At 44.4% G+C, this 69,415-nt stretch overlaps 4 protein-coding genes across 7 annotated transcripts; all 4 read right to left on the reverse strand.

The window, feature by feature from the left end:
- Positions 1-1,848: 1,848 nt before the first annotated feature.
- Positions 1,849-8,550, reverse strand: LOC109881641 (zinc finger protein 2). Its single transcript, XM_031811370.1, has 4 exons — positions 8,024-8,550; positions 7,391-7,488; positions 6,880-6,991; positions 1,849-2,979 (listed from the first exon to the last, which is right to left on the reverse strand). The coding sequence occupies exons 1-4, from the start codon at positions 8,232-8,234 to the stop codon at positions 1,979-1,981; spliced, it is 1,422 nt and encodes a 473-aa protein (XP_031667230.1). The 5' UTR covers positions 8,235-8,550; the 3' UTR covers positions 1,849-1,978.
- A 3,731-nt stretch (positions 8,551-12,281) lies between these two features.
- Positions 12,282-17,309, reverse strand: LOC109881642 (zinc finger protein 239-like). Of its 2 annotated transcripts, none has more exons than XM_031811385.1 (3): positions 17,217-17,309; positions 16,904-17,081; positions 12,282-13,753 (listed from the first exon to the last, which is right to left on the reverse strand). In XM_031811385.1, the coding sequence occupies exons 1-3, from the start codon at positions 17,217-17,219 to the stop codon at positions 12,783-12,785; spliced, it is 1,152 nt and encodes a 383-aa protein (XP_031667245.1). In that variant the 5' UTR covers positions 17,220-17,309; the 3' UTR covers positions 12,282-12,782. The 2 variants fall into 2 exon arrangements, with proteins under 2 accessions (XP_031667245.1, XP_020329341.2); XM_020473752.2 differs by having other exon boundaries at positions 12,282-13,756.
- A 16,307-nt stretch (positions 17,310-33,616) lies between these two features.
- Positions 33,617-38,306, reverse strand: LOC109881037 (zinc finger protein 501-like). 3 transcript variants are annotated; one of them, XM_031811369.1, is made up of 3 exons: positions 37,751-38,306; positions 36,908-36,954; positions 33,617-36,180 (listed from the first exon to the last, which is right to left on the reverse strand). In XM_031811369.1, exons 1-3 carry the CDS (start codon positions 38,061-38,063, stop codon positions 36,058-36,060), a joined length of 483 nt encoding a protein of 160 aa, XP_031667229.1. In that variant the 5' UTR covers positions 38,064-38,306; the 3' UTR covers positions 33,617-36,057. The 3 variants fall into 3 exon arrangements, with proteins under 3 accessions (XP_031667229.1, XP_031667228.1, XP_031667227.1); XM_031811368.1 differs by lacking the exon at positions 36,908-36,954 and having other exon boundaries at positions 37,751-38,276; XM_031811367.1 differs by lacking the exon at positions 36,908-36,954 and having other exon boundaries at positions 33,617-36,183; positions 37,751-38,276.
- A 3,661-nt stretch (positions 38,307-41,967) lies between these two features.
- On the reverse strand, positions 41,968-58,547 carry LOC116358844 (protein sidekick-1). The gene is made up of 10 exons (XM_031811085.1): positions 58,512-58,547; positions 56,650-56,836; positions 56,077-56,214; positions 55,123-55,284; positions 49,726-49,851; positions 47,858-48,022; positions 46,736-46,873; positions 44,216-44,336; positions 43,353-43,485; positions 41,968-42,511 (listed from the first exon to the last, which is right to left on the reverse strand). Exons 1-10 carry the CDS (start codon positions 58,545-58,547, stop codon positions 42,164-42,166), a joined length of 1,554 nt encoding a protein of 517 aa, XP_031666945.1. The 3' UTR covers positions 41,968-42,163.
- Between the last annotated feature and the right edge of the window lie 10,868 nt (positions 58,548-69,415).

The raw sequence follows: 69,415 nt of genomic DNA on the forward strand, positions 1-69,415 counted from the left end.
TAGATGAGGGTATTAACAGTCAGCTACTAGGCATCTACAATAAGAGCATACTACTTACCCTTTTGACCAACATTATTGTCCTTTCTCAATGTTGTGAATGCATTTAGCATTTGCTAAATTACACTGATTGGCCCAAAGGGGGCGCTGCATCATTCGTGGGGGTCAACATGTTTACTGTTACCTTTTTTCTATTCAATTCAACTCTCCTTAAATGCTGCATCTGAACAGTGATTGGCTAGATCTGATAGATCTGAACAGTGATTGGCTAGATCTGATAGATCTGAACAGTGATTGGCTAGATCTGATAGATCTGAACAGTGATTGGCTAGATCTGATAGATCTGAACAGTGATTGGCTAGATCTGATAGATCTAAACAGTGATTGGCTAGATCTGATAGATCTGAACAGTGATTGGCTAGATCTGATAGATCTGAACAGTGATTGGCTAGATCTGATAGATCTGAACAGTGATTGGCTAGATCTGATAGATCTGAACAGTGATTGGCTAGATCTGAACAGTGAGTAAAGGCAATTTCATATTAATTCAAGTAGACGTAGGTCACAACATTGAGAAAGGACAATAATGTTGGTCAAAAGGGTAAGTAGTATGCTCTTATTGTAAATGAACAGACCAGGTCTATACTGCTCCTACATGGTGTCACAATACATCATGTATATAATGAACAGACTAGGTCTATACTGCTCCTACATGGTGTAACAATACATCATGTAGATGTATATAATGAACAGACTAGGTCTATACAGCTCCTACATGGTGTAACAATACATCATGTATATAATGAACAGACTAGGTCTATACTGCTCCTACATGGTGTAACAATACATCATGTAGATGTATATAATGAACGTCCACTAGTAGCTAACACAGTTTAAAAAAATATTATTTGAATCCAGAAAAATATGTTGCATTCATCAAATCCTTTTTTAAATCATCAACAGTGTTTTCTCTGACATGGTGGAATAACGGAACTCTCAAGACAACTGGGAACTCTGGGAAAAAAAACAAGGTCAAATCACGATGTCAGTGATCTTCAGGGTGGAAAGTCGGGGGTCTATACACACACGTACACCTGGATTTAGTGTTGTAGGGAACACACTTAATATGTTGTAGATATGTGGTAGTAGAGTAGAGGCCTGAGGGAACACACTTAATGTGTTGTAGATATGTGGTAGTAGAGTAGAGGCCTGAGGGAACACACTTAATATGTTGTAGATATGTGGTAGTAGAGTAGGGGCCTGAGGACACACACTTCATGTGTTGTAGATATGCCTTAGTTTAGCTGCACCCCAGGAAGATTAGGGGCCTGAGGGAACACACTTAATGTGTTGTAGATATGCCTTAGTTTAGCTGGACCCCAGGAAGAGTAGGGGCCTGAGGACACACACTTAATGTGTTGTAGATATGCCTTAGTTTAGCTGGACCCCAGGAAGAGTAGGGGCCTGAGGGAACACAATGTGTTGTAGATATGCCTTAGTTTAGCTGGACCCCAGGAAGAGTAGGGGCCTGAGGACACACACTTAATGTGTTGTAGATATGCCTTAGTTTAGGGAGGAATCCATCATAAATACAAACACAAAGACTTGTTACTTACTTATATAATCGTTGACACTTTGCAATAGTGTTACTGGAATTAAAGTCCTACATGTTTTATTACCCAATTAAATTAAACATGGTCCACTCCTAAGAATTTGTAAGACAGTCCTGATTGAAATGTATACATAAGTCATTATTGATAAAAAAAAATCCCTTAACAAATAGAAAATCATATGATGAACAACAGAGGGTTTATACTTATCAAATCAATCAAAGCTCATCAAAACCAAATAGACCATTTTAAATATTTAATCTGATATTAGACATGATCATGTCTCAAAATGAAAAAACAACCAAAGTGAACCTTTTTTCTGGTTTCATACAATTTGATTTCACGCGGCATGAAACAAAAAACACAAATGATCAGAAACACAAGTCAGAACACAGCCTCTCTATTCTCTCATGTGATTTCAGGTCCTCTGACTGGGAAAATGTCTTTCCACACTGAGAGCAGTGGTATGTCTTCTCCTCCTGTGTATGTATTCTTTCATGCTTATTCAGCTGCCTTAACCAATTAAATCTCTTTCCACACTGGGAGCAGTGGTAGGTCTTATCCCCTCCTGTGTGTGTCCTGTCGTGCATAATCAGGGCTTCTAACTGGGTAAACCACTTTCCACACGAGGAACATTGGTAGAGCTTTTCCTTGTATGTGTGTATATGCTCATGCGATTTCAGATTGCTTAACCTCAGAAAACTCTTTCCACAATGAGAACATGTGTTAGACTTCTCTCCAGAGTGCATTTGCATATGACCTTTGAGGCCCGTTAACTGCCTAAAACTCATTCCACACTGGGAACAGTGGTAAGGCTTTTCTCCTGTGTGTATTCTCTCGTGTGATTTCAGATGTTGCGATCGTCTAAAACTCTTTCCACAGTAGGAACAGTGATAAGGCTTCTCACCTGTGTGTATTCTCTCATGCATTTTCAAGGTTTTTAACGCTGAAAAAGCAATTCCACATTTGGAGCAGTGGTAAGGCTTCTCTCCAGAGTGTATTCGCTTATGACTTTTCAGACTCCCTAACTGAGTAAAACTCTTTCCACACTGGGAGCAGTGGTGGCGCTTTTCTCCTCTATGTATTCTCTTATGATCTTTCAGGTCCCTTGACTGGTTAAAACTCTTTCCACACTGGGAGCAGTGGTATGGCTTTTCTCCTGGATGTATTCTCTTGTGCTTTTTCAGGGACTCTATCTGGGTAAAACTCTTTCCACACTGGGAGCAGTGGTAAGGTTTATCACCTGTGTGTGTCCTCTCGTGTCTTTTCATGTTCCCTAACTGGGTAAAACTCTTCACACACTGGGAGCAGTGGTATGGTCTTGCTGGTTTGGACGTTTCTTCCTCTGGTTCCTCAGAGTCTGGTCTTTCTCCTGCCAAAAACAAACAAAGTGTTTATTTAATCATAGAGACATGAATGAAACTTCCACATGATTCCACATATTTAATCCAAATCAGATCCATTTTACAGTGTGGCTTTAGAGGAATACAGAGAGATTCTGGTAACTAGCATTAGCGCAATGACTGGAAGTCTACAAGTACAGTAGCATATGCTAAGGTACCTGTATTCCCAATCTGGCCCTCATACCATCACGGTCACCTAATCATCCCCCATCCTCTCCCCTGAAACTATTCCCAATTGCATTGGTTTAAATGAGAATGTGTTCAGTCAACTTATCTGGTAAAATAAGGGTTAAATGAAATAAGGGTTAAATGAAATAAGGGCTAAATAAAATAAGGGTTAAATGAAATAATGGTTAAATAAAAGAAAGAGGGAAAAAGAAAGACATCCAGTCATTTCACGAACACTAGTTATCATTGGCTCACAAAACAACCTCTTAAGTTCCTTCCTGCTGCACACAGACACCATAACAATGGTATCCAGGACTGACAGAAAGAATCTCACGCTGTTCCTACATTAAAAAACAACACATTCAATGTAGAACTTCACTAGAATGTCCATACAGGGGGATTCCTCACTACGTGTCATCCTTCTACAGTAGAATGTCCATACAGGGGGATTCCTCACTACGTGTCATCCTTCTACAGTAGAATGTCCATACAGGGGGATTCCTCACTACGTGTCATCCTTCTACAGTAGAATGTCCATACAGGGGGATTCATCACTACATGTCATCCTTCTACAGTAGAATCCAGTAAGCAGTAGCAGCTATTTAACACCACCGGTTAGTCCTAGCAGTAAGGGTACATTACATTACATACAGCTATTTAACACCACCAGTTAGTCCTGCAGTAAGGGTACATTACATACAGCTATTTAACACCACCAGTTAGTCCTAGCAGTAAGGGTACATTACATACAGCTATTTAACACCACCAGTTAGTCCTGCAGTAAGGGTACATTACATACAGCTATTTAACACCACCAGTTAGTCCTAGCAGTAAGGGTACATTACATACAGCTATTTAACACCACCAGTTAGTCCTAGCAGTAAGGGTACATTACATACAGCTATTTAACACCACCAGTTAGTCCTGCAGTAAGGGTACATTACATACAGCTATTTAACACCACCAGTTAGTCCTGCAGTAAGGGTACATTACATACAGCTATTTAACACCACCAGTTAGTCCTAGCAGTAAGGGTACATTACATTACATACAGCTATTTAACACCACCAGTTAGTCCAGCAGTAAGGGTACATTACATACAGCTATTTAACACCACCAGTTAGTCCTAGCAGTAAGGGTACATTACATACAGCTATTTAACACCACCAGTTAGTCCTAGCAGTAAGGGTACATTACATACAGCTATTTAACACCACCAGTTAGTCCTAGCAGTAAGGGTACATTACATACAGCTATTTAACACCACCAGTTAGTCCTAGCAGTAAGGGTACATTACATACAGCTATTTAACACCACCAGTTAGTCCTAGCAGTAAGGGTACATTACATACAGCTATTTAACACCACCAGTTAGTCCTAGCAGTAAGGGTACATTACATACAGCTATTTAACACCACCAGTTAGTCCTAGCAGTAAGGGTACATTACATACAGCTATTTAACACCACCAGTTAGTCCTGCAGTAAGGGTACATTACATACAGCTATTTAACACCACCAGTTAGTCCTAGCAGTAAGGGTACATTACATACAGCTATTTAACACCACCAGTTAGTCCTAGCAGTAAGGGTACATTACATACAGCTATTTAACACCACCAGTTAGTCCTAGCAGTAAGGGTACATTACATTACATACAGCTATTTAACACCACCAGTTAGTCCAGCAGTAAGGGTACATTACATACAGCTATTTAACACCACCAGTTAGTCCTAGCAGTAAGGGTACATTACATACAGCTATTTAACACCACCAGTTAGTCCTAGCAGTAAGGGTACATTACATACAGCTATTTAACACCACCAGTTAGTCCTAGCAGTAAGGGTACATTACATACAGCTATTTAACACCACCAGTTAGTCCTAGCAGTAAGGGTACATTACATACAGCTATTTAACACCACCAGTTAGTCCTAGCAGTAAGGGTACATTACATACAGCTATTTAACACCACCAGTTAGTCCTAGCAGTAAGGGTACATTACATACAGCTATTTAACACCACCAGTTAGTCCTAGCAGTAAGGGTACATTACATACAGCTATTTAACACCACCAGTTAGTCCTAGCAGTAAGGGTACATTACATACAGCTATTTAACACCACCAGTTAGTCCTGCAGTAAGGGTACATTACATACAGCTATTTAACACCACCAGTTAGTCCTAGCAGTAAGGGTACATTACATACAGCTATTTAACACCACCAGTTAGTCCTAGCAGTAAGGGTACATTACATACAGCTATTTAACACCACCAGTTAGTCCTAGCAGTAAGGGTACATTACATACAGCTATTTAACACCACCAGTTAGTCCTAGCAGTAAGGGTACATTACATACAGCTATTTAACACCACCAGTTAGTCCTAGCAGTAAGGGTACATTACATACAGCTATTTAACACCACCAGTTAGTCCTGCAGTAAGGGTACATTACATACAGCTATTTAACACCACCAGTTAGTCCTAGCAGTAAGGGTACATTACATACAGCTATTTAACACCACCAGTTAGTCCTAGCAGTAAGGGTACATTACATACAGCTATTTAACACCACCAGTTAGTCCTAGCAGTAAGGGTACATTACATACAGCTATTTAACACCACCAGTTAGTCCTAGCAGTAAGGGTACATTACATACAGCTATTTAACACCACCAGTTAGTCCTAGCAGTAAGGGTACATTACATACAGCTATTTAACACCACCAGTTAGTCCTGCAGTAAGGGTACATTACATACAGCTATTTAACACCACCAGTTAGTCCTAGCAGTAAGGGTACATTACATACAGCTATTTAACACCACCAGTTAGTCCTAGCAGTAAGGGTACATTACATACAGCTATTTAACACCACCAGTTAGTCCTAGCAGTAAGGGTACATTACATACAGCTATTTAACACCACCAGTTAGTCCTGGCAGTAAGGGTACATTACATACAGCTATTTAACACCACCAGTTAGTCCTAGCAGTAAGGGTACATTACATACAGCTATTTAACACCACCAGTTAGTCCTAGCAGTAAGGGTACATTACATACAGCTATTTAACACCACCAGTTAGTCCTGCAGTAAGGGTCACCAGAGGTGAGTTCTATTCCAAAGTAAAGGAGAATCAGCTGCTTGAAATCTCATAATTTCTAACTGCTTCTAGAAGGTGCCAATAATATAGGAATTTCTTTGTGGAATAAATAACATTTAGTAAATTATTCAGATTGTTTTGTTCAACTGTAAACCGAAGACATATGTGGACACCAAAATATATTTTAATATGAAATGTTTTGGAAGATTTTATTTGACCTTTATGTAAGCAAGTCAGTTAAGAACAAATGTATTTACAATGACTGACCTATCTAGAGTTTAGTTTGCCTGTTCAACAGTCTTGTAAAGATAGGGGGGTTGACTGGGACAGGCAATGTAATATCCATAATGTTTTAGGGATAAGCTTTTGTAAAACAAGCACCTTACATTGGATCATCTTGAAATGTTGAAACTTTCATCAAGGTTTTATATGGTCTATTGGTTTCTCTCTTTTCATTGGCAGAATCCTTTTTCAGTGTTATGATATTCATAACATCCATATCCACCAGTCTATCTTCCTGTCAACTAACAGAACTCTGCTGGTTGTCCTGGTAACAGATACCAGTGGGCAGATCTATTGTATTTGTTCAAACTAAACTACAGCACTTACTTTGATGAGTCAAATCTGATCCTTTCTTCTTCTTCTTCTCCTCTCGCAGTAAGGTGCTAACAGGAGAGGCATGACACGGGGACTCTGGGAGGGAGGAAGGGCTAGCGTTGTCCTGGTAACCATAAAGAGGGGACACAAACACATATCATTATGGATGCTGATGTCACTGTTGTCATGAAGTGCTCTACAGAAACCCAGCCCAGACCCCGATAGACCAAGCTGTATGCTAGACCAGACCAAGCTGTATGCTAGACCAGAGCAAGCTGTATGCTAGACCAGACCAAGCTGTATGCTAGACCAGACCAAGCTGTATGCTAGACCAGACCAAGCTGTATGCTAGACCAGACCAAGCTGTATGCTAGACCAGACCAAGCTGTATGCTAGACCAGACCAAGCTGTATGCTAGACCAGACCAAGCTGTATGCTAGACCAGACCAAGCTGTATGCTAGACCAGACCAAGCTGTATGCTAGACCAGACCAAGCTGTATGCTAGACCAGACCAAGCTGTACCATCTGGTGTTCTGATCTGGAGAGACTCTTCTCTGCCTCATCAGCATCAGCATGTTGTTGAGGCTCCGCAGAGGATCCACCATAGTCATGTCTCTCTCCTGTGTAAATGAGAACATCAAACAGATGGTAAACATATGATCTACTATTGCAATCAGAGTCTTACAAGAGGCATGAATATATCTAAACAGGGCCCAAATGTCCACTTTCATCATGATGCACTTTAATTTACGATGCAAATGTAAAAGGGTCGTTCCACTAAATGGGTGTATTTTTCGTCCACTTCGATATTTTAAGTATGAATTAAGCACCAATATTGAATTTTAAAAGCCTGTTATATTAGATGAGGTGCACTTTAATGTAGACCACATGGAGAATTCAATACATCTAATTTAAAAGTCCCATTAGAAGGGGCAGAACGAGTTTCACCTTGTCCGCGCAGGGATTTGAGTTGCAACGCTCTAACCACTAGGCTACCTGCCACCCCGATATGTGCCACTGCCAGATTGCCCCTTCAACAATTCCTACAGTACTGAACAACATATTCAAGTGTAGAACTTCAGTATAATGCCCTTTAAAACCACACATTAGTTCAACAACTGCAGTTTGTGTCCCTATTTTTAAGACAATACTCACTGGTGTTAACAGGATCTTCAGTCTCCTCCTCATCCTCCTCTTTTACTCCAAGAGGTTCTTTCTCTTCTTTCACTGTAATATCCACCTCTTCTTCTTCTAATGTGACAGTCTCCTCTTCTTCCTTTTTTATTCTTAAAGATTCTTCCTCTTCTTCTTTTACGATGATGTTCAGCCCTAGAGCTTCTTTCTCCAAATAGCTTAGTGAGCACATGGTCGCGATGTTAGCTAGCTAGATAGTTAGCATTAGCGTTTAGCCTAGCGCAGTAACGTTAACAATTGAACAAATTAGCCAATTTCATTTAACAAGCAAATAACTTCTTTTTTTCAACTAGTCAATACGTAAAACAGAATGATGTTTAAAAACACCGACATTAATATAAACAAGACTGGTTTAATGTGCGCTACCGAAGTGGTTGAATCAGTAGTCTTTTACTGCCGTTGAAGCTTTCCGTCCACTAGATTATACGTCACGCAAGAAGCATCACCTGAAAGCCTTCCATCGCCATCTGCTGACTGGAGTGGGTAACGCAGATTGGTAAAAATCTCCATTCCATAATTTATTCTGGCGAACAATGTCATAAGAAGTAATTTAAAAACAACCAGATGTTGTGTTCTCTTCTACTTCATACAGCTAATACTTTCCTCCAGGGCTGATCTTCCCATTAGGCAACAAATTGTTGATGGCCACATAAAAATAAAAATAAATGGGCCAAGACAATTTTTTTTATTTCACCTTTATTTAACCAGGTAGGCTAGTTGAGAACAAGTTCTCATTTGCAACTGCGACCTGGCCAAGATAAAGCATAGCAGTGTGAGCATACAACAAAGAGTTACACATGGAGTAAACAATTAACAAGTCAATAACACAGTAGAAAACGAAGGGGGGGTCTATATACAATGTGTGCAAAAGGCATGAGGAGGTAGGCAAATAATTACAATTTTGCAGATTAACACTGGAGTGATAAAAGATCAGATGGTCATGTACAGGTAGAGATATTGGTGTGCAGAAGAGCAGAAAAGTAAATAAATAAAAACAGTACGGGGATGAGGTAGGTGAAAAGGGTGGGCTATTTACCAATAGACTATGTACAGCTGCAGCGATCGGTTAGCTGCTCAGATAGCTGATGTTTGAAGTTGGTGAGGGAGATAAAAGTCTCCAACTTCAGCGATTTTTGCAATTCGTTCCAGTCACAGGCAGCAGAGTACTGGAACGAAAGGCGGCCAAATGAGGTGTTGGCTTTAGGGATGATCAGTGAGATACACCTGCTGGAGCGCGTGCTACGGATGGGTGTTGCCATCGTGACCAGTGAGCTGAGATAAGGCGGAGCTTTACCTAGCATAGACTTGTAGATGACCTGGAGCCAGTGGGTCTGGCGACGAATATGTAGCTAGGGCCAGCCGACTAGAGCATACAAGTCGCAGTGGTGGGTAGTATAAGGTGCTTTAGTGACAAAACGGATGGCACTGTGATAGACTGCATCCAGTTTGCTGAGTAGAGTGTTGGAAGCCATTTTGTAGATGACATCGCCGAAGTCGAGGATCGGTAGGATAGTCAGTTTTACTAGGGTAAGCTTGGCGGCTTGAGTGAAGGAGGCTTTGTTGCGGAATAGAAAGCCGACTCTTGATTTGATTTTCGATTGGAGATGTTTGATATGAGTCTGGAAGGAGAGTTTGCAGTCTAGCCAGACACCTAGGTACTTATAGACGTCCACATATTCTAGGTCGGAACCATCCAGGGTGGTGATGCTAGTCGGGCATGCAGGTGCAGGCAGCGACCGGTTGAAAAGCATGCATTTGGTTTTACTAGCGTTTAAGAGCAGTTGGAGGCCACGGAAGGAGTGTTGTATGGCATTGAAGCTTGTTTGGAGGTTAGATAGCACAGTGTCCAAAGACGGGCTGAAAGTATATAGAATGGTGTCGTCTGCGTAGAGGTGGATCAGGGAATCGCCCGCAGCAAGAGCAACATCATTGATATACACAGAGAAAAGAGTCGGCCCGAGAATTGAACCCTGTGGCACCCCCATAGAGACTGCCAGAGGACCGGACAGCATGCCCTCCGATTTGACACACTGAACTCTGTCTGCAAAGTAATTGGTGAACCAGGCAAGGCAGTCATCCGAAAAACTGAGGCTACTGAGTCTGCCGATAAGAATATGGTGATTGACAGAGTCGAAAGCCTTGGCAAGGTCGATGAAGACGGCTGCACAGTACTGTCTTTTATCGATGGCGGTTATGATGTCGTTTAGTACCTTGAGTGTGGCTGAGGTGCACCCATGACCGGCTCGGAAACCAGATTGCACAGCGGAGAAGGTACGGTGGGATTCGAGATGTGGCTAACAACACATAATTGGGGTGGCTGGTAGCCTAGTGATTAGAGCATTGGCCTAGTAACCGAATCCCTGAGCTGACAAGGTAAAACTGTGTCATTCTGCCCCTGAACAGGCAGTTAACCCACTGTTCCTAGGCTGTCAATGAAAATAATAGTTTATTCTTAACTGACTTGCCTAGTTAAAGTAATTCTGCCCAAAAACAATGAAAACGTCTCTCACCCAGTGGCATATTTAGGTGAGTGTTGGTGCCCACTTTGTAAAAGGCAACATGGACAGATAGGACTCTACCTGTGTCGAGCACATGCCCCTTTACCCTTCCTGTCTCTAAAGTGCCTCTCTATTGGCCCAGCGTCGTTCGTGGTTAGGGGAAGGTTTGGCCCAGTGTGGTTAGGGGAGGGTTTGGCCCAGCGTGGTTAGGGGAGGGTTTGGCCCAGCGTGGTTAGGGGAGGGTTTGGCCCAGCGTGGTTAGGGGAGGGTTTGGCCCAGCGTGGTTAGCGGAGGGTTTGGCCCAGCGTGGTTAGCGGAGGGTTTGGCCCAGCGTGGTTAGGGGAGGGTTTGGCCCAGCGTGGTTAGGGGAAGGTGTTGGCCCAGCATGGTTAGGCCCAACGTGGTTAGGGGAGGGTTTGGCCCAGCGTGGCTAGGGGAGGGTTTGGCCAGCGTGGCTAGGGGAGGGTTTGGCCCAGCGTGGTTAGGGGAGGGTTTGGCCCAGCGTGGCTAGGGGAGGGTTTGGCCCAGCGTGGTTAGGGGAGGGTTTGGCCCAGCGTGGTTAGGGGAGGGTTAGGCCCAGCGTGGTTAGGGGAGGGTTTGGCCCAGCGTGGTTAGGGGAGGGTTTGGCCCAGCGTGGTTAGGGGAGGGTTAGGCCCAGCGTGGTTAGGGGAGGGTTTGGCCCAGCGTGGTTAGGGGAGGGTTTGGCCCAGCGTGGTTAGGGGAGGGTTTGGCCCAGCGTGGTTAGGGGAGGGTTAGGCCCAGCGTGGTTAGGGGAGGGTTTGGCCCAGCGTGGTTAGGGGAGGGTTTGGCCGGCACGTCCTTGTCCCATCGCGCTCTAGTAACTCCTTGTGGCGGGTCGGGCCAATGCACGCTGACTTCTGTCGCCAGCTGTACGCGTTTCCTCCGACACATTGGTACAGCTTGCTTCCGGGTTAAGCGAGCAGTTTGTCAAGAAGCAGTGTGGCTTGGCGGGGGTCGTGTTTCGGAGGACGCAGGACTCTCGACCTTCGCCTCTTCTGAGTCCGTATGGGAGTGGCAGCGTTGGGACAAGACTGTAACTACCAATTGTAGAGAAAAAGGGGGCCTTTGTAGCAAAAGATCAGTGTTGTTAAACTCTGGATGTCTTGATGTCATTGTATGTTTTTAAACTGTGGGCGTCAGTGGGCCTGAAATATTTATTTATAGATGTTTTATTTTACCTTTGTTTAACCTTTGTTTAACTAGGGAAGTCAGTTAAGAACACATTCTTATTTACAATGACAGCCAACCGGGAAACAGTGGGTTAACTGCCTTGTTCAGGGGCAAAACAAGTCACCTGGATTGACTTGAGATGGTGCCTGTTTTAGTGGTTCCATTCTCCATCAGTAGAACAGCTATCTACTAGGGTGAAGATCTCATGTCTTTCCTTGATTTCCCAGCATCCTCTCTTTCAATCTTCTCTGGTCATATAGGAGGAGAAGATAATCTCAGATCTCCTCCAATGAGTTTTGGAGGGGGGGGAGGACGCAAGGAATCAAGGAAAGACTTTAGGGTGGTAGGTAGTCTAGTGTTGGGCCAGTAACTGAAAGGTCGATGGTTTGAATCCCCCAGCCGACTAGCTGATAAATCTATCGATGTGCTCCTTGAGCAAGGAACTTAAACCCTAATTGCTCCTGTAAGTCGCCCAGGATAAGAGTGTCTGCTTAATGACTCAAATGTACACATTTCACCAGAACAAGTAATCAGTTTCATAGTCCTTTATCTTGATGAATAGTTACACATTTATACTCAATAAAAAACTAATGAAAGATGTTTCAATGTTCAAAGAATCAAGGTTAGAATGAAAAAAACGAAACAAATTATATTCATCTATATGTTAAGTTACATTTTGAAATATCCAAATTATAAGATTTTTTGAGCTAATAGTTTGTATCCAATCAAAGTTTATAATCAAAACAAAATAGAAAATGCATTTGATCAAATCTGAACATGCCTCAAGATGAAAAATAGAAAAACAAATTTAGGCCTATTTGTAAGTATGATTTTATATATACAAATTAGATTTCATGGATTTCAACACATTCTCAGTCAAAGTACAAAGGTCAGAACACAGCCTCTCTTTTCTCTCATGTGATTTCAGGTCCTCTGAAAATTAGTGCCATGAAGAGTGTATGTATTATTTTATGCTCTTTCAGGACCCTGAATTGGGTAAAACTCTTTCCACACTGGGAGCAGAGGTGAGGCTACCCTCCTTTGTGTGTCACCACATGACTTTTCAGGCTTCTTAATTGGGTAAAGCTCTTTCCACATTGGGAGCAATGGAAAGGCTTTTCTCCTGTATGCATTCTCTCATGCATTTTCAGGCTCCCTGACTGGGTAAAACCCTTTCCACATTGAGAGCATTGGAATGGCTTTTCTCCTGTGTGTATTCTCTCATGCTCTTTCAGTGTCCCTGACCAGCTGAAACTCTTTTCACAATGGGAACAATGGTATGGCTTTTCCCCTGTGTGTATTCTCTCATGTGATTTCAGGTTTACTAACAGGATAAAACTCTTTCCACACTGAGAGCACTGGAAAGGCTTCTCTCCTGTGTGAATCATCTCGTGCGTTTTCAGGTACCGTAACTGGCTAAAACCCTTTCCACACTGCGAGCATTGGAATGGCTTTTCTCCTGTGTGTATTCTCTCATGCTCTTTCAGTGTCCCTGACCAGCTGAAACTCTTTTCACAATGGGAACAGTGGTAAGGCTTTTCCCCTGTGTGTATTCTCTCATGTGATTTCAGGTCCCCTGGTCGGGAAAATGTCTTTACACACTGAGAGCATTGGAATGGTTTTTCCCCTGTGTGTATTCTCTTATGAACTTTCAGTTCTGTTGACTCAATAAATCTCTTACCACACTGAGAGCATTGGTAAGGCTTATCTCCTGTGTGTCGTCTCTCATGCGATTTTAGGTTACATAAATGGTTAAAACTCTTTCCACACTGAGAGCAGTTGTAAGACTTCTTCTCTGCATGTGTTCTCTTGTGGTTTTTAAGATTCCCTAAATGGTTAAAACTCTTTCCACACTGGGAACATTTGTAAGACTTCTTCTCTGCATGTGTTCTCTTGTGGTTTTTCAGGCTCCATAAACGGGTATAACTCTTTCCACACTGGGAACAGTGGTGTCGTCTCGTTGGTTCAGACGTCTCCGGTTCCTCTGAGTCGGGTCGCTCTTCTGCTAAAGATAAACAGAGTGGTTAAAACAGGGAGACCTGAATGAAATCTCCATATACATTTTAGTCATTTATCAGACCCTCTTATCCAGAGAGACTTACAGTCAAGTGCTCTTAGCATGTGATGCATGTGCTCCATTGTCTCTTAGCATGTGATGCATGTGCTCCATTGTCTCTTAGCATGTGATGCATGTGCTCCATTGTCTCTTAGCATGTGATTTATGAGCTCCATTGTCTCTTAGCATGTGATGCACGTGCTCCATTGTCTCTTAGCATGTGATGCACGTGCTCCATTGTCTCTTAGCATGTGATGCATGTGCTCCATTGTCTCTTAGCATGTGATGCATGTGCTCCATTGTCTCTTAGCATGTGATACATGTGCTCCATTGTATCTTAGCATGTGATGCATGTGCTCCATTGTCTCTTAGCATGTGATGAATGTGCTCCATTGTCTCTTAGCATGTGATGAATGTGCTCCATTGTCTCTTAGCATGTGATGAATGTGCTCCATTGTCTCTTAGCATGTGCTCCATTGTTCACATGACCCATGTATTTTACACTGTGTGGCTTTAAGGGAATAGTATGGTCACTATCCAGAGCAACTTGTTAGTGCATCCATCTTAAGGTAGCTAGGTGAGACAACCACAACAGTGATAGTAAATACAGTTTCCCTCAGTTAGTGCATCCATCTTAAGGTAGCTAGGTGAGACAACCACAACAGTGATAGTAAATACAGTTTCCCTCAGTTAGTGCATCCATCTTAAGGTAGCTTGGTGAGACAACCACAAGAGTGCCATTTTTGAGATCTGGGAAAAATGTGATTTTTGTATGTAGTTACCCTATAATTGAAGTGCCACACAACTTGAAACCAAACGATGTATTGGGTAAGTATAACTCCTTCCACGCCTTCTGATCGAAGAACATCAAAGGTAAGGGAATATTTATGTGGTTCATTTTGGGTTTCTGTGCTCTCCAAACGTAGAGGAGACATACAGCTAATATCTGAGCGCCGCCTCATATTATAGCCTAGTGAACGACACCAGTCTGTCTGTAATGCGTGTGTTGCAATGGGAGTTTCTTCAAACAAAATAGTCACCGGATTGATGCAAATAATCACGATTCTGGCAGGTCGGCTCCTTTATGGTTACCTTCAAATGGTCTTTCAGTCTACCTGAAGACATTAGCATCGCTAACGGGCTACAGGAAGTGGTAGACATATAGGACCAACGCGCACCGCACACACACACAGTGCTCACACACAGTGCTCACACACAGTGCTCACACACAGTGCTCACACACACACAGGGTTCAACATTCAGGTACATTTACCAGGGGCAGACTGACATTTAATGATGTAGTAATAATTTCAGGTGATTTTCATAGTTCATTTGCTGGCTGAGCAAGTAGCCTATACAGGGTTCTTACAGACATTGGCTAATTCAAGGTGTCACTACAGACCCGGGTTCTGACAATGTGGTACTAGTCAGTCTGTCCATGTGGTACTAGTCAGTCTGTCCACGTGGTAGTGGTCAGTCTGTCCATGTGGTAGTAGTCAGTCTGTCCATGTGGTAGTAGTCAGTCTGTCCATGTGGTAGCAGTCAGTCTGTCCATGTGGTAGCAGTCAGTCTGTCCATGTGGTAGTAGTCAGTCTGTCCATGTGGTAGTAGTCAGTCTGTCCATGTGGTACTAGTCAGTCTGTCCATGTGGTAGTAGTGATAGTAGTCAGTCTGTCCATGTGGTAGTAGTCAGTCTGTCCATGTGGTACTAGTCAGTCTGTCCATGTGGTACTAGTCAGTCTGTCCATGTGGTAGTAGTCAGTCTGTCCATGTGATAGTGGTCAGTCTGTGGTAGTAGTCAGTCTGTCCATGTGGTAGTAGTGATAGTAGTCAGTCTGTCCATGTGGTAGTAGTCAGTCTGTCCATGTGATAGTGGTCAGACTGTGGTAGTAGTCAGTCTGTCCATGTGGTAGTAGTGATAGTAGTCAGTCTGTCCATGTGGTAGTAGTCAGTCTGTCCATGTGATAGTAGTCAGTCTGTCCATGTGGTAGTAGTCAGTCTGTCCATGTGGTAGTAGTCAGTCTGTCCATGTGGTAGTAGTCAGTCTGTCCATGTGGTAGTAGTCAGTCTGTCCATGTGGTAGTAGTCAGTCTGTCCATGTGGTAGTAGTCAGTCTGTCCATGTGGTAGTAGTCAGTCTGTCCATGTGGTAGTAGTCAGTCTGTCCATGTGGTAGTAGTCAGTCTGTCCATGTGGTAGTAGTCAGTCTGTCCATGTGGTAGTAGTCAGTCTGTCCATGTGGTAGTAGTCAGTCTGTCCATGTGGTAGTAGTCAGTCTGTCCATGTGGTAGTAGTCAGTCTGTCCATGTGGTAGTAGTGATAGTAGTCAGTCTGTCCATGTGGTAGTAGTGATAGTAGTCAGACTGTGGTAGTAGTCAGTCTGTCCATGTGGTAATAGTGATAGTAGTCAGTCTGTCCATGTGGTAGTAGTGATAGTAGTCAGTCTGTCCATGTGGTAGTAGTCAGTCTGTCCATGTGATAGTAGTCAGTCTGTCCATGTGGTAGTAGTCAGTCTGTCCATGTGGTAGTAGTCAGTCTGTCCATGTGGTAGTAGTCAGTCTGTCCATGTGGTAGTAGTCAGTCTGTCCATGTGGTAGTAGTCAGTCTGTCCATGTGGTAGTAGTCAGTCTGTCTATGTGGTAGTAGTCAGTCTGTCTATGTGGTAGTAGTCAGTCTGTCCATGTGGTAGTGGTGATAGAAATGTTGAAGACTTATTTAATGGGTCGGATACGAGGTAGGGCTTCTAACAGCCACGGAATACAAAAAAACTAGTCACGCCGCGGACAACAACGACATCCTACCGGATGAGCTAAAATACATTTTGTCACGCTCAGAGCATAACGACTCAGAGATGCCGTGGAGCCCCTGAGGACAACGAGTGTGGTGCCAGCTAAACAACCTGTCCCTCAACGTCAGCCAAACAAAGCAGCTGCCACCTGAGTGGCACAGCGGTCTAAAGCACTGCATCACAGTGCTTGAGGTGTCACTACAGACCCGGGTTCAATCCCAGAACTAACAGAACTCTGCTGGTTGTCCTGGTAACAGATACCAGTGGGCAGATCGATTGTATTTGTTCAAACTAAGCTACATCACTTACTTTGATGAGTCAAATCTGATCCTTTCATCTCTTCTCCTCCTCTCACAGTTCCACTCAGCCCCATTGTTTTCCTGCAGTCCACCAGCAGCACAGACAACCTCTTCATACCCAGCAGTAAGGTGCTAACAGGAGAGGCATGACACGGGGACTCCGGGAGGGTGGAAGGGCTAGCGTTGTCCTGGTAACCATAAAGAGGGGACACAGACACATATCATTATGGATGCTGATGCCACTGTTGACATAAAGTGTTTTACAGAAATCGAGCCCAGACCCAGAGAGAGCAAGCTGTATGCTAGACCAGACCAAGCTGTACCATCTGGTGTTCTGATCTGGAGAGACTCTTCTCTGCCTCGTCAGCATCAGGATGTTGTTGAGGCTCCCCAGAGGATCCACCATAGTCATGTGTCTCTCCTGTGTGAATGAGAACATCAAACAGATGGTAAACTTATGACCATCTACTGCAATCACAGAGTCTTACAAGAGGCATTAATACAGAGGGCATTGTAAAAGGGCAGTTCCACGAAATGAGTGCGGTTTGTGTCCCTTTGAAATGTTAAGTAGAAATCATGCACCTATGTTATCTCTCGTTTAAAACTCTATAGGTGCATGATTTCTACTTAACATTTCAAAGGGACACAAACCGCACTCATTTCGTGGAACTGCCCTTTTACAATTACATCATAAACAATATTTTATAAAATGATGATGAAAGTGGACGTTCTGGCTCTGTTTAGATGTATTAATGCCTCTTGTAAGACTCTGTGATTGCAGTAGATGGTCATAAGTTTACCATCTGTTTGATGTTGGATGAAGTGCAGTCTAATAGAACACATGGAGAACTCCATGAATGTTTACATTAAAAGTCCCTCAAATATATGAACCAATGGCAGATTGCCCCTTAAACATGTCCTACAGTACTGAACAACACATTCAAGTGTAGAACTTCAGTAGAATGCCACTTTTAAACCCCACATTAGTTCAACAACTGCATTGTGCCCCTGTTTTTAAGACAGTACTCACTGGTGGTAATCTGATCTTCAGTCTCCTCCTCTTTCACTCCCAAAACGTCTTCCTCCTCTTTAATTGAGAAAGCCTCCTCTTCCTCTTTTACTCCAAGAGGTTCTTTCTCTTCTTTCACTACATTTTCTTCTTTTAATGTTATGGCATCTTCCTCCTTTTTGATTCTGAAACCTATCTCCTCTTCGTCTTTTACTCCAAAAGGTTCTTTCTCTTCTTCTTCTAATGTGACAGTCTCCTCTTCTTCCTTTTGTATTCTTAAAACTTCTTCCTCTTCTTCTTTTACGATGATGTTCAGCCCTAGAGCTTCTTTCTCTTTCTCCATATTTCTTAGTGAGCTCATGGTCGGGATGTTAGCTAGCTAGCTAGCATTAGCGATTAGCCTAGTGCAGTAACGTTCTCAATTTAACAAATTGGCGCATTTAATTTAACAAGCAAACACTGACATTAATACACACAGGAATAGTCTAAAGTGTTCGGTTTTATGTTCGCCAGGAAACCACCGCGTTGGTTGAATCAGAAGCTTTTTGTCGCTGTTGAAGAAGCCTCCAGTTCCGTCCACTAGATTTTACGTCACGCAAGAAGCATCATCTGAAAGACGCACGTCGCCATCTGCTGACTGGAGTGGGTAACGCAGATTGGAAAAAATCTCCACGACATCGTTTATTCTGGCAAACCATGTCATAAGAAGTAATTTAAAAACAATCAGATGCTATGTTCTTTCTTACTTCTTACAGCCAATTCTTCCCTCCAGGGCTGACCTGTCCATTAGACAGGATTAGGAGACAGATTGCCGATTGTAGCATATTCCCGAGCTAAATCGGCCAAGACGCATCTGCCCAAAAACAATGAAAAATTATCTCACCCAGTGGCATATGGGCTATTGAAGTGAGCAGCCAAATGAAGCAGTGGCAGATGGGGTTCTCAGTGTGTAGAGCAGTGTGTAGAGCAGATGGGGTTCTCCCTGTGTAGAGCAGATGGGGTTCTCCCTGTGTAGAGCAAATGCCTCTTTGCCCTACCAGTCTCTAAAGTGCCCTTTTGGGTGGTGCTATAATTGGTATACATTTTCTGGGTGTAGTTGTAGAGGCTAAGTGAAAGTGAAAAAAATACAACAAAATATAGCTAGCTCTCTCTCTCTTCTTCATTTTTAAAGAAATGTATTTGTTCAAAACTGCTAAACTATTGTCCTCTCTCTCTTTGAGTCAACTACTCACCACATTTGATGCACTGCAGTGCTAGCTAGATGTAGCTTTCGCTTTCAGTACTAGATTCATTCTCCTATCATTGAGTGGACAACATGTCAGTTCATGCTCCAAGAGCTCTGATAGGTTGGAGGATGTCCTCCAGAAGTTGTCATAAATACTGTGTAAGTCTATGGAAGGGCTTGAGAACCATGAGCCTCCTGGGTTTTGTATTGAAGTCAATGTACCCAGAGGAGGACGGAAACTAGCTGTCCTGCGGCTACACCACGGTGCTACCCTACAGAGTGCTGTTGAGGCTACTGTAGACCATCATTGCAAAACAGTGTGGTTTAATCAATTATTTGGTGACGTGAATATATATTTAGTGTATTTTCTTTTACTTTAATGTGAAACATGAAACGTGTTGTTGTTTTTTAAATGAATTTCACTGAGGATCGTCCTCCCCTTTCTCCTCTGAGGAGCCTCCACTGATACATTCATACCTAGGCCTGACGTGGTTAGAGCGTTGGACTAGTAACCCAATCCACTAAATAACAAAAAATGGCATATTACATACCAGTCCACTATGTTATCTCTACCCAGTCCACTATGTTATCTCTACCCAGTCCACTATGTTATCTCTACCCAGTCCACTATGTTATCTCTACCCAGTCCACTATGTTATCTCTACCCAGTCCACTATGTTATCTCTACCCAGTCCACTATGTTATCTCTACCAGTCCACTATGTTATCTCTACCAGTCCACTATGTTATCTCTACCAGTCCACTATGTTATCTCTACCCAGTCCACTATGTTATCTCTACCAGACCACTATGTTATCTCTACCAGTCCACTATGTTATCTCTACCAGTCCACTATGTTATCTCTACCCAGTCCACTATGTTATCTCTACCAGTCCACTATGTTATCTCTACCAGTCCACTATGTTATCTCTACCCAGTCCACTATGTTATCTCTACCCAGTCCACTATGTTATCTCTACCAGTCCACTATGTTATCTCTACCAGTCCACTATGTTATCTCTACCAGTCCACTATGTTATCTCTACCAGTCCACTATGTTATCTCTACCAGTCCACTATGTTATCTCTACCCAGTCTCTGGTGATGTGATGAATCTCCCATTGACTGGAGGAACCAACTCACATCCTATTGATGACCCGGGTCCAGACGGTCTGATCTGGTGTTGTACCACCATCCTATTGATGACCCGGGTCCAGACGATCTGATCTGGTGAGTACTAGAGGTTGACCGATTAAATCGGAATGGCCGATTAATTAGGGCCGATTTCAAGTTTTCATAACAATCGGAAATCTGTATTTTTGGGCGCCGATTTGCCGATAAAAAATAATAATAATAATAATACCTTTATTTAACCAGGCAAACCAGTTAAGAACACATTCTTATTTTCAATAACGGCCTAGGAACGGTGGGTTAACTGCCTTGTTCAGGGGCAGAACTACAGATTTTCACTTTTCATTGATAACCTCGAAAGAACAGATCAGAACAACAGTTTAGTTCAGTTCATTAACTACATGATAAATGATTACTTTTGCCAATTATTCTTAATACACATATCTAAACATATTTCACAGAGAATATCAAACATTCTATTGAAACTATTCTTTCAAATTGGTTTATACTCCCATCTCACTGTCAAGTCCATCGTAGTTACACCTATACCCCTCGGGAATAGAACAAACAAACAACAATACACTCAACAATACAATACACTCAACAATACAATACACTCAACAATACAATACGCTCAACAATACAATACGCTCAACAATACACTCAACAATACACTAAACTCAACAATACACTACACTCAACAATACAATACAATACACTCAACAATACAATACACTCAACAATACACTACACTCAACAATACAATACAATACAATACACTCAACAATACACTCAACAATACACTCAACAATACAATACACTCAACAATACACTACACTCAACAATACACTCAACAATACACTACACTCAACAATACAATACAATACACTCAACAATACACTACACTCAACAATACAATACACTCAACAATACACCTACACATCCAACCATACAATACAACTCAACAATACCAATACACTCAACAATACACTACACTCAACAATACAATACAATACACTCAACAATACACTACAACATCAACAATACACTACACTCAACAATACACTCAACAATACACTACACTCAACAATACACTCAACAATACACTCACCAACAATACACTCAACAATACAATACACTCATCAAGACAATACACTCAACAAACACTCAACACATACACACTCAACATACATACAATACAATACACTCAACATACACTACACTCAACAATACAATACACTCAAAATACACTCAACAATACAATACACTCAACAATACACTCAACAATACACTCAACAATACAATACACTCAACAATACACTACACTCAACAATACACTTCAACAATACACTACACTCAACAAGACAATACATACACTCAACAAGACACTACACTCAACAATACAATACACTCACAATACACTACACTCAACAATACACTACACTCAACAATACAATACACTCAACCATACAATACACTCAACAATACACTACACTCAAACAATACAATACAATTCACCACATACACATACACAACATACACTACAACTCAACATAACGCACAATCACTACACTCAACAATACAAGTACAATACACGCACAATACAACTCAACAATACTAACAATACACTCAACAATACAATACACTCAACAATACAATACACTCAACAATACAATACAATACACTACACTCAACAATACAATACACTCAACAATACAATACACTCAACAATACACTACACTCAACAATACACTACTATACAATACAATACACTCAACAATACACTCAACAATACAATACACTCAACAATACACTACACTCAACAATACACTACACTCAACAATACACTACACTCAACAATACAATACACTCAACAATACACTACACTCAACAATACACTACACTCAACAATACACTACACTCAACAATACACTGCACTCAACAATACAATACACTCAACAATACACTCAACAATACACTCAACAATACAATACACTCAACAATACACTACACTCAACAATACACTACACTCAACAATACAATACACTACACTCAACAATATCACTACACTCAACATACAATACACTACACTCAACAATACTACACTCAACATACAATACTCAAAGACAATACACTACACTCAACAACAATACACTACACTCAACAATACACTACACTCACAATACACTACACTCAACAATACACTACAACTCAACATACACTACACTCAACAATACCCTACACTCAACAATTAAACGACTAATACAATACAATACACTCAAACATACAATACACTCAACAATACACTCAACAATACACTCAACAATACACTTCAACAATACAATACAATACACTCAACAATACACTCAACAATACAATACACTCAACATACACTCAACAATACACTCAACAATACACTACACTCAACAATACACTACACTCAACAATACACTCAACAATACAATACACTCAACAATACAATACAATACACTACACTCAACAATACACTCAACATACACTACACTCAACAATACACTACACTCAACAATACAATACACTCACATACACTCAACAATACAATACAATACACTCAACAATACAATACACTCAACAATACACTACACTCAACAATACAATACAATACACTCAACAATACAATACAATACACTCAACAATACACTCAACAATACACTCAACAATACAATACACTCACAATACAATACAATACACTCAACAATACACTCAACAATACACTACACTCAACAATACAATACACTACACTCAACAATTACACTACACTCAACAATACAATACACTCAACAATACACTACACTCAACAATACAATACACTCAACAATACACTCAACAATACAATACAATACACTCAACAATACAATACGCTCAACAATACACTCAATACACTAAACTCAACAATACACTAAACTCAACAATACACCTACAATACACTCAACAATACACTCAACAATACACTCAACAATACACTCAACAATACAATACACTCAACAACAAATACAAGCAACAATACAATACATCTCAACAATACAATACACTCAACAATACACTACACTCAACAATACACTACACTCAACAATACAATACACTCAACAAAACAATTTTAAAACAACAATACACTCAACAATACAAATACAATACAATACACTCAACAATACACTACACTCAACAATACAATACACTACACTCAACAATACAATACAATACACTCAACAATACACTCAACAATACACCAACAATACAACACACTCAACCAATACACTACACTCAACCAATACACTACACTCAACAATACACTACACTCACAATACACTACACTCAACAATACACTACACTCAACAATACACACTACATACAATACAATACACTCAACAATACAATTACAATACACTCAACAATACACTCAACAATAAATACACTACACTCAACAATACAATACACTCAACAATACACTCAACAATACACTACACTACACTCAACAATACACTACACTCAACAATACACTACACTCAACAATACACTACACTCAACAATACACTACTATACAATACATACACTCAACAATACAATACACTCAAACAATACACTCAACAATACAATACACTACACTCAACAATACAATACACTACACTCAACAATACACTCAACAATACAATACACTACACTCAACAATACACTCAACAATACAATACACTCAACAATACAATACACTCAACAATACAATACACTCAACAATACAATACACTACACTCAACAATACACTCAACAATACAATACACTCAACAATACAATACAATACACTACACTCAACAATACACTCAACAATACACTACACTCAACCAATACACTACACTCAACAATACAATACACTCAACAATACACTCAACAATACAATACAATACACTCAACAATACAATACACTCAACAATACACTACACTCAACAATACAATACAATACACTCACAATACAATACAATACACTCAACAATACACTCAACAATACACTCAACAATACAATACACCAACAATACATACAATACACTCACAATACACGCAACATACATAATCACAATACAATACAATACACTCAACAATACACTACACTCAACAATACAATAACTCAACAATACACTACACTCAACAATACAATACACTCAACAATACACTCAACAATACAATACAATACACTCAACAATACAATACAATTACACTCAACAATACAATACGCTCAACAATACACTCAATACACTAAACTCAACAATACACTAAACTCAAACAATACACTACAATACACTCAACAATACACTCAACAATACACTCAACAATACACTCAACAATACACTCAACAATACAATACACTCAACAATACACTACACTCAACAATACAATACACTCAACAATACACTACACTCAACAATACACTACACTCAACAATACAATACACTCAACAATACAATACACTCAACAATACAATACAATACACTCAACAATACAATACAATACAATACACTCAACAATACACTACACTCAACAATACAATACACTACACTCAACAATACAATACAATACACTCAACAATACACTCAACAATACACTCAACAATACAACACACTCAACAATACACTACACTCAACAATACACTACACTCAACAATACACTACACTCAACAATACACTACACTCAACAATACACTACTATACAATACAATACACTCAACAATACAATACAATACACTCAACAATACACTCAACAATACAATACACTACACTCAACAATACAATACACTCAACAATACACTCACAATACACTCAACAATACACTACACTACACTCAACAATACACTACACTCAACAATACACTACACTCAACAATACACTACACTCAACAATACACTACTATACAATACAATACACTCAACAATACAATACACTCAACAATACACTCAACAATACACTCAACAATACAATACACTACACTCAACAATACAATACACTACACTCAACAATACAATACAATACACTACACTCAACAATACAATACACTACATCAACATACACTCAACAATACAATACACTACACTCAACAATACACTCAACAATACAATACACTCAACAATACAATACACTCAACAATACACTCAACAATACAATACACTCAACAATACACTACACTCAACAATACAATACACTCAACAATACAATACACTACACTCAACAATACACTCAACAATACAATACAATACACTCAACAATACACTCAACAATACACTCAACAATACACTACACTCAACAATACAATACACTACACTCAACAATACACTACACTCAACAATACAATACACTCAACAATACACTACACTCAACAATACACTACACTCAACAATACAATACACCACACTCAACAATACACTCACAATACAACACACTCAACAATACACTCAACAATACAATACAATACACTCAACAATACACTCAACAATACAATACACTCAACAATACAATACACTCAACAATACACTCAACAATACAATACACTCAACAATACAATACACTCAACAAACACTCAATACAATACACTCAACAATACACTCAACAATACAATACACTTAACAACACACTCAACAATACACTCAACAATACACTCAACAATACACTCAACAATACAACACACTCAGCAATACACTCAACAATACAATACACTCAACAATACACTCAACAATACACTCAACAATACACTACACTCAACAATACAATACAATACACTCAACAATACAATACACTCAGCAATACAATACACTCAACAATACAATACACTCAACAATACCCTCAACAATACAATACAATACACTCAACAATACACTACGCTCAACAATACAATACAATACAATACACTCAACAATACACTCAACAATACACTCAACAATACACTACACTACACTCAACAATACAATACAATACACTCAACAATACAATACAATACAATACACTCAACAATACACTACACTACACTCAACAATACAATACAATACACTCAACAATACAATACACTCAACAATACACTACACTCAACAATACCCTCAACAATACATACACACTCAACAATACAATACACTCAACAATACAATACAATACACTCAACAATACACTACACTCAACAATACAATACAATACACTCAACAATACAATACAATACACTCAACAATACACTCAACAATACACTACACTCAACAATACAATACAATACACTCAACAATACACTCAACAATACACTACACTCAACAATACAATACAATACACTCAACAATACACTACACTCAACAATACACTACACTCAACAATACAATACAATACACTCAACAATACAATACACTCAGCAATACAATACACTCAACAATACAATACACTCAACAATACCCTCAACAATACAATACAATACACTCAACAATACACTACGCTCAACAATACAATACACTCAACAATACAACTCAACAATACACTCAACAATACACTACACTACACTCAACAATACAATACAATACACTCAACAATACAATACAATACACTCAACAATACACTCAACAATACACTACACTACACTCAACAATACAATACAATACACTCAACAATACAATACAATACACTCAACAATACACTCAACAATACACTACACTACACTCAACAATACAATACAATACACTCAACAATACAATACACTCAACAATACACTACACTCAACAATACCCTCAACAATACAATACACACTCAACAATACAATACACTCAACAATACACTACACTCAACAATACAATACAATACACTCAACAATACAATACAATACACTCAACAATACACTCAACAATACACTACACTCAACAATACAATACAATACACTCAACAATACACTCAACAATACACTACACTCAACAATACATACAATACACTCAACAATACAATACACTCAACAATACACTACACTCAACAATACAATACACTCAACAATACACTCAACAATACAATACACTCAACAATACAATACACTCAACAATACAATACACTCAACAATACAATACACTCAACAATACAATACACTCAACAATACAATACACTCAACAATACACTACACTCAACAATACAATACAATACACTCAACAATACACTCAACAATACACTACACTCAACAATACAATACACTCAAACAATACAATACAATACACTCAACAATACAATACACTCAACAATACACTACACTCAACAATACAATACACTCAACAATACACTCAACAATACACTCAACAATACACTCAACAATACAATACACTCAACAATACAATACAATACACTCAACAATACACTACACTCAACAATACAATACACTCAACAATACACTCAACAATACAATACACTCAACAATACACTCAACAATACAATACACTCAACAATACAATACACTCAAAAAACTGAATCCTCCCTCATGTTTTACACACATCTCTCCGTATGAGAGTAATGTAAAACAAAAACTGAAAAAAATATATAAAACAAAATTTCAACTAACCTAATCAAATTAAAATCACTAAACTGAAAGAAACTATGGTCATAGGAAAATAGACTTAAAAGCAGCAATGCCCTCTTCCTCTTCACAGAGGTCCAAATTACAAATATGGCTAAGAAACATATTTACCAATTACACAAATTATCTTGAAAGCAGTATTACAAATGACCATGAATTCATTATCCAAATGGCTTTCCAATGCGGGTGATCAGGCCACAACGAAAGGTCATCAGAAGGTCATAGGTCATACAAAACCCTTCAAAGCAGTGTTGTTCACTATATTAAACAAATTGCAAACAATAGTCAAATAGTTCCAACATGTTGTTGTTCCCAGAACATTCCTTTATCAAAAGAATTAGCGTGTGTAATTAAAACTCAGAAAATAAAAACTCATTAAAATCCCATGTGTGTGTGATGTGCCCCTTTAAGATACCTTTGCACTCAAACAAAAAACCTCCAGGCCCTTTTCAATGTGTTCGTTTATGGCCTCAATCTCACTCACTGTCCCCAAGAGTATAGTCCCTGGAAACATTCCAAAGAGAGACAATGAAATACCAATTTTCCCGGAGAAAACACAAAACACTTAGTTGGTATTCATTACACGACATCGATTCAGAAACTCAAAAGTGAACTATAAACCAAACCTAATGATAATTCCACTGTACCTCAAATCATTAATCATAAGTTTTAATCAGCATCAATGTATATGTGTGCTTAATTGAACATGTTACCCTTACATACAATTATCCTTACTATCTAAATACTTTTTCCTCTGTCGCAAACGTAGTCAGCGTAAGAAATTTGTCATTTAATCCCAGGCATTTAATAAAAATTTAGACGTGTTCTCCCATGGCTCCTTCAACTTAAATATGTAGATCATTTCCATCCGTCCCGGAAGAAAGAATCCTACTCAAACACATCTGAATACAATGTTTAATTAAGTTAAATCAACTCCTTAAACAAACCATAAACAAAGAAACAAACCTCTTTAATCAGAAATCTAATAATTTCAACTTGTTGATATAAATTTTGTAAAAACGATCCTGATTTAAAAAAAAAACAAATCTAAAATCTTCCAAAAGTTGGCGCTGTCTCATCAGCTGTCTCATCAGCTGTCTCATCAGCGTAAAAATCAAAACAAACTCCCCCCCCCCCCCCCCACACTCATATCCACAAAGCTTTCATTCCCCAAAGGTCAATACTGTTCAGCACGTCCATTAATGATCTTCCTTTAGTCTGTACAGGGTCTGACGTTCCAATGTACGCAGATGATAGTGATAAATTCATGCAAATAACAAACTACACAAGAACTCACTACTATAATGGTTCAGATGACAAAATTGCTCAGAGACTCATGTTTACATCTCAATAAAATAAAACACAGTCTGCATGTTCCTCAAACAACTACTACTGATGGAAAAAGCTCCTGCTGGTATCTGATTTTAAGTGCCAAGGCATCAGCTCCTGCTGGTATCTGATTTTAAGTGCCAAGGCATCAGCTCCTGCTGGTATCTGATTTTAAGTGCCAAGGCATCAGCTCCTGCTGGTATCTGATTTTAAGTGCCAAGGCATCAGCTCCTGCTGGTATCTGATTTTAAGTTCCAAGGCATCAGCTCCTGCTGGTATCTGATTTTAAGTGCCAAGGCATCAGCTCCTGCTGGTATCTGATTTTAAGTGCCAAGGCATCAGCTCCTGCTGGTATCTGATTTTAAGTGCCAAGGCATCAGCTCCTGCTGGTATCTGATTTTAAGTGCCAAGGCATCAGCTCCTGCTGGTATCTGATTTTTAAGTGCCAAGGCATCAGCTCCTGCTGGTATCTGATTTTAAGTGCCAAGGCATCAGCTCCTGCTGGTATCTGATTTTAAGTGCCAAGGCATCAGCTCCTGCTGGTATCTGATTTTAAGTGCCAAGGCATCAGCTCCTGCTGGTATCTGATTTAAGTGCCAAGGCATCAGCTCCTGCTGGTATCTGATTTTAAGTGCCAAGGCATCAGCTCCTGCTGGTATCTGATTTTAAGTGCCAAGGCATCAGCTCCTGCTGGTATCTGATTTTAAGTGCCAAGGCATCAGCTCCTGCTGGTATCTGATTTTAAGTGCCAAGGCATCAGCTCCTGCTGGTATCTGATTTTAAGTGCCAAGGCATCAGCTCCTGCTGGTATCTGATTTTAAGTGCCAAGGCATCAGCTCCTGCTGGTATCTGATTTTAAGTGCCAAGGCATCAGCTCCTGCTGGTATCTGATTTAAGTGCCAAGGCATCAGCTCCTGCTGGTATCTGATTTTAAGTGCCAAGGCATCAGCTCCTGCTGGTATCTGATTTTAAGTGCCAAGGCATCAGCTCCTGCTGGTATCTGATTTTAAGTGCCAAGGCATCAGCTCCTGCTGGTATCTGATTTTAAGTGCCAAGGCATCAGCTCCTGCTGGTATCTGATTTTAAGTGCCAAGGCATCATACTTGCTTCCAACCTCTCTTTTAAAAAGCTAATAAAAAAAGGAACTCAAATAACCAAATTCAACCTCGCTAATTTACCAAAACATATGAAATTGTTTTGACTATAGCGGCAACAACACTATAATTAAAATCTATGATACTCCCCCACTTAACATACTAGTTTAATAGTTTGGCCCAAGCTTGCTTTTCAACATTCATACCCATTCAGTCTTCTGCCAACAGGCTCTCAAACTACTCAACCAGTAATCATCTTTAATGACCTGACATTGTTCCACCTAATGGAAACATACTATTATGTTAGACTACATGAACTATCCTGCTCAAATTAACTGGTGTTACTTAAACGATCAATCCAAGAATCAATAACCATCAGAATCCATTCTCACAATGTCTTACAATGCAAACATTCAGATCTCCCTTTCTTACAGCCAAATTAAAGCCCAATCAACATCTCGCAATCAAAATGGTGCCGCCAGAAGTACAGAAAAGAGTGTACTTGAACAACGGTCGAAACAATTTCAGTAAGGTTATTGTATATTCAAACTAATAACGCAAATGTACGTTATTCTACAACAATCTACCCGCCTCTAGCAACTTACCCTGATAATTAGTAGCCAACAGAGCAACTAACTCTCTTCCTTACTTTCAGCTCAACTTATCCTATTCCTTTTTTCCCATTGGGCAGAAATATATAACCCCTCCCATTTCAACGTTTTTCCAGCTCAACTTATCCTATTCCTTTTTCCCCATTGGGCAGAAATATATAACCCCTCCCATTTCAACGTTTTTCCAGCTCAACTTATCCTATTCCTTTTTCCCCATTGGGCAGAAATATATAACCCCTCCCATTTCAACGTTTTTCCTTACCTCTGTGTAAGATTTAAAACCCAAACTTTATAACTTCCTCTTCTCTCTGCTCTTCACACTTATGAAATGTATCCTATTTCTTTAAAAAATAACACACGCAGCGCCAAAATCACAACATGCGTCCGGCAATCTATAAGAATGAAAATCATTTCGGTAATCACTTCCTATCGCCATCATCTCTCAGCTATTATTCAGAATGTCTTTAACTGAGGTAACTGTTTTCTCTATTGATACAGTCATTTAAATACGACCCAATTCTCAATACATTATTCCAGCAGATAATTTAGTGACCAGACATCGTCTTGCATCAGAATTTGCTTCATTATTATTTTAAGTTGAATTAATTAGTCTATCAATTTAACCTAAACAATCTATTAAAAACGTTTAATTTATCCCTTCTATCAATTTAACCTAAACAAGCTATTAAAACGTTCAGTTTATCTCTTATACAAACACTAGCCACCAGAACTTTCCAGGCAAAACATACAAATAGATTATTTACAATCAAGAACTCAGCATTCAGTTAGCGCAATGACTGGGAAAGGAACCCCGGCCTCCCGCGTGGCAGGCGAGAACTCTCCCACTGAACCACCAATGCTATTTAAAATGACTGAGATTCTCCGCAAATAAACCCACTTTACAAGCAAAATAAAGAGAAAATTATAATCTGATTAGGTCAGAAATGACAAAGACAAAAAACACAATGTTTAATAACAGATATTCTCTTTCTTCTTTCTCAGACACTCAGCTCCACCAACACTCTTCATCACCCAGCTCCACCAACACTCTTCATCACCCAGCTCCACCAACACCCTTCATCACCCAGCTCCACCAACTCTTCATCACCCAGCTCCACCAACACCCTTCATCACCCAGCTCCACCAACTCTTCATCACCCAGCTCCACCAACACTCTTCATCACCCAGCTCCACCAACACTCTTCATCACCCAGCTCCACCAACACTCTTCATCACCCAGCTCCACCAACACCCTTCACCACCCAGCTCCACCAACACCCTTCATCACCCAGCTCCACCAACACCCTTCATCACCCAGCTCCACCAACACCCTTCATCACCCAGCTCCACCAACACTCTTCATCACCCAGCTCCACCAACACCCTTCATCACCCAGCTCCACCAACACCCTTCATCACCCAGCTCCACCAACACTCTTCATCACCCAGCTCCACCAACACCCTTCATCACCCAGCTCCACCAACACCCTTCATCACCCAGCTCCACCAACACTCTTCATCACCCAGCTCCACCAACACCCTTCATCACCCAGCTCCACCAACACTCTTCATCACCCAGCTCCACCAACACTCTTCATCACCCAGCTCCACCAACACTCTTCATCACCCAGCTCTGTACCCTCGGGATTAATACAGTATTACTGCCCCTGTCACATGACAATACCCTCGGGATTAATACAGTACTACTATATACTGCCCCTGTCACATGACTGTACCCTTGGGGATTAATACAGTACTACTATATACTGCCCCTGTCACATGACTGTACCCTTGGGGATTAATACAGTACTACTATATACTGCCCCTGTCACATGACTGTACCCTTGGGGATTAATACAGTACTACTATATACTGCCCCTGTCACATGACTGTACCCTTGGGGATTAATAAGGTACTACTATATACTGCCCCTATCACATGACTGTACCCTTGGGATTAATACAGTATTACTTCCCCTATCACATGACTGTACCCTTGGGATTAATACAGTATTACTTCCCCTGTCACATGACTGTACCCTTGGGGATTAATACAGTAATACTATATACTACCCCTATCACATGACTGTACCCTTGGGGATTAATACAGTACTACTGTATACTGCCCCTATTACATGACTGTACCCTTGGGGATTAATACAGTAATACTGCCCCTATTACTTGACTGTACCCTCGGGGATTAATACAGTAATACTGCCCCTATTACATGACTGTACCCTCGGGGATTAATACAGTAATACTGCCCCTATTACATGACTGTACCCTCGGGGATTAATACAGTAATACTGCCCCTATTACATGACTGTACCCTTGGGGATTAATACAGTAATACTGCCCCTATTACATGACTGTACCCTTGGGGATTAATACAGTAATACTGCCCCTATTACATGACTGTACCCTCGGGGATTAATACAGTAATACTGTATACTGCCCCTATTACATGACTGTACCCTCGGGGATTAATAGAGTAGTATTATACAGATATTCAAATTATATTCTTCTATTTCTTAATTTACATCATAAAATTAACATCCAAAGGTTTATCCATTCGATCAACATTTATATCAAAACCAAATACACATTTCATTTGATTAAATCAGATTTGCGAATGACCATATATACAGTAATACTGCCCCTATCACATGACCATGCTTCGAGATGAAAAAAGAAACACAAATGTAGGCCTAGTGGTGAGTATTATTTTATATATACATTTATATTTCATGACAAAAACACAAATTCTCAGTCAAAAACAAAAGTCAGAACACAGCCTCTCTTCTCTCTCATGTGATTTCAGGTCCATGTCTTTCCACAACGAGAGCAGTGGTATAGCTTCTCAAGACAAGAGACAAGGTTGTCTGAGGCCAACTTTATTCCACATTTTGAAATTAATTGGGGAGCGAGACAAGGCTGCAGTCTGAGGCCAACTTTATTCAATATATACCAATTAATTGGGGAGCGAGACAAGGCTGCAGTCTGAGGCCAACTTTAATCAACATTTTCAAATTAATTTGGAAGCGAGACAAGGTTTCAGTCTTTGTACAACTTTATTCAAAGTTTACAAATGAATTGGGGAGCGAGACAAGGTTGCACTCTGAGTGTAACTTTATTCAATATCTACAAATAAAGACAAAGACTTGGGGAGGAGCAACTAAAAGCAGCAGGTGAGGGAGGGGTTACAGACCAAGAGTCCTGAATCATAAAAGGCTTTGTTTTTAAACTACATTTTAGTCTAAGATCAATCTTTAAAAAAATCTAAAGTCAATTCTATTTCAAGTTCTACATCAACAAATAAAGTTTAAACATCACAGCAATATTCTAGGGGTTGCTTTTGAGGGTCTGAAGGTCGGTTTGAACCTTGTTTGACCCCAACCATGACCAGAACCATCAGAGGGGTTGTGTTCTATATATGAGGGCCTCTCCTAGGTTTGAGTATGTCTGGAGAGAGCGCTAGATTTATCTAGACATACTCAAACCTAGGAGAGGCCCTTCAGCCTTATACTGTATAAAGCTAGCTAGATCTACTCTCTTAAACTGTATAAAGCTAGCCAACTAGTTAGCTTCACATTCTAGCTCAGGCTACATGCTATCTGTATTATGAAGATGGATATTGATCTTACTCAAGCATACTGTGTGTTTATGTCGCACGTGGCAGGTGAACACAGAACTTTTCACGGAGAGAGACAATGCTGAAACATCAATCCATAGGGGGAGTCAGTGACACGTTTTTAATTTGTGCAGAAATCTAAATGAAAGAAAAGTTCTTACAAATTCAGCAGTTTATGGTGTGAAGCTTTTAGAAGAGCCATCTTTATTTAATTAATGTGGCATAATGACAAACCCAGTTCTCAGTCAAAGATATCAGCCAACAGGGAGCACTTTTGTGTGTTTCCTGATAAACATTCAAACAATGTCCCAACATTCTAAAAATTACCAACGTTCTTTTAAAGAACGTCCAGGTTTGTCCACACAGTTCCGTTTTGATGAGTGGTGAAGGAAATAATTGTTTTCCTGTATTCATATGGATGGTGAAAGGTACACAAATGTAAAAAAAAGGATTAAATTACACAGTATAAATAATGGCTTCGGACATCTCTCTCCAGAGTGAGAGATTCATTCATGCTCTTTCGGTTGATGAAACCATGTACATTTCATCCCACAGTGGGAGCAGTGGAAGGCTTCTCCTCTGTGTGTCTTTGCTCGTGCACTTTCATGTTCCATAAATTCTTAAAACTCTTTTCACATCGAGAACAGTGGAAAGGCTTCTCTACAGAGTGTGTTAGCTCATGTTTTTTCAGGTATCTTGACTGGGTGAAATCCTTCCCACACTGGAAGCAGTGGAAAGGCTTCTCAACAGAGTGTGTTAGCTCATGTCTTTTCAGGTGTCCTGATAAAAAAAATGTCTTTCCACACTGAGAGCAGCGGTAAGGTTTCTCTCCTGTGTGTGTCCTCTCGTGATATTTCAGGTCCCTCGGTCGGGCAAAACTTTTTTCACACTGGGGGCAGTGGTAAGGTTTCACTCCAGAGTGTATTCTTTTATGTTCTTTAAGGTATTTTGATGAGGAAAAAGTCTTTACACACTTAGAACAATGGTAAGGTTTCTCTGCTGTGTGTGTTCGCTCATGTTCCTTCAGGGACCCTAATGTAAAAAAATTCTTGCCACACTGGGAACAATGGAAAGGTTTCTCATCAGAGTGTGTTATCTCATGTTTTCTCAGAGAATCTAATGAGAAAAATGTATGTTCACACTGAGAGCAGTGGTAAGGCTTATATACAGAGTGTATTAGCTCATGATTTTTTAGGTTGCCTAACTGGGTAAATCTCTTCCCACACTGGGAGCAGTGGTAAGGCTTCTCTCCGGTGTGCGTTCTCTTATGCCCTTTTAGATGCCCTAACTGGGAAAATCTCTTTCCACACTGAGAGCAGTGGTAAGGCTTCTCCCCTGTATGTGTTTTCTCATGTATTTTCAGGCTCCCTAACCAGCTAAAACTCTTTCCACACTGAGAGCAGTGGTGAGGCCTCTCTCCAGAGTGTATTCTCTCATGTTGTTTCAGGCCATCTAGCCGGCTAAATTCCTTACCACAGTCTGAACAGTGGTATGGCTTTTCTCCCAAGTGTATTATTCTTTTATGTACTTTCAGGTGTTCTAATGTAGTAAACCTCTTTCCACAGTGGGAGCAGGGGTGTCGTCTTGCTGGTTTGGGCGTCTCTGGGTCTGGTTCCACTGAGGGACTCTTCCTGCTGTCAGTGTTAGAATCTGGTCTCTCTCCTGCTAAAGATAGTATTTGGTTAAACAGAGAGACCTGAACGAAACCTCCACATGATAAAACTGTCTTCCTATGAGGTTTAATCTAGACTAGATCCCTCAATAAAAGAGCAGAGCTTGTCATCACAGAGTGGCTGTAGCGCTTTGAGGCCAATAGAAACAATATTAAACATATTGTTGTTTTGAATTTAATAGACCTGATGGATAAATAGACTAGTCAGTATAGGATACATGTATTAGACTAGTCAGTATAGGATACATGTAATAGACTAGTCAGTATAGGATACATGTAATAGACTAGTCAGTATAGGATACATGTAATAGACTAGTCAGTATAGGATACATGTAATAGACTAGTCAGTATAGGATACATGTAATAGACTAGTCAGTATAGGATACATGTAATAGACTAGTCAGTATAGGATACATGTAATAGACTAGTCAGTATAGGATACATGTAATAGACTAGTCAGTATAGGATACATTTCAAGTATACATGTGTGTTATTTGGCTACTAGAATAAACAATTGTTGTTCCATATGAATTCAATCACTTTCTAACTGCACCCCTGCACCCCAAACAGGCCCATGGTAGAAGATTCCAGAAACCTTCCAAACAGGCCCATGATAGAAGTGTCCAGAAACCTTCCAAACAGGCCCATGGTAGAAGTGATCAGTAAGTGACTTTTTAGACCTGAACGCCAAAACATTCAGGAGATGGCAGTTCTCACCCATTTTGCATACTCATCCCTGCCATGAGACATCCACGTCTTCTTCACTGAAATAGATAAACAGTTGAGTTTTATATCAATAGAGTTTACGTGTTTTTAGATCATTTATGTTAAAGGTAAAAAAAAACAATTTCTTTGTCTTAAAAATTGTGAAATAGTTTGTACGTTTTCAAAAGAGATCCAACTCAACCATTGATCTTTTCCAGTGATGAAGAAAGACATGGATGTCTCAGGGTGGGGTATGCAAAGTGGGTGAACTTTGTCCCCCTATCTCTTGTCTAATAAATCTGACTGCTCAATTCTTGGTATATAGTCGAGAGGGGGGGGGGGGGGCATATTGCAAAAATGAATAAAATGACATTGGAACTTACTCTACCGGGTGTTTGTGTGCTTGGTCCTTCAGTGGGTCAACATTGTAAACAATGGGCGTGGCTATACAAATCAAATCAAACTTTATTTGTCACATGCGCCAAATACAGCAAGTGTAGACTTTACCATGAAATGCTTTACTTACAAGCCCTGAACCAACAGTGCAGTTCAAGAAGAAGAAAAATATTTACCAAGTAGATTAAAATTTGAAAGTAATTCAATAAGAATAACCAGGCTGTATACATACCTACACAATGCATCACCACAATCGGAATTAACCCTCTACCGAATGTTTTGGCATTGAAGTCACCAAAATTGGTGCAGTCAGAAAGTGATTGAAATCACATGGAACGACCCAAATCCTACAGTACAGAACAAGTGTAGAGCTTCAGTAGAATGACCCCCTTAAAAACCACACTGTGGTTCAACAACTGCAGAGAGAGTTTATGCCCCTGTTCTTAAGATAATACTCACTGGTGTGAATCAGATCGTCAGTCTCCTGCTCCTCTCCCTCCTCCTCGCCTTTCACTCCCAAAACGTCTTCCTTCTCTTTAATTGAGATGGCCTCCTCTCCTTTCGCCATGACATCCTTCTCTTCTTCTTTCAATGTGATAGCCTCCTCTTCCTCCTTTATTATTCTGAAAGCTTCTTCCTCTCCAAAAACTGAAACCTCTTCATCATCCTCCTCTTCTTCCTCTTTCACAACAACGTTCAGCCCCAGAGCTTCTTTCTCCGTCCAGTAGACCTCCTCTTCTTTAGCAGGGGGGGAGTAGCTTAGTGAGCTCATGGTTGGGGATGCTAGTTAGCATTAGCGATTAGCCTATAATTAAACTAACATAACAAGCCAGGTAGCAGACAACGTAAATGGAGTAATTAGTACCTATGACGACAGTGTGTTGAAAACACTTAATAAGCACAACGTTGGTGTAAAGAGCTTCAACGTTTCGGTTTAACGTTTGCTAGCAAGCTACCGAGGTAGTGGAAGAAGTAGTCATCGTTGTTGTTGTTGTTGTTGTTGAAAAAAAAAAAAGAGTTCCGTCCACGAGATTATACGTCACGCAAGATGCGTCATCTGAAAGACTCACGTCGCCATCTGCTGACTGGAGCGGGAGTGAACCAAAATAAAAATATTCACTACACTATTAGCATATTCATTTCTAAATAAACGGATGTTTTCTCTTACAGCTTACAAATACTACTTTCCAATAATACCTTTTACACAGATGTAAAAGCGGAATATGTACATGAATATGAAATACTGTCATAAAAACAGGTCATGTGTTATTCTCTCAAGGTCACACACTGTATTACAAATTATCACTATTGCTACATAATATCAAAAAGTGGGTTACCAAAACAAAACACTGGCATCACATGCAAATAGCACTGGATTTTATATAGTGTGAGCACACACACACACACACACACACACACACACACACACACACACACACACACACACACACACACACACACACACACACACACACACACACACACACACACACACACACACACACACACACACACACACACACACACACACACACACACACAGAGAGGAAAGACACAGAGGAAAGACACTCCAGAGGCAGATTGACAAGAAACCGTTTAATAACCAAAAGGATTGTGATGACATCATCAGTCTACACCTACACACCTAACGCTGTGTGACATTCAGTCTTCATCTCTCTCTCTCTCTCCCTCACATGTCCCCCTCTCTCTCTCTCTCTCTCCCTCACATGTCCCCCTCTATATCGCTCTCTCTCTCTCTCTCCCTCACATGTCCCCCTCTCTATCGCTCTCTCTCTCTCTCTCTCCCTCACATGTCCCCTCTCTATCTCTCTCTCCTCTCTCCCCCCTCTCGCTCTGGTGCTGATGGAGCGACAGAGAGAGATGGATGTTAACAGGTATTCGTAGTGCACTACTTTAGACCAGAGCCCTGAGGGTAGTGCACTACTTTAGACCAGAGCCCTGAGGGTAGTGCTGCCCTTTATATAAATAAATAGATTTCTATTCAACTAGGCAAGTCAGTTAAGAACAAATTCTTATTTACAATGACGGCCTACTCTGGCCAAACCGGGCGACGCTGGGCCAACTGTGCACCACCCTGTGGGACTCCCAATCACAGCCGGATGTGATACAGCCTGGATTTGACACCTCTAGCACTACGATGCAGTGTCTGGGGCAGTAGACAGGGAGAGGTTGTTTCCAGGGCAACAACACATTATGTCTGGGGGCAGTAGACAGGGAGAGGTTGTTTCCAGGGCAACAACACATTATGTCTGGGGGCAGTAGACAGGGAGAGGTTGTTTCCAGGGCAACAACACGTTATGTCTGGGGGCAGTAGACAGGGAGAGGTTGTTTCCAGGGCAACAACACGTTATGTCTGGGGGCAGTAGACAGGGAGAGGTTGTTTCCAGGGCAACAACACATTATGTCTGGGGGCAGTAGACAGGGAGAGGTTGTTTCCAGGGCAACAACACGTTATGTCTGGGGGCAGTAGACAGGGAGAGGTTGTTTCCAGGGCAACAACACGTTATGTCTGGGGGCAGTAGACAGGGAGAGGTTGTTTCCAGGGCAACAACACATTATGTCTGGGGGCAGTAGACAGGGAGAGGTTGTTTCCAGGGCAACAACACGTTATGTCTGGGGGCAGTAGACAGGGAGAGGTTGTTTCCAGGGCAACAACACATTATGTTTGGGGGCAGTAGACAGGGAGAGGTTGTTTCCAGGGCAACAACACGTTATGTCTGGGGGCAGTAGAGGAGTGGACGACTATATCTCACCCTATTCCCTATGCAGCCCTACGAGGCTCTGGTCTAAAGTAGTGCACTATGTAGGGAACAGGGGGCCTTTTAGGACGCAAACATGGTTCAGATGCCAAACTAAACTAGCTAATGGTCTCCCTGACAACCAGACAGACAGGCTCGTACTGGAGATGATTTAAATGCTTACAACATTCTCCTCCCTCAAGTCCAAAGCTGAGATGATTATCAAGTCAATTGAATTTGCTTCTTCTTCTTGTGTTTTTGTTTTAAAAGCTGTTTCAGCATCTTCAGTGTCTGTGAAACGGTGTGACCCGGATTTCGGACCTGTAACTCCACACTTCTCAGTTCCCTAGCTATGACATCACTGTTCCATTCTGTGACATCACTGTGCCATTCTGTGACATCACTGTTCAATTCTATGACCTTACTGTTCCATTCTGTGACATCACTGTTCCATTCTGTGACATCACTGTTCCATTCTGTGACCTTACAGTTCCATTCTGTTCCATTTTGTGACATCACTGTTCCATTCTGTGACATCACTATTCCATTCTGTGACATCATTGTTCCATTCTGTGACATCACTGTTCCACTCTGTGACATCACTGTTTCATCTGTGACATCACTGTTTTATTCTGTGACAGTGCAGAACTACACACACTCCAGAGAGATGTGGAATATCTGTGTGCGTGTGTGTGTGTGTGTACACAGTGACATCACAATAGTAAATCTATGATTTGGAAACACACATTGACACGGCGAAGTGACTGGAGCATGAACTAAGAGGACAGAACGGGAGAAGAGTCCACTAAGAAGCATACACCAACAGTCTTTCCTGTTCAGTGGGGCGGAGAAGGGAAAGAGGGAGGGGTGTAGGTGTGGACATACTGTTTTCTCTTGGTTCTACATCTCCCCCATCCTCCTCTTCCTTCCATCCTCCTCTCCCTCCTTCCTCCTCTCCTCCATCCTCTTCTCCCTCCATTCTCAACTTCCTCCCATCCTCCTCTCCCTCCCTCCATCCTCCTCTTCCTCCCATCCTCCTCTCCCTCCTTCCTCCTCTCCTCCATCCTCCTCTCCCTCCTTCCTCCTCTCCCCCATCCTCCTCTTCCCCCATCCTCCACTTCCTCCCATCCTCCTCTCCCTCCTTCCTCCTCTTCCTCCATCCTCCTCTCCCTCCTTCCTCCTCTCCCTCCTTCCTCCTCTCCTCCATCCTCCTCTCCCTCCATCCTCCACTTCCTCCCATCCTCCTCTCCCTCCTTCCTGCTCTCCTCCATCCTCCTCTCCCTCCATCCTCCTCTCCCTCCATCCTCCTCTCCCTCCATCCTCCTCTTCCCCCATCCTCCACTTCCTCCCATCCTCCTCTCCCTCCTTCCTGCTCTCCTCCATCCTCCTCTCCCTCCATCCTCCTCTCCCTCCATCCTCCTCTTCCCCCATCCTCCTCTTCCCCCATCCTCCTCTCTCCCATCCTCCTCTCCCTCCTTCCTCCATCCTCCTCTCCCTCCTTCCTCCATCCTCCTCTCCTTCCATCCTCCTCTCCCTCCTTCCTCCATCCTCCTCTCCCTCCATCCTCCTCTTCCTCCCATCCTCCTCTCCCTCCTTCCTCCATCCTCCTCTCCCTCCATCCTCCTCTCCTTCCATCCTCCTCTCCCTCCTTCCTCCATCCTCCTCTCCCTCCATCCTCCTCTTCCTCCCATCCTCCTCTCCCTCCTTCCTCCATCCTCCTCTCCCTCCATCCTCCTCTCCCTCCTTCCTCCCATCCTCCTCTCCCTCCTCTCTCCCATCCTCCTCTCCCTCCATCCTCTCATTCTATCCTCCTCTTCCTCCCATCCTCCTCTCCCTCCGTCCTCCCATCCTACTCTCCCTCCTTCCTCCCATCCTCCTCTCCCTCCTTCTCTCCTCTCCCTCCATCCTCCTCTCCCTCCTTCTCTCCTCTCCCTCCTTCCTCCCATCCTCCTCTCCCTCCTTCTCTCCTCTCCCTCCTTCCTCCCATCCTCCTCTTCCCTCCATCCCTCTGTCCTACCACAGTAGTGGGCTCCAAACCTCCTCTGCTCCGCCCTCTGTGTGTGTGAGCGCGCGTGTGTGTGTGTGTGCGCGTGTGTGCGCATGTGTGCACGTGTCACACAAAAGACGAGAACCCCGTGACGGGCGTGCGTGAGCCTGGTGGATTAGTATTGGGGATGGCGTGCGTGTGTGTGTGTGGGAGTGTGTGTGGGAGTGTGTGTGTGTGCGCGGGCAGCCCCGTGGGTGTGTACGCTCCCCCTGTGCTGTGCTGTGTGACCACGGTCTGGTAGTAGGGCTCTGCCCCGTCAGTGCTGGAACACTCCTCGTAGCCGGACGCCGGACTTAACCCCTTCAGGCCTTTAGGTTGTCTCTTCCAGCTGTTATAGTAGGTGGGATCTGACATGTAGTGATTAACAAAGGAATGTTTAGGATGATGATCATCCTCACAGTCACTGTCTGTTACCTACAGAGAGACAGACAGAGAGACAGACAGACAGACAGACAGACAGACAGACAGACAGACAGACAGACAGACAGACAGACAGACAGACAGACAGACAGACAGACAGACAGACAGACAGACAGACAGACAGACAGACAGACAGACAGACAGACAGAGAGAGAGAGAGAGACAGAAAGACAGAGAGAGAAAGAGATGGAGAGAGAGAGAGAGACAGAGAGAGACAGAGAGAGAGAGAAACAGAGAGAGAGAGAGAGACAGAGACAGAAAGACAGAGACAAACACAAAGAGACAGAGAGAGACAGAGACAGAAAGACAGACACAGAGAGACAGACACACAGAGAGACAGGGAGAGAGAGAGAGAGACAGAGAGAGAGAGAATGAAAGATAGAGGATTAGTTGGGGAGTGTACATGTTTGTGTGTGTGTGTGTCCTTGCCTGAGTGTGTGTTAATGTGTGTGTCTGCTGTGAGCGTACCTCAGACTCTGATCTGTCAGTAGGTTTCTCTGTGAGCGTACCTCAGACTCTGATATATCAGTAGGTTTCTCTGTGAGCGTACCTCAGACTCTGATCTGTCAGTAGGTTTCTCTGTGAGCGTACCTCAGACTCTGAGATGTCAGTAGGTTTCTCTGTGAGCATACCTCAGACTCTGATATATCAGTAGGTTTCTCTGTGAGCGTACCTCAGACTCTGAGATGTCAGTAGGTTTCTCTGTGAGCGTACCTCAGACTCTGATATATCAGTAGGTTTCTCTGTGAGTGTGGTGCTCTCTGATATGTCAGTAGGTTTCTCTGTGAGTGTACCTCAGCCTCTGATATATCAGTAGGTTTCTCTGTGAGCGTACCTCAGACTCTGAGATGTCAGCAGGTTTCTCTGTGAGTGTGGTGCTCTCTGTGAGGATGGCTCCATTGTTGTAGTTATCACACAGGTCTTCATCAGAGTAGTGGAGGAGGCCTGGACTAGGCCTGGGAGGGGACCTACACACACACACACACACACACACACACACACACACACACACACACACACACACACACACACACACACACACACACACACACACACACACACACACACACACACACACACACACACACAGTTAATATGGGATAGCTTGGTTTTGTTTACCTGGATGCAGAGGGCTAAATCAGCTTTAATCTCTCACTGCAGAGGGCTAAATCAGCTTTAATCTCTCACTGCATAGGGCTAAATCAGCTTTAATCTCTCACTGCAGAGGGCTAAATCAGCTTTAATCTCTCACTGCAGAGGGCCAAATCAGCTTTAATCTCTCACTGCATAGGGCTAAATCAGCTTTAATCTCTCACTGCAGAGGGCTAAATCAGCTTTAATCTCTCACTGCATAGGGCTAAATCAGCTTTAATCTCTCACTGTAGAGGGCTAAATCAGCTTTAATCTCTCACTGCAGAGGGCTAAATCAGCTTTAATATCTCACTGCAGTGGGCTAAATCAGCTTTAATCTCTCACTGCAGTGGGCTAAATCAGGTTCATGTTTTCCATCTTTTCTTTGTCTAGTCTTAACTTCTATATATAGTTGACGTTCCACTGTCTGTACCCTCCAAACGGTGCTTTACAAAAGTAATCTCTCTCTCTGTCTCTCTGTCTTTCTCTTTCTCTCTGTCATCTCCCTCCACCCATCCATCTCCCACCCCTCTCTACTCTCCTCCCTCCCTTTCTCCATCCCTCTACCTAGTTCCATTCTTCTTGTGGAAGGTGCTCTTGTTGTTCAGAGTTCTGCTGTTGAGTTCCAGAGCTGTGAATCCTCCGTTGTCCAGGGTTACGGACTCCTCCACCGTAGACACATGCTTTCCTGAGAGAGAGAGAGGGAGAGAGAGAGAGAGAGAGAGAGAGAGAGAGAGAGAGAGAGAGAGAGAGAGAGAGAGAGAGATGGAGAGAGAGAGAGAGAGAGAGGGAAAGAGGAGAGTAACTCTGTTAACAACAAGAAAACAACAAGCAACATTTCCAGGGAAATAGAAGAAGTCAGGTGTGAGGGCTTTCTGCCCTCTCACATCTTGTCCTCCTCTTCAGAGCCCCCTCTTTCCCTCTAGGAGCCCCTCTACACCCAGAAGAACCTGTTTCTTTGTGAAACCCTTCGTTTGTTACTATACAAACAGACACAACAAAGAAGTAAAATATGCTACTGCAGAGCTAAGAGACAGACAGACAGACAGACAGACAGACAGACAGACAGACAGACAGACAGACAGACAGACAGACAGACAGACAGACAGACAGACAGACAGACAGACAGACAGACAGACAGACAGACAGACAGACAGACAGACAGACAGACAGACAGACAGACAGACAGACAGACAGACAGACAGACAGACAGACAGACAGACAGACGAAGACAGGAGAGAGAGACAGAGAGAGAGAGAGAGAGAGAGAGAGAGAGAGAGAGAGAGAGAGAGAGAGAGAGAGAGAGAGGAGAGAGAGCGAGAGAGAGAGGGAGAGACAGACAGACAGACAGACAGACAGACAGACAGACAGACAGACAGACAGACAGACAGACAGACAGACAGACAGACAGACAGACAGACAGACAGACAGACAGACAGACAGACTATCAGAGAGCCAGCCAGACAGACAGACGGACAGACAGACTGACTATCAGAGAGACAGACAGACAGACTATCAGAGAGCCAGACAGACAGACAGTCCTAGACAGACTGACAGAGAGACAGACTATCAGAGAGACAGACTATCAGAGAGACAGACAGACAGACTATCAGAGAGACAGACAGACAGACTATCAGAGAGTCAGACAGACAGACTATCAGAGAGCCAGACAGACAGACTATCAGAGAGCCAGACAGACAGACTATCAGAGAGCCAGACAGACAGACTATCAGAGAGCCAGACAGACAGACAGACAGACAGTCCTAGACAGACTGACAGAGAGACAGACTATCAGAGAGACAAACAGACAAACTATCAGAGAGACAGACAGATTGACAGAGAGACAGACAGACAGACTATCAGAGAGACAGACAGACAGACAGACTATCAGAGAGACAGACAGACAGACTATCAGAGAGACAGACAGACAGACTATCAGAGAGCCAGACAGACAGACAGTCCTAGACAGACTGACAGAGAGACAGACAGTGAAACAGTGTGTTAAGTGTGTTAGGTGTGTGTGAGGTGTGCATGTGTGTTAGGTGTGTGTGAGGTGTGTAGGTGTGTGTGAGGTGTGTAGGTGTGTGAGGTGCGTGTGAGGTGTGTGTGAGGTGTGTGTGAGGTGTGTGAGGTGTGTGTACCTGTGTATTAGGTGTGTATTAGGTGTGTAGGTGTGTGTACCTGTGTATTAGGTGTGAGATGTGTGTACCTGTGTATTAGGTGTGAGATGTGTGTACCTGTGTATTAGGTGTGTATTAGGTGTGTAGGTGTGTATTAGGTGTAGGTGTGTGTACCTGTGAATTAGGTGTGTGTACCTGTGTATTAGGTGTGTATTAGGTGTAGGTGTGTGTACCTGTGAATTAGGTGTGTGTACCTGTGTATTAGGTGTGTATTAGGTGTGTATTAGGTGTGTACCTGTGTATTAGGTGTGTACCTGTGTATTAGGTGTATAGGTGTGTGTACCTGTGTATTAGGTGTGTGTACCTGTGTATTAGGTGTGTAGGTGTGTGCACCTGTGTATTAGGTGTGTGTACCTGTGTACCTGTGTATTAGGTGTGTACCTGTGTATTAGGTGTGTAGGTGTGTGTACCTGTGCTGCAGCTCCTGTACTTGTGGTTGTGTCCGTGCAGCAGGAGGCTGAACACCAACATGAGGATCATGATCAGATTAGGTGTGTAGGTGTGTGTACCTGTGTATTAGGTGTGAGATGTGTGTACCTGTGTATTAGGTGTGAGATGTGTGTACCTGTGTATTAGGTGTGTATTAGGTGTGTAGGTGTGTATTAGGTGTAGGTGTGTGTACCTGTGAATTAGGTGTGTGTACCTGTGTATTAGGTGTGTATTAGGTGTAGGTGTGTGTACCTGTGAATTAGGTGTGTGTACCTGTGTATTAGGTGTGTATTAGGTGTGTACCTGTGTATTAGGTGTGTACCTGTGTATTAGGTGTATAGGTGTGTGTACCTGTGTATTAGGTGTGTGTACCTGTGTATTAGGTGTGTAGGTGTGTGCACCTGTGTATTAGGTGTGTGTACCTGTGTACCTGTGTATTAGGTGTGTACCTGTGTATTAGGTGTGTAGGTGTGTGTACCTGTGCTGCAGCTCCTGTACTTGTGGTTGTGTCCGTGCAGCAGGAGGCTGAACACCAACATGAGGATCATGATCAGACCAATCAGAGACAGGACCAACAGGAACCACCACTCCTCATAGAAGGGACGGTCCCACAGAGCTACGGACAAGACATACCACTGTTATGAAGGCCTTTATAACCAGTCTGGAGACAGGATGGGAGACATATCACTGTTATGAAGGCCTTTATAACCAGTCTGGAGACAGGATGGAGACATATCACTGTTATGAAGGCATTTATAACCAGTCTGGTGACATATCACTGTTATGAAGGCCTTTATAACCAGTCTGGAGACAGGATGGGAGACATATCACTGTTATGAAGGCCTTTATAACCAGTCTGGAGACAGGATGGAGACATATCACTGTTATGAAGGCATTTATAACCAGTCTGGAGACATATCACTGTTAGGAAGGCCTTTATAACCAGTCTGGAGACAGAATGGGAGACATATCACTGTTATGAAGGCCTTTATAACCAGTCTGGAGACAGGATGGGAGACATATCACTGTTATGAAGGCCTTTATAACCAGTCTGGAGACAGGATGGGAGACATATCACTGTTATGAAGGCATTTATAACCAGTCTGGAGACATATCACTGTTATGAAGGCCTTTATAACCAGTCTGGAGACAGGATGGGAGACATATCACTGTTATGAAGGCCTTTATAACCAGTCTGGAGACAGGATGGAGACATATCACTGTTATGAAGGCCTTTATAACTAGTCTGGAGACAGGATGGAGACATATCACTGTTATGAAGGCCTTTATAACCAGTCTGGTGACAGGATGGAGACATATCACTGTTATGAAGGCCTTTATAACCAGTCTGGAGACATATCACTGTTATGAAGGCCTTTATAACCAGTCTGGAGACATATCACTGTTATGAAGGCCTTTATAACCAGTCTGGTGACAGGATGCTGTTGATACTGTTACAGCTGGAGCTGCTTCAGTCTGACACTAGATGGCAGCACAGTGTTAACACAGAGACTGTGTTACTGTGTGTGTGTGTGTGTGTGTGTGTGTGTGTGTGTGTGTGTGTGTGTGTGTGTGTGTGTGTGTGTGTGTGTGTGTTTACCAGCGAGCGCTGTGGACGGCGTGCTGGGTTCCCCATAACCGTAGCGATTGACAGCGATGACACGGAACTCATATCCGACCCCTGACCTCAGACGGTCCATCTCCACGGTTACTGACCTACTGCTGGGGGGGAGGAGCCTGACAAACGAGTCCCACATCCCTTCATCTGAAGAGCGAGAGAGAGACAGGAAAGAGAGAGAGGGGGGAAGAGTGAGAGGGAGAGAGAGTAGGAAGGGAGAGAAGGAGGGTAGTGAGAGAATGTAAAAGGAAGTGTAAATATCATTAGTGATAGAAGGAAAGATAAGAGAGAAAGAGAGGGAAGATAGAAGGAGGAAAGAGAGAAGGAGAGGGAAGATAGAAGGAGAGGGAAGATAGAAGGAGGGAAGAGATAAGGAGAGGGAAGATAGAAGGAGAGGGAAGATAGAAGGAGAGGGAAGATAGAAGGGGGAAGAGAGAAGGAGAGGGAAGATAGAAGGAGAGGGAAGATAGAAGAAGAGGGAAAATAGAAGGGGGGAAGATAGAAGGAGAGGAAGATAGGAGGGAAGAGAGAAGGGGAGGGAAGATAGAAGGAGGGAAGAGAGAAGGAGAGGAAGATAGGAGGGAAGAGAGAAGGAGAGGGAAGATAGAAGGAGGGAAGAGAGAAGGAGAGGGAAAATAGAAGGAGAGGGAAGATAGAAGGAGAGGGAAGATAGAAGGAGGGAAGAGAGAAGGAGGGAAGAGAGAAGGAGGGAAGATAGAAGGAGAGGGAAAATAGAATGCGAGGGAAGAGAGAATGAGAGGGAAGATAGAATGAGGGAAGATAGAAGGAGAGGAAGATAGGAGGGAAGAGAGAAGGAGAGGGAAAATAGAAGGAGGGAAGATAGAAGGAGAGGGAAGATGGAAGATAGGAGGGAAGAGAGAAGGAGAGGGAAGATAGGAGGGAAGAGAGAAGGAGAGGAAGATAGAAGGAGAGGAAGATAGAAGGAGAGTGAAGATAGGAGGAGGGTGAAGATAGAAGGAGAGTGAAGATAGGAGGAGAGTGAAGATAGAAGGAGAGGGAAGATAGAAGGAGGGAAGAGAGAAGGAGAGGAAGATAGGAGTGACGATAGAAGGAGAGTGAAGATATAAGGAGAGGGAAGATAGAAGTAGAGGGAAGATAGAAGGAGAGGGAAGATAGAAGGAGAGGAAGATAGAAGGAGGGAAGATAGAAGGAGAGGGAAGATAGAAGGAGAGGGAAGATAGAAGGAGAGGGAAGAGAGAAGGAGAGGGAAGATAGAAGGAGAGGAAGATAGAAGGAGAGGAAGATAGAAGGAGGGAAGAGAGAAGGAGAGGGAAGATAGAAGGAGAGGAAGATAGAAGGAGGGAAGATAGAAGGAGGGAAGAGAGAAGGAGAGGAAGATAGGAGTGACGATAGAAGTAGAGGGAAGATAGAAGGAGATGGAAGATAGAAGGAGAGGGAAGATAGAAGGAGAGGGAAGAGAGGAGGAGAGGGAAGATAGAAGGAGAGGAAGATAGAAGGAGAGGAAGATAGAAGGAGGGAAGAGAGAAGGAGAGGGAAGATAGAAGGAGAGGAAGATAGAAGGAGGGAAGATAGAAGGAGGGAAGAGAGAAGGAGAGGAAGATAGGAGTGACGATAGAAGTAGAGGGAAGATAGAAGGAGATGGAAGAGAGAAGGAGGGAATATAGAAGGAGAGGAAGATAGGAGGGAAGAGAGAAGGAGAGGGAAGAGAGAAGGAGAGGGAAGATAGAAGGAGAGGAAGATAGAAGGAGGGAAGATAGAAGGAGAGGAAAGAGAGAAGGAGACACACCCCGCCCACCACACACACACCACAGACGCACACCACAGACACACACCACAGACACGCACCAGACACACATATGCTTGCTCACCTGAGGGACGAGCCTCGATGATGTAACCTATGACAGGTCCCGCCCCCGCGTCTCCCTCCGACCAATGAATGGTCAGCGCCGAGGAGGACTTGGTGACTGACATCTCCATGGGCGAACCAGGGGTGCCTGGGGGAGAGAGGGAGGAGCCATTCAGATCATATAAACACAGAAACCTGTAGATGTTGGGGATGTTGGTGTGTATAGCAGGTTTGGAGCTGAACACACATAAACCTAACTCACTTAACACACCTCACACACTTCACATACACACACACCTCACACACTTCACATACACACACACCTCACACACTTCACATACACCCACACCTCACACACACACACACACACACACACCTCACACACTTCACATACACACACACCTCACACACTTCACATACACACACACCTCACACACACACACACACACACACACACACACACACACACACACACACACACACACACACACACACACACACACACACACACCACACACACACACACACACACACACACACACACACACACACACACACACACACACACACACACACACACACACACCTCACATACACCTCACATACACACACCACAAAGTGAAGCTGGCACTAAGACCGCTCTCAACCAACTCTATAAGGCCAAGCAAACAAGAAAATGCTCACCCAGAAGCGGTGCTCCTAGTGGCCGGGGACTTTACTGCAGGCAAATTTAAATCAGTTTTACCTAATTTCTACCAGCATGTCACATGTGCAACCAGGGGAAATAAACATCCTAGACCACCTTTACTCCACACACAGAGAAGCTCAGCAAATCTGACCAGAATTCTATCCTCCTAATTCCTGTTTACAAGCAAAAACTAAAGCAGGAAGTACCAGTGACTCGCTCAATACAGAAGTGGTCAGATGGCATGGATGCAACACTACAGAACTGTTTTGCTGCCACAGACTGGAATATGTTCCGTGGATTTATCCAATGGCATTGAGGAATATGCCACCTCAGTCATTGGCTTCATCAATAAGTGCATTATCGTCCCCCATTGTCGTCCCCACAGTGACTGTACGTACATATCCCAACCAGAAGCCATGGATTACAGGCAACATCCACATAAAGGCTCGAACTTTCAAGGACGAACCATCAAACAAGCAAAGCGTCAACACAGGATAAAGATTGAATCCTACTACACCAGCTCTGACGCTCGTCAGATGTGGCAGGGCTTGAAAACTATTACGGACTACAAAGAGAAACCCTGACGCGACCTGCCCATTGCCAGACGAGCCAAATGCGTTTTATGCTTGCTTCAAGGCAAGCAACACTGAAGCATACACGAGACCACCAGCTGTTCTGGATGACTGTGTGATAATGCTCTCGGTAGTCGATGTAAACAAAACCTTTAAACAGGTCAACATTTACAAAGACACTGGGTCAGACAGATTACCAGGACGTGTACTCAGAGCATGCGCTGACCAACTGTCAAGTGTCTTCACTGACATTTTTCCCTGACAGAGTCTGTAATGCCTACATGTTTCAAGCAGACCAACACAGTCCCTGTGCCCAAGGAAGCGAAGGGAACCTGCCTAAATGATTACCGCCCCATGGGACTCATGTCGGTAATGCCTACATGTTTCAAACAGACCAACACAGTCCCTGTGCCCAAGGAAGCGAAGGGAACCTGCCTAAATGATTACCGCCCCATGGGACTCATGTCGGTAATGCCTACATGTTTCAAGCAGACCAACACAAGTCCCTGTGCCCAAGGAAGCGAAGGGAACCTGCCTAAATGATTACCGCCCCGTGGGACTCATGTCTGTAATGCCTACATGTTTCAAACAGACCAACACAGTCCCTGTGCCCAAGGAAGCGAAGGGAACCTGCCTAAATGATTACCGCCCCATGGGACTCATGTCGGTAGCCATGAAGTGCTTTGAACGGCTGATCGTGGCTCACATCAACAGCCTCCCGGACACCCGAGACCCAATTCGCATTCCGCCCCAACAGATCCACAGATGCCCTCCACCCTGCCCTTTCTCACCTGGACAAAAGGAACACCTCTGTGAGAATGCTGTTCATTGACTACAGCTCAGCGTTCAACACCATAGTGCCCACGAAGCTCATCACTAAGCTAAGGACTCTGGGATTAAACACCTCCCTCTGCAACTGGATCCTGGACTAAAAAGATTTGGCATGGGTCCCCAGATCCTCAAAAGGTTTTACAGCTGCACCATCGAGAGCATCTTGACCGGTTGCATCACCGCCTGGTACGGCAACTACTCTGCATCTGACCGTAAGGCGCTACACAGGGTAATGAGAACGGCCCAGTACATCACTGGGGCCAAGCTTCCTGCCATCCAGGACCTCTATACTAGGTGGTGTCAGAGGAAAGCTCATAAAATTGTCAGAGACTCCAGTCACACAAGGTACCGGAGAGCCAAGTCAAGGACCAAAAGGCTCCTCAACAGCTTCTACCCCCAAGCCAATTCATAAAATCGCCACAGGACAATTTATATTGACCCCTCCCCCCCTTTTGTACACTGCTGCTACTCACTGTTTATTATCTATGCAGAGTCACTTCACCCCCACCTATATGTACAAATGACCTTTAACCTGTACCCCCGCACACTGACGCTGTGCCGGTGCCCCCCTGTATGTAGCCTTCCATTGTGTAGGTATGTATATAGCCTGGTTATTGTGTAGGTATGTATATAGCCTGGTTATTGTGTAGGTATGTATACAGCCTGGTTATTGTGTAGGTATGCATATAGCCTGGTTATTGTGTAGGTATGCATATAGCCTGGTTATTGTGTAGGTATGTATATAGCCTGGTTATTGTGTAGGTATGTATATAGCCTGGTTATTGTGTAGGTATGTATATAGCCTGGTTATTGTGTAGGTATGCATATAGCCTGGTTATTGTGTAGGTATGCATATAGCCTGGTTATTGTGTAGGTATGTATATAGCCTGGTTATTGTGTAGGTATGTATATAGCCTGGTTATTGTGTAGGTATGTATATAGCCTTCCATTGTGTAGGTATGTATATAGCCTGGTATAGGTATAGCCTGGTATGTGTAGGTATGTATATAGCCTGGTTATTGTGTAGGTATGTATATAGCCTGGTTATTGTGTAGGTATGTATATAGCCTGGTTATTGTGTAGGTATGTATATAGCCTGGTTATTGTGTAGGTATGTATATAGCCTGGTTATTGTGTAGGTATGTATATAGCCTGGTTATTGTGTAGGTATGTATATAGCCTGGTTATTGTGTAGGTATGTATATAGCCTGGTTATTGTGTAGGTATGTATAATGCCTGGTTATTGTGTAGGTATGTATATAGCCTGGTTATTGTGTAGGTATGTATATAGCCTGGTTATTGTGTAGGTATGTATACAGCCTGGTTATTGTGTAGGTATGTATATAGCCTGGTTATTGTGTAGGTATGTATATAGCCTGGTTATTGTGTAGGTATGTATATAGCCTGGTTATTGTGTAGGTATGTATATAGCCTGGTTATTGTGTAGGTATGTATACAGCCTGGTTATTGTGTAGGTATGTATATAGCCTGGTTATTGTGTAGGTATGTATATAGCCTGGTTATTGTGTAGGTATGTATATAGCCTGGTTATTCTTATTGTGTTTTTATTCTTATTTTTAAATCTAGTCTACTTCTTCTTCTTGAACTGCACTGTTGGTTAAGGGCTTGTGAGTAAAGCATTTCATGGTAAAGTCTACACTTGTTGTATTCGGCGCATGTTTGATTTGATACACAACACACACCTCACACACTACACAACACACACCTCACACACTACACAACACACACCTCACACACTACACTACACACACCTCACACACTACACTACACACCTCACACACTACACTACACACACCTCACACACTACACTACTACCACACCTCACACACTACACAACACACACCTCACACACTACACTACACACACCTCACACACTACACTACACACACCTCACACACTACACACACACACCTCACACACTAACACAACACACACCTCACACACTACACTACACACACCTCACACACTACACTACACACACCTCACACACTACACTACACACACCACACTACACTCACACACTACACACTACACTCACACACTCACACACTACACACTACACATACCTACACACTACACACCTCACACACTACCTACACCACACTCACCACAACCACACTACACTACACACACCTCACACACTACCCCACCACTACACTACACACACCTCACCCACTACCCACACTACACTACACACACCGCACAACACTACCCCCCTACAATTACACTAACACACACCTCACCACACTACACACACTACATACACACACCTCACACACTACACACACTACACTACACACACCTCACACACTACACACACTACACTACACACACCTCACACACTACACTACACTACACTACACACACTCACACTACACTACCACACACCTCACACACTACCCACACTACACCTCACACACTACCCACACTACACTACACACACCTCACACACTACACTACACACACCTCACACACTACCCACACTACACTACACACACACCTCACACACTACCCACACTACACTACACACACCTCACACACTACACTACAAACACCTCACACACTACACAACACACACCTCACACACTACACAACACACACCTTACACACTACCCACACCACACTACACACACCTCACACACTACACACACTACACTACACACACCTCACACACTACCCACACTACACTACACACACCTCACACACTACCCACACTACACTACACACACCTCACACACCTCACACACTACAACACACTACACATTACACTCACACACCTCACACACTACCCACACTACACTACACACACCTCACACACCTCACACACTACCCACACTACACTACACACACCTCACACACCTCACACACCACACTACACACACCTCACACACTACACTACACACACCTCACACACTACCCACACTACACTACACACACCTCACACACTACACTACACACACCTCACACACCTCACACACTACACATTACACTCACACACCTCACACACTACCCACACTACACTACACAAACCTCACACACTACCCACACTACACTACACATACCTCACACACTACACACACACACCTCACACACTACCCACACATCTCATACACCTCACACACCTCACACACTACACACACATCTCATACACCTCACACACCTCACACACTACACACACCTCTCACACCTACACACTACACTCACACACCTCACACACGACACTCACACACCTCACACACTACACACACACACCTCACACACTACACACACACACCTCACACACACACCTAACCCCCCCTCTCCTTACCCTGTAGAGGTTGTGAGGTGACGTTACAGTGGGCAGCAGGTCCGTAGCTGACTGTTCTGGCCTGGACACTGAACCTGTAAGTTACTCCTTTAGTCAGGTCTCTGACCTTCAACCAACGTTGCCAGCTACCCTTCACCTCCACCGTCACCACCCGACTCACACCTAGACACACACACACACACACACACACACACACACACACACACACACACACACACACACACACACACACACACACACACACACTCATTAAAACATGTATAGATATACAAACACCATTAAACACCATTAAATACCATTAAACACCATTAAACACCATTAAACACCATTAAACACCAATAAACACCATTAAACACCTAATAAACACCATTGAACACATTAAACACCAATAAACACCATTAAACACCTAATAAACACCATTGAACACATTAAACACCAATAAACACCAATAAACACCATTGAACACATTAAACACCAATAAACACCATTAAACACCTAATAAACACCATTGAACACATTAAACACCAATAAACACCAGTAAGCACCATTAAACACCATTAAACACCATTAAACACCAATAAACACCATTAAACACCAATAAACACCATTAAACACCATTAAACACCATTAAACACCAATAAACACCATTACACACCATTAAACAACTTGTTTTATTTGTCAGCAACATTTTCCTCTTTACCATCATGTCAAGACAGACGCAGAAACTGGTGTGTGTGTTGCTAGGTGTGATTGTGTTGCTAGGTGTGTGTGTGTTGCTAGGTGTGTGTGTTGTTAGGTGTGTGTGTGTTAGTTACCCTGTACAAGCTGTGTGGGTTGGTAGACCACCCTGTACCCCTCCACTACCCCGTTAGAAGGCTGTGTGTGTTGCTAGGTGTGTGTGTTAGTTACCCTGTACAGGCTGTGTGTGCTGTTAGGTGTGTGTGTGTTAGTTACCCTGTACAGGCTGTGTGGGTTGGTAGACCACCCTGTACCCCTCCACTACCCCGTTAGAAGCGCTGGGCACCCCCCAGGAGACGTTGACACTCCATCCTGTCACCTCCGAAAACGACAGGAAACTAGGCTGGCTGGGGGCTGGGGGTGGGGGGGGGGGAGGGTTACACAGGTCATCATTACATTCATACCATCTAGATGTTCTACTTTAATAACACAACCAGAAACTGCAGACCTGGGATCAGATACTAGTAGATATGATAACACATACGCTTCCCAGGGTTAACTGGGTGGTTAGGGGTTAGAGGTTAGAGTTTAGGGAACCTACCAGCCTGTAGGGTCTTGGCCTCCCGGGGTTAGAGGTTAGGGGTTAGAGGTTAGGGAACCTACCAGCCTGTAGGGTCTTGGCGCCCCGGGGTTAGAGGTTAGGGGTTAGAGGTTAGGGAACCTACCGGCCTGTAGGGTCTTGGCCTCCCGGGGTTAGAGGTTAGGGGTTAGAGGTTAGGGAACCTACCGGCCTGTAGGGTCTTGGCCTCCCGGGGTTAGAGGTTAGGGGTTAGAGGTTAGGGAACCTACCAGCCTGTAGGGACTTGGCGCCCCGGGGTTCGCTAGGCGGGCCGTCTCCAGCCACGTTGAAGGCAGACAGCGTGACGAGGTAGGACGTGTAACACGTGAGGTTGACCAGACGAACACGCGTGTCAGGAACAAACACCACCGTCACCTTCTCTGTCTCGTTCTGTCTGTCACCCTGCCAGTAGTGGATCTGATCACAGCACAGGAAACAGGAAGAAACACCACTGTCACCTTCTCTGTCTCGTTCTGTCTGTCACCCTGCCAGTAGTGGATCTGATCACAGCACAGGAAACAGGAAGAAGTCGCACACAGGAAGTGAAGTGAGACCCATTTCTACTGAGACAATGGTTCCTTTCGGGTTGTACCCTGAAGGGTACACATGCTCAATATTCTGCTGTTGACTTGACTTCTGATGTGTTGACCTGATGTACTCAGCAGAATGATGTTGTGATGTGTTCTCTATAACAACATGACCTGATGTACTGATGTTGTGATGTGTTCTCTATAACAACATGACCTGATGTACTCAGCAGAATGATGTTGTGATGTGTTCTCTCTAACAACATGACCTGATGTACCCAGCAGAATGATGTTGTGATGTGTTCTCTCTAACAACTTATGTACCCAGCAGAATGATGTTGTGATGTGTTCTCTATAACAACATGACCTGATGTACTCAGCAGAATGATGTTGTGATGTGTTCTCTATAACAACATGACCTGATGTACTGATGTTGTGATGTGTTCTCTATAACAACATGACCTGATGTACTCAGCAGAATGATGTTGTGATGTGTTCTCTATAACAACATGACCTGATGTACCCAGCAGAATGATGTTGTGATGTGTTCTCTCTAACAACTTATGTACCCAGCAGAATGATGTTGTGATGTGTTCTCTATAACAACATGACCTGATGTACTCAGCAGAATGATGTTGTGATGTGTTCTCTATAACAACATGACCTGATGTACCCAGCAGAATGATGTTGTGATTTGTTCTCTATAACAACATGACCTGATGTACCCAGCAGAATGATGTTGTGATGTGTTCTCTATAACAACATGACCTGATGTACCCAGCAGAATGATGTTGTGATGTGTTCTCTATAACAACATGACCTGATGTACCCAGCAGAATGATGTTGTGATGTGTTCTCTATAACAACATGACCTGATGTACCCAGCAGAATGATGTTGTGTTGTGAGTTCAGCTTGTCACTATAATGGATACTCCTCATTACTACTGGACTGGAACATTCTAACACAAAACCCACTCTTTAAAACTTCAACTCTACAAAACCTCAACTCTACAAAAGTAATTCCAATGTCTCATCTCTCCCCTTCACTCTCTCCTCTCCATCTCTCCCCTTCTCTCTCTCCTCTCCATCTCTCCCCTTCACTCTCTCCTCTCCATCTCTCCCCTTCTCTCTCCATCTCTCCCCTTCACTCTCTCCTCCTCCATCTCTCTCTCCTCTCCATCTCTCCCCTTCTCTCTCCATCTCTCTCCTTCTCTCTCCCCTTCTCTCTCTCCTCTCCATCTCTCCCCTTCTCCCTCTCCTCTCCATCTCTCCCCTTCTCTCTCTCCTCTCCATCTCTCCCCTTCACTCTCTCCTCTCCATCTCTCCCTTCTCTCCATCTCTCCCCTTCACTCTCTCCTCCTCCATCTCTCTCTCCTCTCCATCTCTCCCCTTCTCTCTCCATCTCTCTCCTTCTCTCTCCCCTTCTCTCTCTCCTCTCCATCTCTCCCTTCTCCCTCTCCTCCCCATATCTCCCCTTCTCCCTCTCCTCCCCATATCTCCTCTTCTCCCTCTCCTCCCCATATCTCCCCTTCTCCCTCTCCTCCCCATATCTCCCCTTCTCTTACTTTCACCCACTTCATCCTCCTCTTCCCTCTTCTCATCCTTTCTCTCTTCTTCTAACAAGGAGCATTAGTTATTCCCCTCGTTTCCTCTAATCAGGAAGCTGCAGGGATCTGAATCCACCGTCTTACTCCTCCGCTCGGAAAATACTACTGTAAACCTTCAGACGGTGTGTGTGATGTCGGTGTGTGTGATGTCGGTGTGTGTGATGTCGGTGGTGTGTGTGTGATGTCGGTGTGTGTGTGTGATGTCGGTGTGTGTGATGTCGGTGTGTGTGTGTGATGTCGGTGTGGTGTGTGATGTCGGTGTGTGTGATGTCGGTGTGTGTGATGTCGGTATGTGTGATGTCGGTGTGTGTGTGTGATGTCGGTGTGTGTGTGTGATGTCGGTGTGTGTGTGATGTCCGGTGTGTGTGTGTGATGTCGGTGTGTGTGTGTGATGTCAGTGTGTGTGATGTCGGTGTGTGTGTGATGTCGGTGTGTGTGTGTGATGTCGGTGTGTGTGTGTGTGATGTCGGTGTGTGTGTGATGTCGGTGTGTGTGGTGTGATGTCGGTGTGTGTGTGTGATGTCGGTGTGTGGTGTGTGATGTCGGTGTGTGTGTGATGTCCGGATGTGTGTGTGAGTGCGGTGTGTGTGTGATGTCGGTTGTGTGTGTGATGTCGGTGTGTGTGGTGTCGGTGTGTGTGTGTGATGTCGGTGTGTGTGTGTGTGTGTGGTGTCGGTGTGTGTGTGTGATGTCGGTGTGTGTGTGTGTGTGTGATGTCGGGGTGTGTGTGTGTGATGTCGGTGTGTGTGTGTGATGTCGGTGTGTGTGGTGTCGGTGTGTGGTGTGTGATGTCGTGTGTGTGTGTGTGTGATGGTGTCGTGTGTGTGTGATGTCGGTGTGTGTGTGTGTGTGTGATGTCGGTGTGTGTGTGTGTGATGTCGGTGTGTGTGTGTGATGTCGGTGTGTGTGGTGTCGGTGTGTGTGTGTGATGTCGGTGTGTGTGTGTGTGGTTGTCGGTGTGTGTGTGTGATGTCGGTGTGTGTGTGTGTGTGATGTCGGTGTGTGTGTGTGTGTGTGTGATGTCGGTGTGTGTGTGTGTGTGTGTGATGTCGGGTGGTGTGTGTGTGTGATGTCGGTGTGTGTGTGTGTGTGTGATGTCGGTGTGTGTGTGTGTGTGATGTCGGTGTGTGTGTGTGATGTCGGTGTGTGTGTGTGTGTGATGTCGGTGTGTGTGTGTGTGTGATGTCGGTGTGTGTGTGGTGTCGGTGTGTGTGTGATGTCGGTGTGTGTGTGATGTCGGTGTGTGTGTGTGATGTCGGTGTGTGTGTGTGTGTGATGTCGGTGTGTGTGTGTGTGTGATGTCGGTGTGTGTGTGGTGTCGGTGTGTGTGTGATGTCGGTGTGTGTGTGTGATGTCGGTGTGTGTGTGATGTCGGTGTGTGTGTGATGTCGGTGTGTGTGTGTGTGTGATGTCAGTGTGTGTGATGTCGGTGTGTGTGTGTGATGTCGGTGTGTGTGTGATGTCGGTGTGTGTGTGTGATGTCGGTGTGTGTGTGATGTCGGTGTGTGTGTGATGTCGGTGTGTGTGTGATGTCGGTTGTGTGTGTGTGTGATGTCAGTGTGTGTGATGTCGGTGTGTGTGTGTGTGTGATGTCGGTGTGTGTGTGATGTCGGTGTGTGTGTGATGTCGGTGTGTGTGTGTGTGTGATGTCGGTGTGTGTGTGATGTCGGTGTGTGTGTGTGTGTGATGTCGGTGTGTGTGTGATGTCGGTGTGTGTGTGATGTCGGTGTGTGTGTGTGATGTCGGTGTGTGTGTGATGTCGGTGTGTGTGTGATGTCGGTGTGTGTGTGTGTGTGTGATGTCGGTGTGTGTGTGATGTCGGTGTGTGTGTGATGTCGGTGTGTGTGTGTGATGTCGGTGTGTGTGTGTGATGTCGGTGTGTGTGATGTCGGTGTGTGTGTGTGATGTCGGTGTGTGTGTGTGTGATGTCGGTGTGTGTGTGTGTGATGTCGGTGTGTGATGTCGGTGTGTGTGATGTCGGTGTGTGTGTGTGTGATGTCGGTGTGTGATGTCGGTGTGTGTGATGTCGGTGTGTGTGATGTCGGTGTGTGTGTGTGTGATGTCGGTGTGTGATGTCGGTGTGTGTGATGTCGGTGTGTGTGTGTGTGTGTGTGATGTCGGTGTGTGTGTGTGATGTCGGTGTGTGTGTGTGATGTCGGTGTGTGTGTAGGATGTCGGTGTGTGTGTGTGATGTCGGTGTGTGTGTGTGATGTCGGTGTGTGTGTGATGTCGGTGTGTGTGTGTGATGTCGGTGTGTGTGTGATGTCGGTGTGTGTGTGTGTGTGTGATGTCGGTGTGTGTGTGTGTGATGTCGGTGTGTGTGTGATGTCGGTGTGTGTGTGTGTGTGATGTCGGTGTGTGGTGTGTGATGTCGGTGTGTGTGATGTCGGTGTGTGTGTGTGATGTCGGTGTGTGTGTGTGTGATGTCGGTGTGTGTGTGTGTGATGTCAGTGTGTGTGTGTGTGGTGTGGGTGTGTGTGTGATGTCGGTGTGTGTGTGTGTGATGTCGGTGTGTGTGATGTCGGTGTGTGTGTGTGTGGTGTCGGTGTGTGTGTGTGATGTCGGTGTGTGTGTGTGATGTCGGTGTGTGTGTGATGTCGGTGTGTGTGTGATGTCGGTGTGTGTGTGTGTGGTGTCGGTGTGTGTGTGTGGTGTCGGTGTGTGTGTGATGTCGGTGTGTGTGTGATGTCGGTGTGTGTGTGGTGTCGGTGTGTGTGTGATGTCGGTGTGTGTGTGTGGTGTCGGTGTGTGTGTGTGTGTGGTGTCGGTGTGTGTGTGATGTCGGTGTGTGTGTGTGATGTCGGTGTGTGTGTGATGTCGGTGTGTGTGTGTGGTGTCGGTGTGTGTGTGATGTCGGTGTGTGTGTGTGGTGTCGGTGTGTGTGTGATGTCGGTGTGTGTGTGTGATGTCGGTGTGTGTGTGGTGTCGGTGTGTGTGTGATGTCGGTGTGTGTGTGGTGTCGGTGTGTGTGTGTGATGTCGGTGTGTGTGTGTGTGTGCGATGTCGGTGTGTGTGTGTGATGTCGGTGTGTGTGTGATGTCGGTGTGTGTGGTGTCGGTGTGTGTGTGTGATGTCGGTGGTGTGTGTGTGTGGTGTCGGTGTGTGTGTGTGATGTCGTGTGTGTGTGTGTGTGATGTCGGTGTGTGTGTGTGTGATGTCGGTGTGTGTGTGTGATGTCGGTGTGTGTGGGTGTCGGTGTGTGTGTGTGATGTCGGTGTGTGTGTGTGTGTGTGGTGTCGGTGTGTGTGTGGTGTCGGTGTGTGTGTGTGGTGTCGGTGTGTGTGTGTGATGTCGGTGTGTGTGTGATGTCGGTGTGTGTGTGTGTCGGTGTGTGTGTGGTGTCGGTGTGTGGTGTGTGGTGTCGGTGTGTGTGTGTGTGTGCGATGTCGGTGTGTGTGTGTGTGATGTCGGTGTGTGTGTGTGATGTCGGTGTGTGTGGTGTCGGTGTGTGTGTGTGATGTCGGTGTGTGTTGTGTGTGTGTGGTGTCTGTGTGTGTGTGTGATGTCGGTGTGTTGTGTGTGTGTGATGTCGGTGTGTGTGTGTGTGATGTCGGTGTGGTGTGTGTGATGTCGGTGTGTGTGTGATGTCGGTGTGTGTGTGATGTCGGTGTGTGTGTGGTGTCGGTGTGTGTGTGGTGTCGGTGTGTGTGTGGTGTCGGTGTGTGTGTGTGGTGTCGGTGTGTGTGTGATGTCGGTGTGTGTGTGATGTCGGTGTGTGTGTGGTGTCGTGTGTGTGTGGTGTCGGTGTGTGTGTGTGTGTCGGTGTGTGTGTGATGTCGGTGTGTGTGTGGTGTCGGTGTGTGTGTGATGTCGGTGTGTGTGTGGTGTCGGTGTGTGTGTGATGTCGGTGTGTGTGTGATGTCGGTGTGTGTGTGATGTCGGTGTGTGTGTGTGTGGTGTCGGTGTGTGTGTGATGTCGTGTGTGTGTGATGTCGGTGTGTGTGTTGTGGTGTCGGTGTGTGTGTGATGTCGGTGTGTGTGGTGATGTCGGTGTGTGTGTGGTGTCGGGTGTGTGTGATGTCGGTGTGTTGTGGTGTCGGTTGTGTGTGATGTCGGTGTGTGTGTGTGATGTCGGTGTGTGGTTGTGTCGGTGTTGTGTGATGTCGGTGTGTGTGTGGGTGTCGGTGTGTGTGTGTTTGTCGGTGTGTGTGTGTGTGTGTGATGTCGGTGTGTGTGTGTGTGATGTCGGTGGTGTGTGTGATGTCGTGTGTGTGTGGTGTCGGTGTGTGTGTGTGTGATGTCGGTTGTGTGTGTGTTGTGGTGTCGGTGTGTGTGGTGTGATGTGGTGGGTGTGTGTGTGGTGTGATGTCGGTGTGTGTGTGTGTGATGTCGGTGTGTGTGTGTGTGTGTGTGTGGTGTCGGTGTGTGTGTGTGATGTCGGTGTGTGTGTTGTGTGTGGTGTCGGTGTGTGTGTGTGATGTCGGTGGTGTGTGTGTGTGTGTGATGTCGGTGGTGGTGTGTGTGTGTGATGTCGGTGTGTGTGGTGTGTGTGTCTGTGATGTCGGTGTGTGTGTGTGTGTGTGTGTGATGTCGGTGTGTGTGTGTGTGTGTGATGTCGGTGTGTGTGTGTGTGTGATGTCGGTGTGTGTGTGTGATGTCGTGTGTGGTGTTGTGTGATGGTCGTGTGTGTGTGGTGTGATGTCGGTGTGTGTGTGGTGTCGGTGTGTGTGTGATGTCGTGTGTGTGTGTGATGTCGGTTGTGTGTGTGTGTTGTGGTGTCGGTGTGTGTGTGATGTCGGTTGTGTGTGTTGTGGTGTGATGTCGGTGTGTGTGTGTGTGATGTCGGTGTGGTGTGTGTGATGTCGGTGTGTGGTGGTGTCGGTGTGTGTGTGTGTGGTGATGTCGGTGTGTGTGTGTGTGTGTGGTGTCGGTGTGTGTGTGTGTGATGTCGGTGGTGTGTGTGTGTGTGTGATGTCGGTGTGTGGTGTGTGGTGTGATGTCGGTGTGTGTGGTGTGTGGTGTGATGTCGGTGTGTGTGTGTGTGTGTGTGTGATGTCGGTGTGTGTGTGTGTGTGTGATGTCGGTGGTTGTGTGTGTGTGTGATGTCGGTGTGTGTGTGTGATGTCGGTGTGTGTGTGTGATGTCGGTGTGTGTGTGTGTGTGATGTCGGTGTGTGTGTGGTGTCGGTGTGTGTGTGATGTCGGTGTGTGTGTGATGTCGGTGTGTGTGTGTGATGTCGGTGTGTGTGTGTGTGTGATGTCGGTGTGGTGTGTGTGTGTGATGTCGGTGTGGTGTGTGGTGTCGGTGTGTGTGTGATGTCGTGTGTGTGGTGTGATGTCGGTGTGTGTGTGATGTCGGTGTGTGTTGTGATGTCGGTGTGTGTGTGGTGTGTGATGTCAGTGTGTGTGATGTCGTGTGTGTGTGTGATGTCGGTGTGTGTGTGATGTCGGTGTGTGTGTGTGATGTCGGTGGTGTGTGTGATGTCGGTGTGTGTGTGATGTCGGTGTGTGTGTGATGTCGGTGTGGTGTGTGTGTGATGTCAGTGTGTGTGATGTCGGTGTGTTGTGGTGTGTGATGTCGGTGTGTGTGTGTGATGTCGGTGTGTGTGTGATGTCGGTGTGTGTGTGTGTGTGATGTCGGTGTGTGTGTGATGTCGGTGTGGTGTGTGATGTCGGTGTGTGTGTGATGTCGGTGTGTGTGTGATGTCGGTGTGGTGTGGTGATGTCGGTGTGTGTGTGATGTCGGTGTGTGTGTGATGTCGTGTGTGTGTGTGTGTGTGTGTCGGTGTGTGTGTGATGTCGGTGTGTGTGTGATGTCGGTGTGTGTGTGTGATGTCGGTGTGTGTGTGTGATGTCGGTGTGTGTGATGTCGGTGGTGTGTGTGATGTCGTGTGTGTGTGTGTGATGTCGTGTGTGTGTGTGATGTCGGTGTGTGATGTCGGTGTGTGTGATGTCGGTGTGTGTGTTGTGATGTCGGTGTGTGATGTCGGTGTGTGTGATGTCGGTGTGTGTGATGTCGGTTGTGTGTGTGTGATGTCGGTGTGTGATGTCGGTGTGTGTGATGTCGTGTGTGTGTGTGGTGTGTGATGTCGGTGTGGGTGTGTGTGATGTCGGTGTGTGTGTGTGATGTCGGTGTGTGTGTAGGATGTCGGTGTGTGTGTGTGATGTCGGTGTGTGTGTGTGATGTCGGTGTGTGTGTGTGATGTCGGTGTGTGTGTGTGATGTCGGTGTGTGTGTGATGGGTCGGTGTGTGTGTGTGTGTGATGTCGTGTGTGTGGTGTGATGTCGGTGGTGGTGTGGTGATGTCGGTGTGTGTGTGTGTGTGATGTGGTGTGTGTGTGTGATGTCGGTGTGTGTGTGATGTCGGTGTGTGTGTGTGATGTCGGTGTGTGTGTGTGTTGATGTGTCGGTGTGTGTGTGTGTGATGTCAGTGTGTGTGTGTGTGGTGTAGGTGTGTGTGTGATGTCGGTGTGTGTGTGTGTGATGTCGGTGTGTGTGTTGATGTCGGTGTGTGTGTGGGTGTGGTGTCGGTGTGTGTGTGGATGTCGGTGTGTGTGTGTGATGTCGTGTGTGTGTGATGTCGGTGTGTGTGTGATGTCGGTGTGTGTGTGTGTGGTGTCGGGTGTGTGTGTGTTGATGTCGGTGTGTGTGTGATGTCGGTGTGTGTGTGTATGTCGGTGTGTGTGGGTGTCGTGTGTGTGTGATGTCGGTGTGTTGTGTGGTGTCGGTGTGTGGTGTGTGTGTGGTGTCGGTGTGTGTGTGATGTCGGTGTGTGTGTGTGATGTCGGTGTGTGTGTGATGTCGGTGTGTGTGGTGTGGGTGTCGTGTGTGTGTGATGTCGGTGTGTGTGTGTGGTGTCGGTGTTGTGGTGTGGTGTCGTGTGTGTGTGATGTCGTGGTGTGTGTGGTGTCGGTGTGTGTGTGATGTCGTGTGTGTGTGATGTCGGTGTGTGTGTGTGTCGGTGTGTGTGTGTGTCGGTGTGTGTGTGTGTCGGTGTTGTGTGTGTGGTGTGGGTGTGTGTGTGATGTCGGTGTGTGTGTGATGTCGGTGTGTGTGTGGTGTCGGTGTGTGTGTGGTGTCGGTGTGTGTGTGTGGTGTCGGTGTGTGTGTGATGTCGGTGTGTGTGTGGTGTCGGTGTGTGTGTGATGTCGGTGTGTGTGTGGTGTCGGTGTGTGTGTGTGTCGGTGTGTGTGTGTTGTCGGTGTGTGTGTGTGTTGTCGGTGTGTGTGTGATGTCGGTGTGTGTGTGATGTCGGTGTGTGTGTGTGGTTCGGTGTGTGTGTGTGATGTCGGTGTGTGTGTGATGTCGGTGTGTGTTGTGGTGTCGGTGTGTGTGTGTTCGGTGTGTGTGTGGGTGGTGTCGGTGTGTGTGTGATGTCGGTGTGTGTGTGTGATGTCGGTGTGTTGTGTGTGATGTCGGTGTGTGGTGTGGTGTCGTGTGTTGTGGTGTGTGTCGGTGTGTGTGTGATGTCGGTGTGTGTGTGATGTCGGTGTGTGTGTGGTGTCGGTGTGTGTGTGTGATGTCGGTGTGTGTGTGGTGTCGGTGTGTGTGTGTGATGTCGGTGTGTGTGTGATGTCGGTGTGTGTGTGTGATGTCGGTGTGTGTGTGTGATGTCGGTGTGTGTGTGTGATGTCGTGTGTGTGTGTGATGTCGGTGTGTGTGTGTTGATGTCGGTGTTGTGTGTGATGTCGGTTGTGTGTGTGATGTCGGTTGTGGTGTGGTGGTGTGTGTGATGTCGGTGGTGTTGTGTTTGTGTGTGTGTGGTCGTCGGTGTGATGGTGTGTGATGATCTGGTGTAGGGTGTGTGTGTGTGTGATGTCGGTGTGTGTGTGTGTGTGTGTGATGTCGGTGTGGTGTTGTGTGTGTGTGATGTCGGTGTGTGTGTGGTGTGTTGTGTCATGTGTGTGTGTGTGTGTGTGATGTCGGTGTGTGTGTGTTGTTGATGTCGGTGTGTGTGTGTGTGTGTGTGATGTCGGTGGTGTGTTGTGTGATGTCGGTGTGTGTGTGTGATGTCGTGTGTGTGTGTGTGTGTGTGATGTCGGTGTGTGTGTGGATGTCGGTGTGTGTGTGTGATGTCGGTGTGTGTGTGTGTGATGTCGGTGTGTGTGTGTGTGTGATGTCGTGTGTGTGTGTGTGTTGTATGTCGGTGTGTGTGTGTGATGTCGGTGTGTGTGTGTGATGTCGGTGTGTGTGTGTGTGATGTCGGTGTGTGTGTGTGTGATGTCGGTGTGTGTGTGATGTCGGTGTGTGTGTGTGTGTGATGTCGGTGTGTGTGTGTGTGTTGTCGGTGTGTGTGTAGGATGTCGGTGTGTGTGTGTGATGTCGGTGTGTGTGTGGTGTCGTGTGTGTGTGTGTGTGATGTCGGTGTGTGTGTAGGATGTCGGTGTGTGTGTGATGTCGGTGTGTGTGTGTAGGATGTCGGTGTGTGTGTGTGATGTCGGTGTGTGTGTGTGTGTGTGATGTCATGTGTGTGTGTGTGTGTGTGTCGGTGGTGTGTTGTGTTGTGATGTCGGTGGTGTGGTGTGTGTGTGATGTCGGTGGTGTGTGTGTGATGTCGGTGTGTGTGTGTGATGTCGGTGTGTGTGGTGTGTGTGTGTGATGTCGGTGTGCGTGGTGTGATAGGTGTGTGGGGGTGATGTGTGTGTGTGGTGTGATGTCATGTGTGTGTGTGTGTTGTGATGTCGGTGTGTGTGTGTGTGGTGTGATGTCGGTGTGTGTGTGTGATGTCGGTGTGTGTGTGTGTGTGATGTCGGGTGTGTGTGTGTGTGTGATGTCGGTGTGTGTGTGTGATGTCGGTGTGTGTGTGTGATGTCGGTGTTGTGTGTGTGTGGTCGGTGTGTGTGTGTGTGATGTCGTGTGTGTGTGTTGTCGGTGTGTGTGTGTGTGTGATGTCGGTGTGTGTGTGTGTGATGTCGGTGTGTTGTGTGGATGTCGGGTGTGTGGTGTGTGATGTCGTGTGTGTGTGGATGTCGGTGTGTGTGTGTTGTGTGATGTCGGTGTGGTGTGTAGGATGTCGGTGTGTGTGTGATGTCGGTGTGTGTGTGTGGGATGTCGGTGTGTGTGTGTGTGTCGTGTGTGTGTGTGATGTCGGTGTGTGTGTGATGTCGGTTGTGTGTGTGATGTCGGTGTGTGTGTGATGTCGGTGTGTGTGTGTGATGTCGGTGTGTGTGGTGTCGGTGTGGTGTTGTGATGTCGGTGGTGGTTGTGTTGTGTGTGATGTCGGTGTGTGTGTGTGATGTCGGTGTGTGTGTGTGTGTGTGTGATGTCGGTGTGTGTGTGTGTGATGTCGGTGTGTGTGTGTGATGTCGGTGTGTGGGTGTCGGGTGGTGTGGTGTGTGATGTCGGTGTGTGTGTGTGTGTGTGGTGTCGGTGTGTGTGTGTGATGTCGGTGTGTGTGTGTGTGTGTGATGTCGGTGTGTGTGTGTGTGTGATGTCGGTGTGTGTGTGTGTTGTCGGTGTGTTGGTGGTGTCGGTGTGTGTGTGTGTGTTGTCGGTGTGTGTGTGTGTGTTGTTGTCGGTGTGTGTGTTGATGTCTGGTGTGTGTGTGTGGTGTGGGATTACGTGTGTTGGTGTGGTGTGTGATGTCGTGTGTTGTGTGTGTGTGTGATGTCGTGTGTGTGTGTGTGTGTGTGTGATGTCGGTGGTGTGTGTGGTGTGTGTGATGTCGGTGTGTGTGTGGTGTGTGTCGGTGTGTGTGTGTGATGTCGGTGTGTGTGTGTGTGATGTCGGTGTGTGTGTGTGTGTGATGTCGGTGTGTGTGTGGTGTCGGTGTGTGGTGTGATGTCGGTGTGTGTGTGATGTCGGTGTGGTGTGTGTGATGTCGGTGTGTGTGTGTGTGTGATGTCGGTGTGTGTGTGTGTGTGATGTCGGTGTGGTGTGTGATGTCGGTGTGTGTGTGATGTCGGTGTGTGTGTGTGATGTCGGTGTGTTGTGTGTGTGATGTCGGTGTGGTGTGTGTGTGGGTGTCGGTGTGTGTGTGATGTCGGTGTGTGTGTGTGATGTCGGTGTGTGTGTGATGTCGGTGTGTGTGTGATGTGTTGGTGGTGTGTGTGTGATGTCGTGGTGTGTGATGTCGGTGTGTGTGTGTGATGTCGGTTGTGTGTGTGATGTCGGTGTGTGTGTGTGATGTCGGTGTGTGTGTTATGTCGGTGTGTGTGTGATGTCGGTGTGTGTGTGATGTCGGTGTGTGTGTGTGTGTGATGTCAGTGTGTGTGATGTCGGTGTGTGTGTGTGTGTGATGTCGGTGTGTGTGTGTGATGTCGGTGTGTGTGTGATGTCGGTGTGTGTGTGTGTGTGTGTGGTCGGTGTGGTGTGTGTTGTCGGTGTGTGTGTGTGTGTGTTGTCGGTGGTGTGTGTGTTGTCGGTGTGTGTGTGATGTCGGTGTGTGTGTGATGTCGGTGTGTGTGTGATGTCGGTGTGTGTGTGATGTCGGTGTGTGTGTGATGTCGTGTGTGTGTGGTGTGATGTCGGTGTGTGTGTGATGTCGGTGTGTGTGTGATGTCGGTGTGTGTGTGTGTGTGATGTCGGTGTGTGGTGTGTGATGTCGGTGTGGTGTGATGTCGGTGTGTGTGTGTGATGTCGGTGTGTGTGTGTGTGATGTCGTGTGTGTGTTGTTGTGATGTCGGTGTGTGATGTCGGTGTGTGTGATGTCGGTGTGTGTGTGTGTGATGTCGGTGTGTGATGTCGGTGTGTGTGTGATGTCGGTGTGTGTGATGTCGGTGTGTGTGTGGTGTGATGTCGGTGTGTGATGTCGGTGTGTTGTGATGTCGGTGTGTGTGTTGTGTGTGTGATGTCGGTGTGTGTGTGTGATGTCGGTGTGTGTGTGTGATGTCGGGTGTGTGTGTAGGATGTGTCGGTGTGTGTGTGTGATGTCGGTGGTGGTGTGTGTGATGTCGGTGTGTGTGTGATGTCGGTGTGTGTGTG

The sequence above is a fragment of the Oncorhynchus kisutch genome, unplaced genomic scaffold (assembly GCF_002021735.2).
Source record: "Oncorhynchus kisutch isolate 150728-3 unplaced genomic scaffold, Okis_V2 Okis01b-Okis20b_hom, whole genome shotgun sequence".
NCBI classification, from domain to species: Eukaryota; Metazoa; Chordata; class Actinopteri; order Salmoniformes; family Salmonidae; genus Oncorhynchus; species Oncorhynchus kisutch.

Coding starts and splice junctions, on each gene's coding strand:
- LOC109881641 (XM_031811370.1), bottom strand. CDS start 8,234: ATGTGCTCACTAAGCTATTTGGAGAAAGAAGCTCTAGGGCTGAACATC. Junction 7,489..8,023: donor TGAAGATCCTGTTAACACCA/GTGAGTATTGTC, acceptor TCATTTACACAG/GAGAGAGACATGACTATGGT. Junction 2,980..6,879: donor ATCAGATTTGACTCATCAAA/GTAAGTGCTGTA, acceptor TGTTTTTGGCAG/GAGAAAGACCAGACTCTGAG.
- LOC109881642 (XM_020473752.2), bottom strand. Junction 13,757..16,903: donor ATCAGATTTGACTCATCAAA/GTAAGTGATGTA, acceptor GTTTATCTTTAG/CAGAAGAGCGACCCGACTCA.
- LOC109881037 (XM_031811367.1), bottom strand. CDS start 38,063: ATGAGCTCACTAAGCTACTCCCCCCCTGCTAAAGAAGAGGAGGTCTAC. Junction 36,184..37,750: donor TGACGATCTGATTCACACCA/GTGAGTATTATC, acceptor TACTATCTTTAG/CAGGAGAGAGACCAGATTCT.
- LOC116358844 (XM_031811085.1), bottom strand. CDS start 58,547: ATGAGAAGAGGGAAGAGGAGGATGAAGTGGGTGAAA. Junction 55,285..56,076: donor ACCCACACAGCCTGTACAGG/GTAACTAACACA, acceptor GTGTGTGTCTAG/GTGTGAGTCGGGTGGTGACG. Junction 48,023..49,725: donor CATCGAGGCTCGTCCCTCAG/GTGAGCAAGCAT, acceptor CTCGCTCTTCAG/ATGAAGGGATGTGGGACTCG.